Source organism: Pempheris klunzingeri, chromosome 3 (assembly GCF_042242105.1).
Source record: "Pempheris klunzingeri isolate RE-2024b chromosome 3, fPemKlu1.hap1, whole genome shotgun sequence".
NCBI classification, from domain to species: domain Eukaryota; kingdom Metazoa; phylum Chordata; class Actinopteri; order Acropomatiformes; family Pempheridae; genus Pempheris; species Pempheris klunzingeri.
The window spans coordinates 29279482-29346128 of NC_092014.1; the positions used below are offsets into that span (position 1 = coordinate 29279482).

Consider the following 66647-nt stretch of genomic DNA (forward strand, 5'->3'; position numbering starts at 1 on the left):
GGACTTAAACCAGCTTAATGCGGTTCCTTTTATGCCAGTCTCTGTAATAGGATGTGATGGTCAATGGTCAATTGTCATTAAAAATGACAATACATGAAAAGACATCAGGGAAGATGCCTACATTTAATGGTACAGCAATCTAATGTTGCAGCTGCTCGCCATCCTCTCCCATGGCCAGGAATGAACAGCTGATGAGCCTGAGCAGAGATGAGACAGACAGCTATGTACACTTGAGTGTCATCTGCAAAGAAAGAGAGAGACTGTAAGAGATGCTGTACATATATGGAAGAGGATCTCAGCTAATATATCTGTAGAGAAAAAGGCAGAAGGAGAAGCATCTGTTACAACAAATGTGTGTGAGGAGCAACAAACAAAGCACAGACCACCTCAATAGACTGTCAGTCATGCAGATGCCCCTAAACATAGCACTCTTTAAGCCTGAACAGGTTTTTACAGGAACGATGACCTAAACAACAGAGCTGGTTTGAGCGTTGAAGCTCCTTCTTGACTGTGGGATTAGTTTGTGTGATATAATAGCATCAGCTCAAACTGTCTCTCAGGCTCCATCAGACTCAGGAGTCACTACATTGGGGAGCAGTGGTCATGTGATAATGAGTAAATAGAAATAGACACAAGTGCTCGTTTGTCCTTTCCCTTGAAAACAACCCTCAGACGCCTGTTCTGACCTCATGCTCCAACAGGCAAGATGCTAGCTAAGATTACATGGACCATATTTCTATAACCTGATCTGAAACCATTCTGATTAGAGATTTACTGTGACACTAAATAAAGTGATAAGATGTTTATGCCCCAAAGCATTTAATCAGAGTGGAACGTTTCCGTGTGCACGAACTTGTTCCGTCCTCTGTGAAGCGTCTAATTCATGGGTGTGTAATAAACCGAGCTAAACTGGGTTTAGCCCTCTGTTAACTTGAATGGGGATACAGTGATTTCATCAATGCAACTCGTCTTGACTTTCCAAAGATTAAATTCTGATAGTGAAATGAGTCATTGTGTGTTGCTTGTGACACTCGAAACAATGCACCCACCGTCTTTGAGCCGATCAAAACGGGTGCTTACATGGTCATTAGGCACTAATAGTTTCCTGTTGAACAGATGGTCAAAGGTCTACACCACTCTCTCAACTCAACCTGAGTGAACATGACCTCCGATAGGGCAGGATCAGCCCACTCCCTTTTTATTCCCATTGGGCTATTATTATTATTATTCCAGTTATTAGCGCAGTATTGGGGTGTCTGAGCAGCTAGTGTTTTCTAAAACGGTAAAGTTGCCACGCCAGTCCTACATTCAGGACACAGTTTGCTTCAGTTTGAGCAGCTAAAACTACTCTATAAAGATGGGGGAAAGATCATGGATGTAGATGAAAGAAACCAATTTTCAACTATTTCAAAATGTAATACTCATCTTCTCATGAGCCAGCTAACAGAATCACGTATGAAGCATTTCTCTGACCTGTTAAGCTGCAGGCCAAGGTGAAGCATGATGTTTGTGTCTTCCACTTTAAAAGAGCTATCTTCTAGACAAAGAACAGTTGCGGATGTCCCTTCTTGTAGATTAGATCTGCTTTCTCCCCACATTTCAGATTATCAGCCACTACTAATCACAGTGCAGCAGACTCCCAGAGGATTTGTGGAGGGGTAGCTGCGGCTTTTGTTGTGGACACCTGGAGGAAATTGGTGTCCACAAAGACATCCAGTTTTCCTCATCCTGCATCAGACTTGTATGCACTAAGCCCCAAGTCCAATGCCAGTGCAGCGAGGAAAATGCCCTTGGGACAAATGAAGTAACATGTTGTGATAGATGTATGTCCAGAAAATATGTGTCATGTTTTAGTGTGGAAGCAGTTTCCTTGACCTGTGCTGCCATGTCCACCTACTTAAAGGAATTCTGGGCTTTTTTCCTGAAGGTTGGTTGAAAATGTACAAGCCACAGCGTATTCACTGGCTGCTTTTTTCAAAATCACTTCATAACTGCCCTTGCTTCCTATATGCTTTTGTGGGCGACTGTTCAATAACATCCACAAGTTCCCTAAGCTGCACAAAAGCACAGTGGCCAGGCCAGGTCCTGGCAGTGCTATTTAATCTAATACAAAGGATTATTTTTGAATAACAATCTGTCATGTAGAAGGTTCAGTCTTGTTCAACACGTCACTTGTATTCATAAAGCACTAAAAAAAGACATGTTGGCGATTTTTCAAAAGCCTTAAAGGAGGAAGCAGTTTCACTTCAGTCACACACACTTGCTTCAAGAAATTGACCTTTTTCAGAAATTTCTGAAACATGACATTTGGTAGAAAAGGCTTTGTTTTTTGAAGGGGCTCACAAAGAATCCGAGCCGCCCCCCCCCATCACCCTTAATAAGCCAACCGTATCACTGGAGAAGAATGTCAATAATACAAAACCCCAGAGTCTGCTAGATACATGTTTCTGTTAACTTTAATGAGTAAAAAGTAAGGTTAAATTGTGCTTAGGCTCAGACAATTAAAAGATTGTGGTCACCACCAACAAGGCGAATGGTAACTTCAGGTCTGTAAAGGTACACAAACTAACTAACTAACTAACTAAACTAATCTAACTTTCTGCATGAAAGTCAGATGTTCAGATGCCCACCAACCATCCTCAGCTCCACAGCCTGTCTTTCCGCCCTGCTGCAGGGACACACAGCCTCTTCCACTGGCACTGAAAGTGATCGAATGGAACTGGAGGCTGAACAAACACTTACGATCTTAATCTAAAGAGTTACAGCTGTCTTAGTCTCATGCAGGCGGGATTCTGCACGAGGGCCAGTGGGCCACAGCCCCAGCAGATGGCGCAAAAATATTTATCTATTAAAGCTGATTAAAAGATGTTCTGCCAGCAGCGCTTACATGATTCATTCAATTGATGTGGATTTAACATGTCCCACGCTGTCATTTCATGTAGCACAAGGGTCATGACATGAATACCACTTTTATTAAGTGTGTGAGGAGCTGCATGTTCCATTTAAACAATGTATGCGGTATGTTTGGTATGTCACTGGTGCTTCCCTGATGTGACAGAGGCTCCTGTCTGCACACAGCTAGAACACATGTTTGTTAGTACAATCATCTTTCAGACGTGTCTATTTCAGACTAAAACGATGAGGTGTGTGAAAGGATGTTCCACCACAGTGTGTAGATGTGAACTGGCTCTCTGTGCTGCTGCTTTGTGTCTTTCCCTGCTTGGGCGGCGTGTTACATGTTTCCCTGTGTCCTCTCTAACAGTCCATGGTGCTGCTGCTGCACAGCCAGCACCAGTACATCTTCGACTACGACTCAGGGGACCGTCTGTCAGCGGTCACCATGCCCAGCGTGGCTCGACACACCATGCAGACCATCAGATCCATAGGATACTACAGGAACATCTACACCCCCCCGGAGAGCAACGCCTCTGTTACTGTGGACTACTCTGAGGACGGACAGGTGTGTGCGTGTGTCCATGTGTGTGTCATAATAATCCTTTTTTCCAGCAGCTCTCTGGTGTGGAAGCCGTTCTATTTTAGCAGACACTGTGGTTCTCTTTGTCACTTCCAGGCTACAGTAGACTGTTTCATGACTGCCACGGCTTACACAGTGGACAGGCACGATGAGAAGTTTGTGTAATGAGTATTGTTCAAGCTAATGATGATGTTAAAACTAATGTGCTCCTCTCTGCTCTCCTCCCTTTCCAGCTTCTTAGAGTCGCCCATCTAGGCACCGGCCGCCGTATTCTCTACAAATACCGCAGACAGGTATATGATTTTATGCTGTTATGCATTGTCTTATCATAAACCAGTCTAAAAAAATGTATCGTTAAAAGGTGTCTGTGTGTAATCTTCTTGTTTATACATAATTATTTACATATTTAGTCTATCCAGTGTTTTATATTTGGAGCAGTATCATAGCAGTCGTCATCATCCCATCCTTTCTTTGCAATAAAAATTCAAATGAAATGTTTCTTGCAAAATTCAGACTGTGGAATTGTTTTTTTTTTCTCATTTGTTCTTCATTATTTTCAGTTCAGTCAACTCACATATGACTAGTGACATAATGAGAAAAAATATAAATAAGATTTATTTTTCCCCACGATCCCGAACAGGATAATTGGATATATGGAGAAGGGAGTGGAGATTTATTTTAGCCCTGTTCGGTATAATTGAAAGCCATGGCAGGGAGAGATCAATACAGCCTGCACATGGGGAACCATGAAGAGCCAGAGTCAGGTGGACCCCAGGGTGGTGCTGAGGCGTAATATGCATAAGTAGCAGCTGCTGCACATAATAACCACGGACTTTGACAGCCTGAATAGACTGCTCAAGAGCTGATGACAGTCATTGAAGTTAACTGATGGTGTAGCTGATCCTGGATGAATATCTGATATTCTACAAAATCCATCAGTGTAAACACGTACTGCACCGTTTTCCTTTGTCTCATCAGAACAAGCTGGCAGAGATCCTCTATGACTCAACACGGGTCAGTTTCACCTACGATGAGACTGCCGGCGTGCTCAAGACGGTCAACCTGCAGAGCGAAGGCTTCATCTGCTCCATCCGGTACCGCCAGATCGGCCCGCTGGTGGACCGGCAGATATTCCGCTTCAGCGAGGACGGGATGGTGAACGCACGATTTGACTACACCTACGACAACAGCTTCAGGGTGACCAGCATGCAGGCTGTAATCAATGAGACACCGCTGCCAATCGATCTCTATCAGTTTGATGACATATCTGGGAAGGTGGAGCAGTTTGGGAAGTTTGGAGTCATCTATTACGATATCAATCAGGTAAGACAGGACTGGCAGCATTGATTTAAGTTGTCCTTAAAAAGTGCCTCATACATCTTGATAAGGTTGATCGGTCTTTCAGGTTAGAGGGGGTACTTTGACATTAATCAGGCCTGGAAAGGGACAGATTTCTGACATCGAACATCTTCAACCTAAAGATCTGAGTAAATTGTGTGTGTGTGTGTGTGTGTGCCTCGGCGTCACCCACAGCCCTCCCCGTCCTGATCAGTGTGCAAGTGAAACAGTAAACGTGACTTAGTAAAAGTTATGTTAATTCACTGTCTTAAGTCCTGGTGTAACTTTCTATTGGAGTGAGTTTGAGAAGCTTGATGAACGCAGGCCCTGAGGTGTTGGTTTGAATTCCTAAAATACAATGTGTTTGCATCTGAAATGCAGGACTACCCCCCCTCCTACATGGAAGTAGTACAGTGTAAATGGCCGATCTTGTCTTTTGCCTCAGATCATCTCCACAGCAGTGATGACCTACACCAAACACTTCGACCAGCACGGCCGCATTAAGGAGATCCAGTATGAGATCTTCAGGTCTCTCATGTACTGGATCACCATCCAGTATGACACCATGGGCCGAGTCACCAAGCGCGAGATCAAGATTGGACCGTTCGCCAACACGACCAAATATGGTTATGAGTACGATGTTGACGGACAGCTGCAAACGGTCTCCCTCAATGAAAAGATGATGTGGAGGTGGGATCATAGCATTAAACCAAAAAGCACCATAGTTTGACGATGCCAAATGTTAACAGCATCGCCCTCTGATCTTCCAGGTATAATTATGACCTGAATGGGAACCTGCATTTGCTGAACCCGGGGAACAGTGGTCGGCTAACCCCTCTACGCTACGACCTGAGGGACAGAATCACTCGTCTGGGAGATGTTCAGTACAGGCTGGACGAGGACGGTTTCCTGAGACAGAGAGGAGCCGAGATATTTGAGTACAACTCCAAAGGTGGGAATCGGTTTGGTAATAGTAAGAGTCAAGACTTTGTTAAAGTAACACCACCATGTGTCAGTTTTTATGTGGTTGCCATATCAAAATGTTCCTCATGGCATACGTTTGTCTTTGTGTCCTACAAATGTGTACCACCACTGGTGGGGTCTGCAGTGTGTAGATTAAACACATGGAACATCTAACTTATGGACCTGTCACTCCTCACAGCCTTATTCTTCCTCTTCTATCATCTGTAATCCAGGTCTGCTAGTTCGTGTCTACAGTAAAGCGGCCAGCTGGACCATCCAGTACCGTTACGACGGTTTGGGTCGGCGTGTGGCGTCCAGAAACAGCCTGGGCCAACACCTGCAGTTCTTCTACGCCGACCTGAACTACCCCACCAGGATCACCCACGTCTATAACCACTCCAGCTCAGAGATCACGTCCTTTTACTACGACCTGCAGGTATCTCCACTGGAAAAGTCATTCTTAATATGGCGGTTCTAATGCACATTCAAATGACCTCCGGTATCTAGCAGGGAGCATAATGTTTTCTCACTGACAGCTATTTATGAGTCATTCCGGGTTTTCACTCTCCACTTTGGATTTATGATCCAGTCTGTGTGGAGCAGGTTTCCCACCAGTGACTACGGGGAAATGTGGTGAATGTACAGCATCTCAGTCAGAGAGGAGCAGACGGTTTTCTATGTAGCAGCTCCTCTTTGTCACATAATAAAAACAGTCTTCTGCTGTTTTGAATGCTTCCCAGGTCAGGAATCTGTAACACAGTGAGACCTGCAGATGACCTTGTGTTGTTGTGATGAACACAGTTAGTGAGCACACCCACACAGATAATTGTAGTCGTGGCATCACTATTTCTAGTCCTCGTGTCTTAACGTGTACAGTCACAGACGACGGCAGCAGTAATAGGAAATGATACCTGAGTATTGGAATTGTGGTGTGTATAATTGTGATGCTTGTCGCTGCACAGGGCCATGTGTTTGCTATGGAGATCAGCAGTGGAGAGGAGTTTTATATTGCATGTGATAACACTGGGACCCCTCTGGCTGTCTTCAGCAACAATGGACTGCTGCTTAAACAGGTATGTGTGTGTTAATGTGTGTGTTTTTTCATGGGGTTTTAATGTATCTGTTCAAATTCTTTTCATGAAATAGTTGGTCTACCTATCACATCCTCTGTGTGTGTGTGTGTGTGTGTGTGTAGGTGCAGTACACGGCGTACGGAGAGGTTTACTTTGATTCCAACCCAGACTTTGTGCTGGTGATTGGTTTCCACGGAGGCCTGTATGATCCTCTGACTCGACTGCTGCATTTTGGAGACAGAGACTACGACATCCCTGCTGGGAGGTAGGCAGCCCGTCACGTGTTCCCTCCCCTCCTGTCCGAGTGTGACGGAGCAGGAGGCTGGTCCGGCTTTGTGGGTGTCACATCTGACCACAGTGTGTTTGTCATGAAGGTGGACCACTCCCGACATCAGCACGTGGACCCGTGTGGGTAAAGACCCCCAGCCCTTCAACCTCTACATGTTCCGAGGCAACAACCCCATCAGCAAGATCCATCAGGTCAAAGAGTACGTCACGGGTAAGAGGAACACATTCACAGAGGTGTAGACTTTTCATACAGGTGTCCTGGAAGTGTCTTGTTGGGTTCAATACGTTTACTACACACACACACACCATTATACAGTAAATGTTGGTTATAGCCTGAACTAATAACAGTTTTTAAAGGGTGCTGCTTTCATTCATTTGTTGGAAAGTTGGATAAATCGTGAAAAAATCCAAACAATACAGTCGTGCATTTGGTGGAACATGAAACTGGATTTGTCATGTTGGATTTCATCAGCCTGAATAATGAAGAGGAGTTTCATGAATTCTTAATAATGTAGGCTATCGCACATGCTACACTGGTGACATTACATTTCTAATTTGATTTCATCAATTATATGGAAGGCTGCCTTTTTTCTTCGCTATCTACATGTGGTGACAGTGAACAGTGTGGTGAAATAAGCCTGGGCTTATTTTCCATCTGCCAGGTTATTATAGAGATATGATCCAGCGTTTGAACTGGGTCAGATAGATTTTGTATTGTAGCCTCTGGAAATGAGCTGCAACAATGTGAAGCGCTGGGCGTGTATTAAGGCAGCTGCTATTGACTGCAAATCAAACAAAGCAGCACGCTTGAACTTCCTCTCGTTCCTTTTCTTATTTTCCATCCCCCCCGCTCTCTCTTCCTCTGTAGACGTCAATATCTGGTTGGTCACGTTCGGCTTCCATCTGCACAACGCGATCCCAGGATTCCCCATTCCCAAGTTTGACCTGACGCAGCCGTCACTGGAGATGAAGAAGAGCCAGCTGTGGGATGACCTGCCCGTAAGTCCCCAAAGTACTCGCACGTAGTCATCATCACCGGTAGGCCAGTCCATGCACAGCAGGAAATGCTGCCGCAGCGTTTAACCCTGGGACACTAATGTCGGCTGATTTTCACCCACGCGATTGTGGTCACATGATTTTCATTGTTTCATTGTTGTTTTTAAGGAATTTTTTCGTTAATGAGTCCCTAATTTTTCCCAAATTTAGAGCCTTTTTATAGGGTCCCCACATGATACCTTTTTTTTCGTTTTATGAGATGTTGTATAGGGGAAAATAAAAGAAGAGCACTTCAATTTGCCATGTATTGTTGTAGTTTAAGTATTTTTTTATCTGGTATATTACATCAGGTAAAATACACCTGACGTTAGCGATGGTGTTACTAACTGTTAGGTCAGTGTTCCAGGGTTAAACCTCCAGACACACCCTCTGGCCACACCCCACCCAGCGATGGTGTTACTAACTGTTAGGTCAGTGTTCCAGGGTTAAACCTCCAGACACACCTTCTGGCCACACCCCACCCAGTGATGGTGTTACTAACTGTTAGGTCAGTGTTCCAGGGTTAAACCTCCAGACACACCCTCTGGCCACACCCCACCCAGCGATGGTGTTACTAACTGTTAGGTCAGTGTTCCAGGGTTAAACCTCCAGACACGCCCTCTGGCCACACCCCACCCAGCGATGGTGTTACTAACTGTTAGGTCAGTGTTCCAGGGTTAAACCTCCAGACACACCTTCTGGCCACACCCCACCCAGCGATGTGCTGTGTTAAAACTACCTGTCTGAATTGTCACAGCAGGACAGGATGAGTTTGTTATCTCCGTAAAAAGGAAAACTAAACTAAGATATAATTATATTGTTTTGTTTTTTTTAAAGTGCCACATATATTTTACAAGTTGATTTAAATTATCTGTAGAAATAAAAAATCTCAGAGAGAAAAACATGACGTGCAGATGATAAAATGAACATCGAGTGAGAAGTAGTTTCTCAAATGAAAAATAGAAACACGGTGAAGAATAGAATAATGAAAAGGAGAAAAGATTCACGAATCAAACATCATTAAAGATTTAAACCGCAAACTGAAAATTGTGAAGGAAACAAAGCGGCTAAGAATGACTGGAAAAGTGAGGAAATTATTGCTCGAGCAAGGAAAATGAGGAAATGGAGACGAAAGAGGGAAATGTAGGAGGAAATGGAGTGAGAATAACGAGAAAGGAACTGAGGAGAGAAGACAATAAAGAGTCATCCAGCTAAAGCGATCATTCATGCCCCTCTCAGCTCAAAGCCTCCTCCTTCCTCTGCTCTTACACTCTGTTCATGTAGCTGTAGGAGGGCAGGTCACACCAAGACTGAGAGGCTGTGCTGAAATTCAGTAAGAGCCGCTTAATGAAGACAGAGATAGGAACACACCAGAGGAAGACTTGGACTGTGAGTGTAGTTTGAAGTGTGAGTGTACCGGACGGACGTCTTGGTGCCGTTTGAACAGTATTGGCCTTTTTCACCAGGAAATTCAGAAGCTGACTGGCTGAGCACACACACACACACACACACACACACACACACACACACACACACACACACAGGCACACGCTTCTATGTACTGGCAAGAAAAATAGTTCACTTGTGGTCACATGCAGCGTTTCTTTCCAGCTTATTTCTTATTTATATCGAAGTGATGACAGGATGCTCTGAGCATCGGCCTGAACAGTCCCCAAAGTTCATTAGTTCCAGGTGGTCCAGAGTAATGTATCACTGCTCTTTGTCTGTGCATCTACTCAACAGTGCGTCCTCTTCTTGGCTACTGTTTTGTTAGGGCCACACCACAGATCACTTCTGAACCACATGATGTCTGTGGTTCTCTGCCTCTCACACATTACAGGCTTTCTTTGTCCTGCTGTCTTGGAATTTATTGAAGACCGACGCAGAGAGTCGGGCTGCAAAGTGCATCACGTTTTTAATGCCCAGAGATCTGTGTGTGTGTGTGTGTGTGTGTGTGTGTGTGTGTGTGTGTGTGATGCTGCGTTTAGGTCAGACCAACCTAACCAACCTGTACATTTGTCCATACTGTCTCCTCCTTCCTGCCCCCCTTGTCCTCAGTCTATCTCAGGTGTCCAGCAGGAAGTGACTCGCCAGTCTCGGGCCTTCCTGTCCTTCGAGCGCATGCCAGAAATCCAGCTGAGCCGGCGGCATGCGGACCACGCCAGACCCTGGCTGTGGTTCGCCACTGTCAAGTCTCTGATCGGTAAGGGAGTGATGCTGGCTGTGATCCAAGGCCGCGTGGTTACCAACGCTCTCAATATTGCCAATGAGGACTGCATCAAAGTGGCCGCGGTGTTAAACAACGCGTTTTATCTGGAAGACCTGCATTACACAGTGGAGGGCCGAGACACGCACTACTTTATCAAGACCAGTCTGCCTGAGAACGACCTGAGCGCGCTGCGGCTCACCTCGGGCAGGAAGTCGCTGGAGAACGGTGTGAACGTCACAGTGTCCCAGTCGACGACGGTCATGAACGGCAGGACGCGGCGCTTCGCCGACGTGGAGCTGCAGTACGGTGCTCTGGCGCTCCACGTCCGCTACGGGACGACGCTGGACGAAGAGAAAGCACGGATCCTGGAGCACGCGCGGCAGAGGGCGCTCTCGAGCGCCTGGGCCCGCGAACAGCAGCGGGTGAGAGACGGGGAGGAAGGAGTTCGGCTGTGGACGGAGGGAGAGAAAAGGCAGCTGCTGAGCAGTGGGAAGGTGTTGGGTTACGACGGCTATTATGTGTTGTCCATAGAGCAGTACCCCGAGCTGGCCGACAGCGCCAACAACATGCAGTTCCTCCGCCAGAGTGAGATAGGGAGGAGGTAACAGGGCATCAACACACGCCCAACCTCTCCCCCTGTGACTGTCAGAGACTAACTAAACGTTTAACACTAAGTGGATGTCACAGACTTCACTGTCCTGAGACTCAAAACTAGCCGTTGAAGGGATCCCAAGTTTGCAGATGTGTGTGATTGTGAGGACGGTGACGGAGGATTTATCGGCTGATTGATGATGTAACAATAATCACTTCAAGGAAAGTGAGCAGAAACATTATGACACTTCAGTTTAGAGGGGTTCAAGCAGTCTGCACGAGCCTGCGACAGAGTTCAGTCTTCTGACCAATGCCTTTTCTCTTTCTTTCTCTAGCTATCTTTTCTTTCTGTCTTTCTTTCTCTTTCGGCTGTCGTCTGCCTTCAAACAGCCTGCACGCATGTCTCTCCCCCTTTCTCCCCCTCTCTCTCCCCCTCTCTCTCTCTCTCTCTCTCTCCGGTAGGCGGTGCTAACCTTGATTGCTGTAATCACGTGCTGTCTAGCTGTCAAACAGTGGGATGTAGAAACTCGTCCTTATAGTTACTGAGCATTTCAGCAGCCATCACAACTAGATGAGCCCGCAAGCATTTAGACGGTTGTAAACCGTCAGAGCAGATGTGTGTGGATCCCCAGCAGATGTTGCAGGTATCATATCTGTGCAGGGTCCAGCTGTGACCCATCGCTCGGGGCTGTAGACCTCTATGAGCCATGTTTATAGGATCTATTGTCTCCACGGCTGGAGCCATTGAATGGAACTGTTGTGGAACTGTCCAGGACTCTCTCCAAGAGAGACAGGCACAAAAAAAACATTTGTACGAAGGAAAAAAAAGACTGATTTTCGGTTTGGATTTTTGTTTTGTTTTTATATATAAACTTGCATTTGCTTCAGACAAAAAGGGGATATAAAAAAAAAAGAACAAAAAGGGTTTACATACTATTACTCATACCACTATTACCGCTATTACTACAGCGCCACTCCGAAACGGACCACGCTCTGGACTCAACGAAACCACAAACTTTGAGTTGTGTTTTTGTTTCTTTCTTACTGACATCTACGATCTGTTTGGTGGAGATCAGTTCTATAACCACTCGTCCCACTCCCATTAACAAGGTCTGTAGGAGCCGTCCGGTTTGAGACGACCATCGACAGCCATGTGAGAGGAGGCGCCTCAGCTCCGTGGATGTGCTCTTTGTGGGCCGAGTGGGCTCACCGGTCCTGTGAAACACTGGTCCCCTGAGACGCTTGGAGCATACAGAACAACGTTACTGTCACACCGGCTGTTTTGTATGCTACAAGTGTTGCTGGAGTTTTGAGCTCTTCAGACTTTTTCCCCTTCATGCATCTTGGAAGTAGATGAAGTTGTACTGGAAATCCCTCCTCAGCTTCTACAAACACTGGTCCCCTGTGAGCCCAGGAGTCCTTCACTTCTGCAAAATGTGACTCAGCCTCATAATGCATAGACCTTGTGCTTTTATCGGTCAAAGGTAGTAGTATTGCTTGCAATAGAAACATGTTGTCATGGCTTGGGGGGGGCAGGGTTGCTGTGAGTAGTAACTAATTGTTGCTTCTCTCCTCGTTTTTGCTCGTTTCTCCTTAAAAGGACAGTGCATCGCCATCAGTGACTTTAATGAGTAACAGTAATTGATCAAAAATCGATGTTTTCTCATTGATTGTGGGTCTCTGTGCTCTTTTAGAGGAGTTTTCTTTGTGTGTATGTGTGTTTACAAGGGTGGGAAGCCAACTTTAATCATTTTAAAAGGAAAGAACAGGAAGAACTTTACACAGAGAGTTGACATCATATGCTACCAGTTTTTGTTTTTTTTTCAGTGACATTTGAGACAAGTTGACAATGTTTTATGGGTTTATCTTTTTTATTTTGAAGGTCGAGAAATTCCACTTATCCGTACATCAATATTAGTCTCAGAGAAAGTAATTTATGTACAGTGTTTCTACGGTAAAGAATAAAAATCCTTGAAACTATAGTTGGTTTGTTTTTCCTCTGTCCACTCTCAAAGACAAAGGGGCAGCAGTGACCACGGTGCCGCTGTGTGACGCCTCCTGGGTGCCCCAGGTTCGACGCTGTGTCCCCTTTGTCCCATTTGTCCCGTTTCTATGAGAGTTAGCAATTCCAGCAGAGAGAAAACCTCTCTGCCCAAAGAGGTGAACTTATCCAAAATACAGAAAATAAGTGCATGTCAGACAACTCGATTTTTTTCCTTTCCTACCTCATTAATTATTACGTCCCCTCACATTTATCTTGTGACCCACTGGAGGCTGTTTGACCCCCAAACTGGGAATAAATGATCTAAACGTTCCTGCTGCGTATGAAGTAGTTTAAACGGACTCCGTCTGGATCATCTACAGCAACATTTTGGCCCACAGACATGAAGCAGATGTATAAATGTTTTAATTAATTAGTTATTACCGTAGCACGTGTTGGGCTTCACCAGAAAATGGTGAGGACTTCATGTCTTTGTCTTTTGAACAAAGTGCTCCCTCTCTGAACTCAGTTTCCCAGCGTCCTTAAGTTTTCCCACTGTGGAGAGTCCAGCTCTCCTCCCAGAGCTCTCTCACACCCCAGAGAGCCTCTGCCTCTGGATCCAGCTCTGCTCTCCCACTTCTCCTCTGGACCTCTGAGGGTTTAGCTCTGTTTCACTTTGGGCTCTGCTGGAGACCAGTTCAGCGCTGCACCTCATCTCACCAGGACCCCTGAGAGCCTGTACTAGAGCAGACCTTCTTTTTCATGGCAGCCACGTGAAGCCCTGCCTGAACCAAGCTTATCAGGGCCAACAGGTATGACCTGATGTCTGCCAGCTGATCAGCAAGGACAAAGAACCACAACCTTCTTCCACAGGTTCATCCACAGGTTAAGGACTCTTCTTCTCCCTTTTGAGGACTGGTAACTCTTAACTCTTAACTGGGCATATATAGCATAGCATGACTGTAACCTTGTTGATGTCCTGGTTTTGATTTGCTTTAATGTTCATTGAGTTTGATTACTGTGGTGTGTTGTAGTTTACTGTGCAGCCACCAAGTTAAGTGGATGTCAGTTTGCTCACACTATCCATCCCTTCCTAACCAGGCACCTTCATCCTACACACTCTCTTACAGTTTTACGTCACATTTTGGGCTCGACTCAGCTCGAGTACCTGCTACCAGGTACTATCGCCTACTGGAAAACCATAAAAAGCGAGTAGAGCCGAGCAGGTGCTAGTGGAAAAGCCCCTTGTGCTAAGCTAACAGCTGCTGCACCCAGCTGTCCTTTGTCTGCCTCTGGCCCACACACCGGGGCGTCTGATGGCCATTTTGCAGGGAGTCAACATTCGGCCCTCTCACACACACACACACTCTCACACACACACACTCTCACACACACACCCTCTCCCCCTATTGTTTGTTAGCTAGTCACACTTAGTTAGATTGTTTGTATGTTTGACTTCATTATGTTTTAATAGATGTTTTAATCCACATGCTGTCTTCTTTAATACTGCACCAGAGTGGATACTGCCAACCTCTACTCTGTAATGTCAATGTGGTCATTTTGGTTTTAGTTATTAAGTTAATTATTCATCATAATACAAATTTGATAGTTTAGTATTTTATTAAATTGGCTTTTTTCCCTCGTTTATCGAGGTGGGGCACCAACCGAGTTAGACCTTATACTAAGTCCCACTAATCAATATATTCATTAGTTCTGATGCCAAATTGCTCCAGGAATGGTGCAAACCCCAACATTTATTGGTGCCCCAGAGTACTGAGCACAACACACATCCTGCCTGTGGAAGCATGTACTGCCTCTGGCACAAATACATTCATCAGAGAGGGAGGTGTGGGGCTTGGGTTTAGCACCTGAACCCCCCCCCCCCCCACACACACACACACACACACACACACACACACACACACACAGCTGGACCAAACACAGGAGGGGTCACAGAGCTGGCAGAAGAGCTAAGCTAACCCAGCTTGGACCTCGGGCTACTCCACTACCCAGGCTTCTCCTGGCTCATGTCCGCTCCCCTGACCATGTTTACATGAATATTCCTAACAGCTACAAAGCCCTCCAACACCCCCACCCCCTGTTTAGACACTCACACCCCCGCTTCCCTGCTTCCTCTGCCAGCTGACTCCCAGCTGATTAAAAGGAGGAAAGCATCAGACAGATGAAGCTGCAGGACTACAGGACTGCTTTGAAGGACAGTCTGCTTCAGCGGCATCAAAGATCAGCACACGTGATGTGCTCATCACAAAGCCAATAAAGTCTTCCTCCACCCAGAGCGCCTGGATGATCGTAGAGGTGGGGGCCTCCTACACCATGTGCCCCCCCCCAGAGGAGCGGCCACTGTCAGAACCCACAGAGGATGTAACAAAAGCCCTGCTGAGAGTGAAGATGACACCACGGGCCAGGACCATGAGCCTGTCATCACTGACGTCTTCACAGGAGAGGGTTTCCTCCTCCTTCAGACAGCCCCCATCTTCGCTGCAGCTACAAAGTCTGGAGTGTGTAATAATTATACCCCCCCCATCCTGACAGAGCGCTTTGACAGACATCAGGAAAAACATCCCAGCCAGCCGGGACCCTCACCGGTTTGTTTTCACAGAGGATCAATCTCCATCAGTCTTGGAAACAACACCAACCACATCAGAACGCTGGTTTGTTGGTTTCAGCTCAGCCTCCATGAAAGTGACGGCGACAAACTGAGCTCTCTTTGCACGTGTCACACAGGCAGAGGACCGGTGGGTGGGGGTTGTGTCAAACCTACTGAAGAGGTAAACTAAGCCATACAATGGAGGGGAGCTGGCTGCAGCCGCTCCACCCCATCCACCCCATGTCCCATGGTGGCTGCCCTGTAGTCTCTCTCAGCTTGGTTGGGGTTGGGGGACATACAATTATTATTATATTATATTATATTAATGTAAGATGAGTTTGATGTGTTTTAGAGATCGCCTTCTCAGGTTGGAGAGAATGTAAAAAATTAAATATTAAATAAAATAATTAATGGTTGACGCACAGGGAACTACATGGTGTGATGTACTTTACCTGTAGTGGTTTGGTAGAGTGCTATAATATGAGGGAAGTGTCACGTGTGGTGTGTTCAGCTGTTCATCAGACGACGCTAAGAGAAGACGGCGGTACAATAATGTAGTATATCCACAAAAAAACATTTTCTGATCTAAGTGCTGTTGGCTAAAAGCTAAATAAATGTAATGTAACATGTAACATAGCGTAACACATCACTGACGTAGACATCCAACCGTTAATTCTACACATTTTTATCCTGTTCAGGCTCATGTGGGGCACTGGACTCCCACACAGTGGCCCCATTCCAGTCTTCACACTGACAGACACTCGGGGCCGTCCCTCTGGTATAGTTACGTGGGCGGCTGTGGCTCAGAGGTAGAGTCCATCAATCACAAGGTCGCTGGTTTGATCCCCGCCTCCTATGAGTCGGCGTGTCCAAGTGTCCTCGGGCAACACACTTGCCGTGGGGAGTGATAATCATCATGTAAACACATGTGCAGGAAGGTTGTGCGGTCAAACTGTTATCGACGTGAGGCTGAACTGTGTCATGTGTGAATGATCCACTGAATTACACGACCTGTTCTATGCTGGAGTAGCTGTTACTGAAGGAAGGAATGAAGTGGGGGGGGCACAACAGAGGAGGCGATCCAAACATCTGAATGGTGTACGATGTCACGGTGTGTGTGCATCACTTTATTTCTGCACGGTGACGCATCAGACCCAATTCAAACGGCCATCAGTCAGTGACGTGACGGTGCTGTGTGAACCCTGTGGGCTCCTCGTGTGGAGACGGTGATTGTTAGCTCACAGGCATCACAGGCGTCCGTCTCCATTCACACCTTTTGTTTGAGCTGGTTTTTAGGTTTGGCTCAGCTAATGAAGCTTCATCAGGGACGTGGAGCCGCAGATGAGCCAGCGATCGGCCAGCAGGTTACATCCCTGTGTGTGTGACGAGGCAGCCATTCAATCGTCTATTTCAGTCACAGCGAAGCTGCTCTGAAGACACAGTCACCTCCATTTGCATTTTGAATGTTTCTGACTGAACTTCTATGATATCTGGTTGAAGCAGCAGAAGTAATTTAAGAGACTGAGCGGAGCTTTCCTGCAGCACAATAGTGAAAAGGTAAAGACGGCTCTTCCTTTACCCTCTCTGAACTGTCTCCTCCACTCGGTCCTTCTCAAACCGTCTTATGCAGACTCATGCTCGCTCTCTCTCTCTCTCTCTCTCTCTCTCTCTCTGGCATCAGTGGCCTAATCTCAGCTACATCACACTGACTAGTCATTTAGGTTATGTCAACAAGGATTTGCTTTTGTCCAGGCCTGATTCACATTAGATCATTTATGCAGAACTTTTGTCCCTTTCTCAGTCTCTCTCTGCCTGGGTTGAGGACAGCAGTGGCTGGGGGGGGGGTTACTGGTTTGAGTCTTTGGTTTGAATCCCTGAATGAGTGAAAGTACAGACCACCACGCTGATAGTCTGCACATGTGGTACAGGCTATCAGCATGAAGACATCATGTAGGCGTGCCATTCTGCTGTAGCTTCCTGACGAATCACAGGAAGAAGGAAGTCAAAGAAAAAGAGCACCACAGATATGAGGAAACAGACACCACAGATATCCAACTTTATGTCTTGAATCCAGAACAAACTGTGAAGCAAAAATCACTTCAACACCTCCGCTGATCTATCAGTTTTACACAATGAGCTCAGTTAATCATTTGGGTTATTTTACTAGTTACTCAGGTGTTCAGGACGTTCCACACGTGAACATGCAGCAAAGTCTGGAGGTGAAACCTTTGCAGTTTGTTTCTAAGATTCTTTACATGCATGTCGGCTGTGTTTGTGTGTCCTGAGTCCATTATGAGAGTGTGACTGTGACTTGGTGCTCTCGTTCATTTAGCCGACGAAGACTCTCCCTCTACCTCTACCTCTCTCTCTCTCTCCTCCCTCTCTCCTCATCCATCGTCCATCTTTTGCTCAGCCTGCCCTGCTTCCTCCCCCTCACAGTGCTCTGTCGTTCCCTCAGCACAGCCTTGGCTAATATAGCATGTGATTCGATTGTAGCCGCTCCCTGTGGTTGTGTAGTGTCTGCCTCTCGCTCTTTGTTTAGTGGCCAAAAGTGCCGCCTGGTCCAGCGACACAGAAGGTGCTCAGCGTGTCTCTCAGACTGTGGGATCTCAAGCTGGTGGCAGCTTAGTTCATTAGTAATATTTCACTGCCTCGTTGCACAAAGTGAACATATTATATCAGTGAGGGTTTGCTGTGTCTGTGCCAGATTTCGGGCTTTCTGCACACTCCGCACCCTCAGGCATTTCGATACGTGCCCGCATGCATCTACCCTCTCTCTGACCTCTTGTTCAGCAATCTGCAAGCATGAAGAAACGAAGAGCCCACGAACCAGGTCTTGGGCCGAAATGTTTGCCTCTGGGAAAAAGACTCCCTGCAACGTTCTCACCAGGGAACAAATATCAGAACGATTAACAGTTTTGTACGTTTATTTCCGGTTATTCTGATGACTTCCAAACACACCTGACCCTTCATCTGTTCCCGCTGTTAAGCAGAGATTACATTGTTGGTGATGCTATTATCTAAAACCACCAGCGAGCTGGTTATTATTCTAAATAACCCATTTGGTCCTAAAGTCAAACAAGGCAGCGTCATTCATCAAATGTGCTGGACACACAAGAGACCTGAAGCATACAGTAGCCAGGGAGTAACACTTAAATCAGGGGTGTCCAAACTATGGCCCGCGGGCCAACTGCGGCCCGTGGTCCAATTTTCATTGGCCTGCAGGAAATTCTAAAAATGTATTTTGGAATGCGGCCCACACATGGAACTTGTGCTGGACTGTGTTGTACTTCTTAGTCTCACCACTAGGGGGAGTAACTGTCTTGAACGAGGCAGCTTCTCTATAAAATGAGTAATAGAAGAAGAAATGTGCTACAGGTGACCCAAAATGGCAGAATTAAGGAAACGTAAGAGAGCAGGTGAGTGTAGAAAGTTTCAGACACGGTGTGCGATGAGAGCACAGCTGATAACTAATGAAGATCACTTCTGCATTACGGAGGAGCTGCTTGATGTTAGCAGGCTAAAGAGCACCACGACGGGGGAGGATGTTTCTGAAGCTGTGTGGAGGTATGATGGATGGGGCTCCAGCTGGGACAGGTGAGCGCAAAGGAAAGGCCTCTACGGTGTCCGCCGAGGGGCAAGAAAGTGGAGGTAAGACTGTTAATTTGAGCACCAGGGCTCTAACACAGACTATTTCAAGCTTCCCTCTCATGCTGGGGTGGGGGGCTGCTCTACCGTTCTCATGTGCGCTGGCTAAGTCGTGGCTCTGTGCTGCAGCGGTTTTATTCCCTGAGATCAGAAATCGACCAGCTCAGTGACCCTCTCTGGTTGGCATGTTTAGTGGATCTCACTGATCACCTGAACACACTGAACAAGAGCCCACAAGGCAAAGAGCAGCTTGGACCACAACTAATAAATGAAAGCCCACTAATGGAAAGGCAAAGTTAGCAATACAGCTCCCTTCTAGTGAGTGGCCCCGCCCTTTGTATGTTTTTCTGTATGTGGCCCTCAGTGAAAAAAGTTTGACACCCCTGACTTAAATCAAACCAGGGAAAAAGGAAAGAACTGGAATATCAAACAAGCCAGGAGTTAATCTACAAACTCAACAACTAAACAAGAGAGAGAACTCAGAGTACATCAAACACCAAAGTAACCAAATTAAACACTGGACACCCTCCCTCTGTGGAAAAAAGGAGAAAACACATAACACATGCACATAACAACTCTACTTACCTCTCCCCCCCAGCACACACAGCCACATATGCTGCCAACTGGCCCTCTGGCCACGTCTGCTCTGTACACTCCAGGCCTGAGGAGGGGGGGGCACCTGGACACACAGTGTTCACTCATTCACACACACTCTCAGACACTGATGGCAGGTTGCAGTGTCAGCGCCAAGACAGGGCACCAGGGGGCAGTGCCCCCCCACTTCATTCGCTGTGTGGCCCCACTTAGCCTTTCGTAACACTGTGAAGCTTCACCCACCCAGAAGCCAGACATTATTAAGCAGTTCTTCTGACGACCCCACCGGTCTGATGGGCAGATTAAGTGTGGCACCGGTGGATATCACTGAAATCCACACATCACTAGAGCAGAGGAATTCTTTTTGGCTGATTTTTAAAGACACCCATATGCATGGGTCTGTTTTATAAATCTATCCCTGTCCCTCCGGCTGAAACCTTTCTCTCAGCTGTGCAGCTGAACCCGTAGGTTGTGAGTGCCAGTGTTGAGTGGCGGCCATCTCATGGACCTCACCAAGGCTCCTTTCCAAGCCACGTTCAGACTAAAGCGGTTCCTTGTCTCCATGTTTCGGTTCTGTCAGTCCAAGCCAGTGGTGTCCTCCCAGCATTAGCATGTTGGGCCTGAAGCCGGGGCTAGAACCCAGTCTTTGACAGTGTGCACACCCTTGACATGGGGGTCCTGTCACTTCCTTGCCTGCTTGATAGCAGTCAACCGCACGTCTGCATTTGCGTGCTGTCGTCCAGCACACTGTTCAATCCCAAAGTCATAATGACTAAGCTCCTCAAGCCAGTGAGCTACTTGGCCTCCCGGATGTGTGAAGCAAAAGAGGAAAGTTAGACTGCTGTGGTCCGTACAGAGGAGTAACACTCTGCTGGCCAAACTGTTTCATGTATCTAACAATGGCTAGTAGCTTTCGTCTGGTCACACAGTATCTCCACCTTCCAGAGGTTTAATGAGAAAGTTTCTCCTCCCCCCACTGGAGCTGTGGTAGCACTTCACCACTGCTGTGGTTGGAGGCATCGGTGCCCAGGACGTAGTTACCAGTGGATGCCCGAACACAAGGACTGCAGCAGCACTCTCTTTGAGTAGCAGGAAGGGTTCCTGCTGTGGTTCGCCCCACGGGAATTCTACTGTCCTCTTCAGGAGATTGTTGAGGGGCTAGAAAGTTCAGCAAAGGCAGGAACAAAGCGGCGGTGCATAGTCCTTGATCAATGCCAGGTTGGGGCCCCTCCCCTCTGCACTGACCTCTCAATGGCTGACACTTCTTGGGTCTCAGCTTTAGACTGTAGCTGTGGAACATGTCGCTCAGTGTGGGGTTATTTAGGCAGACTGCCATCTTTCATATGAGCAGGGACAACGGGCGAGGCCCTCTCTGAAGAGGACGATACAAGCACTCCTGCTACCAGCATTTCTGCGAGGTGCTGTGTCTGTTGGACTGGTTGGCGTTTGGTCCTGGTCCCAGCGTGGATCTTATGGGTGAATGCACTCTGTATCAGTAGCTGTGAAGAGAGAAGTTTAGGAGAAGTTCGATCAGTCTCACTGAGAGCCTCGCCTGATGATGCATACAGAGCTTGTGATTGTTCTGGGAGATCTATCGCTCTATCGTCCTCTGACAAAGACAACATTTGTACAGTCTGTGGAAACGCTCCGACCCCGGTGCAGACCTGATGCTGTGTGGTTCCAGTAGAAGGGTAACATTAATACACTGTTGCCCATAAAGTTGGAATCAAATGTTTTTTTTTACCTCTTCTCATGAAATGATTGTGACAATGTGATTTATTCTTGATAAATAAAGTTTATATCTTCTCAACTTTATTGATCAAACTCTTCCAAACATATCACAGTGAAACTTAAACCACAATGAACCTTTGCAGACTGTGGATTCAGGCTTTAACTAAAGTGGGGGTATTGAACAATTATTCCAACTTTATGGCAACAGTGTATAGCAAATCATCATTTATACTGTACCTATCTCAAGGTGACAATTATAGTACCAATACTGCGATGTCACTTCCTGTGCTCCGCACTCCCCCCACTTAGTATTTGCTGTATTCTGAATAGATCTTTGCTATGTGACAACCAAGAATGAATGAATGAATGAATGTTCTGTTCGAATGGACTTGTTATGCGATGCTTTATTTTAGCTTTACATATAAAACGTGTGTCCTTGTATTTACTCACACCAAAGTAATTCCTCCTTGTGCTGTCAGTTACATTATCAGGATACATTATTTAAAAAAATTCTTAAACTTTTTACCTGAGTAAAATACCACTTAATACCATCACATCCCAGGTTGCTGCAGACAGATCCTCTGTGGTTCAGTGTCTTGTCCAAAGAGCTGAACAGCCCAGAGCCGCTGTCCTACTGTACATATTTGTTATAACGTACTTTAAAAAGATGTGTGTGGGATACATCCACATAAACATACATGTCAGTGTCTGTAGTTTGGGGTGTAGAGTAATGATTCCAATGTATTGGACCAAACTTACTACGGAAATGAGCAGCGATTCAATCTGCCAGTGAAATGGGCTGCTGGATGCATTTACAGCCCCCGTGTGTAACCATGTCTGCAAAAATGTCAGACAGCAAATGGAATATGTGTGTCACACTGTGTGTTTGTGTTCAGTGTATCAGTCCTACGATTGGGGCGAGGGGGGGGGAAGAGATGCATGGCAGACAATAGGAAAAACTATGAAGTCTCTGTGGCCATAGGCCCATAATGTTCCTATGAATATCTTGCTAGCAGAATGTCAAGCAATAGCTGGCAGATGGAATATCTGAAAAATGGAATTGAAGAAACACAAAGGTGGCATTTGGGTTTTATTAAAAAGTACAGCATGGGGGAGTGACCCACAGCAAGAGTCATGATCCACAGCTCTTCATGCAAACTTGCTGAACTATCTGCATTTGCTGTGTGATAACAGGAGGAAACAGCAGCACCTAGCAGAGCAGCACCTCTCATTCTCTCTCTCCCAGGTCCCTGCACAGAGCCTGTCCTACTTACTGCAAGAGTCTGGAGCTGCATCACTCATTAACTGAAGATCTCATACTGCTATCATATTGATTGTTTTTGTTACCACAGGCGGCCCCCCTGCCATTACAGTAATGAAGTGAACACATCTGTATTCAACAGGGAATTTGTGATGAAGCATCACCTCAGTATCTCCTAATTATCCTGAATGAGTCAAAGCAGCCGTCTTCAGGAGGATCTGAGACTGATCTGATTGTCTTTGACGGCAGAGGCCTGGGTGTGGTGGGCTGGGATCGTCTGTTCCTTCCCATCTTCCAGTCCTGCACTGCTTTCCCTTTGTTTCACTACTGGTGCATTTGTTTTAACTGGTTTCATTTGTTCACACTCCAGTTGTTTCAGGCGTGCGGTCTGTCAGTCGGCTGCTCCACCACATTAAAATATCCCAACAACTACGCTGATGCTCAAAGCAGCGCTCCGAGCTAAATAAAGCTTCGAGCGCCATGATGAGGAGTCACCAGTTTGTCCTTTAGTTATTACTGAGAGGAAGTCCATGGTACATTTTGATAAAGTGTGTTTGTTGAGCGGATCCATCTGATGTTACAGTGACCTGTGCTCCCAGTGGTTGTTGGGATTCGGCTCCGTTTGGACGGTTTTGAGCCCATGTGCACATGATGTGAGTGTTTCCAGTCTGTGCTTCGTCCTGTGGGTTTACCCGCCTCCATCATACTCCAGCAGCTGTCCCACAGGGCGCGCTCTGCAGCCTGCAGGGACCAGGCCACCCTGATCCTTAGACTGAAGTGTGTGTGTTTACCCCCCCACGTACAGCCGTCCTTAGTCAGATAGGATACAGAGGAAACTCCTGGCTCTGACTGTAAGAAACCACTGTGCTGTCTGCTGTGTCTGATTAACTTTTACAGCAATTAATCTAATCAATGGATCACATTCACGTTTCAAACACGCCCCCACCAGCGCAGCCCCCTGCGCTGTTTGGCTCTTTTGAAACTTCCGCTGCCTGTGTGAAGCACCATGGGAGGGAGGAGCTCGTGGTCAGATGTTACACAGTAAACACTGTTACCTGTCACCATGTGTTTGTCACATACTAAAGCTCACTTTACCACCTCAAAGGAAGACATTCAGCTCCTCCAAAACAGGCCAAGACTCATCAAGAGCATAGATTAATAATTTCATTTTCTACAAGGTCAGAGTAATATAAGCTGAAAAAGATGGAGTCAGACGTTGGCAGGGCAGCAGTTCATAAAGAGAAGGATGAGTCAGAGCCCACAGCGTTGCCCCTTTAGCCATGTCTGAGTGCTTTTCTCAGCTTCATGCTGCTGTGGGGGCAGAGGGGAGCAGAGCAGCTAAGCCACTGGTGACAACGAGCAGAGAAAACCTCAAAGAGTAGTCAGAGGACGTGGTCACAGCAAGCTACCAGTCATGAAATGTGGTTTAGGAACCACTCGGTGTCTCCTCACTCTAACACCTGATCAAGCCCAGTGCCTCCTGGAGAACCTGGACCACCTGCTCTCGTTCCCTCTGGTTTCCTGTAAAACAGTGCCCCCCCCCACCACCACAGCAGCACCTCCTCTGCTGAGGGGTGAAGTCAGAGTCCTGGAGTGTGTGTGGCTGCAGCTCCTCTGTGGCACTCGGACAAACGGAGACCGAACCGGATTCCCTCCTGTGACGGAGTTCCAGTCCAGACTCCTTGACGAGAAGCAGCCTACATTTGTTTGCTTGATTGACAGATGCCAATCAAAGTTTGCCATGACGATCGGCTGCGCTGCGCTCTGCCGAGGATCGTAGCCTTTTACCACTTTTGGATTTAGATGGCAGAGACAAGTAGACCTCCATGTTTGGTCAAAGCAGCACTGGGAACAGCTGTGGTGTTTGTCACACCTATTGATAATTCAACTTTATTTTGGGAAGGCAGTTTGTGTGGTACATAATAATGACTATAAATAACAGCAGGTAAGGGGAGGAACAGCTGCTGTCTTTTCAAAGTAAAGTCAGAGAGTCCAGGGGCGTCTGAACACAATCAAATGAGTCCTGAATCCAGACAGTCTGTGCTGTAGTCTGACATCTGTCGAGAGCACGCAGCATATATAACCTGGATGTAACCTGGGTAATAACCCGGAGCACGGCCGCTCACAGGACAATGAGGATCACTTTCAGATGAATCCTGCAGCCAGTGGAGCGTCAGTGCATCTGTCGTGACCTGTGTTGTAATGAAAGCAGATCATATTTTCCAGTGGTAGAACATGATGGCAGCATAGACAGACAGAACATAAATGGAACCAGGACTATACTGGGTGGCACACCATACTGCAGCTGCACTCCCTCTGAACAGGACGTCCCGTTAGAAACACAGAAGGTCCTGAGACCACGATCGACACCAGTTAGGCAGCTCTGAGCTGGAGAGAGACGGTCCGGTCTGGAGCCTCTCAGCATCCCAGTGTGCTCTGGTATCACAGCAGCGTCTTCATCTGTGTTCTGACTGTGTGCCTCGGGTTAGAAGCACACATTTGACTGCTCCAGTGTCTCTGCACAGACATCAGCTTGGCGGCGTATGTACTGATCACGTGTGTTTGATGTGTCCGGCTCTCCCTGATGTCAGGCGTCACTGGGAGCTCCAGTTAGTTGTCCAGTCAGTCCTAAAACCTCTCGATGATTTCACCTCAGGATGAAGCGTCTCTAAATCTGTGCCGATTGGTCATCCAGGTGAAAATGTGTTGGTGTCGACTTGTGTGTGAAATTAGCGCTGCACTTACTGAACACGCCTCCAGTGGTGTTCGGCACAGAGACCACAGCGACGAATGGAGCCCATAAGAAGGTGAACCACTAGTGAAGCAGTCTGTCAACATACTGGTTTGTGATATTGTTGAGCTTGGACTGACTCACTTCACTGGCATCGTCAGAGCTTCTCTGGTTTCAGAGGAGGCTGCACCGAGGCCACGTGGTCACAACATGGTAGCTCTTCCCTTCTCTGACCTCTCCAGCAGCATCTTTAAAATGTGCTGTCACTTACACCAGATGCTGTAACAGGACAAACTGTAGACTCTTTACATGTGACTGCAATGTAGACACATGGAACAAAGCTAACCATCTGAAGAACAGTGATCACAGTGGACAGCAGCTCCTGTGGTCCCACTTTTATTGACCCCAGCTGACACAGTCAAGCACACATGTACATACATGTTAATACACACGTAACAGATCAGCGTTCATGCATGCTGGAGGGTGACTTGTTCAGCTAGTAGCAGGTAGGACAATACAGTATATTAAAACAAAAGCCTCTTGGTACCCTGGAGGAAATCTAAAATAAAAACCTGCTTTCTGACTGATCATAAAGGAGACAGTCAGCTGACACGTTTTACTGTAACTGAAAACAGAAAGACACGTTCTAACGTAGGAACTCACAACACAACACGACAGGTAAAACAGTCATTAAAAGTCAGGTGTGTGTCCCTCACTGAGCAGACATTACAAACATGTGCACAGTGTGGGAAGGACACATGAACTCAACTGCAAATGATGATCATCATACAGAGCAGAGATTCAGTTAGCCAGCAGAAAACAGGCCAGTAACAGTGGAGCTTGTCTCTGGGTTGGATGGTGAGAAGGTCCATCCACTGGTAAACTCTTAAACCCCCCCCCCCCAGGTCCAGCTCCCGGTGATCAACATAACAGCAGTGATGTAGCGGGCAGTCCACTGTGACTGCCAAAGGTCAAATGAAGTCAGCACCACGGTGCCTCTACAGTACTTTAGTGTGGGGCCGTGTTTGAAGGAGGAAGCATTTCCCCCCCGAGCAGAGAGCCGTGACCACATCTGATTCACAACAACAAAGATTTTAAAATCAAAAACAGGAGGAAAAGTCCTTGTGTGTTCCTAAACCCAATGGGAGCTTTAAAAGAGAGAAACAAAAAGCCAAAGCAGCGCTGAAAGACCTTCTGCCTCCGTCAGCCACAAAGGCCGAAGCATCAAATTAAAGTATCTTGAAAATCCAGTTAATCAAAATATCAAACGATGCCAAAGTCGAGGTATCCTTGAGTTTTCCTTTGGACAGAGTGGGGGGCAAGAAGACCTACAGAAAAGAGGCATCAAAGTCCCTTTCAATCTCGTCAGTCTTCCTCGCCGTCCCCGCCTCATTCAGCAGCTCCCCAAGGTGAGTCGTCTGCATTTTCACTTGGCCGCACCGTTCAGCGTTCCAGGGTGGTTAATGGAATTAAAATCAATGACAATCTCAGTCCTCTTGGGCTTGAACTGCCTGCCAAAACACACAGAGGGAGAGACAGCCTGCACATGAGTCCGCCACGCACCCACATGGGACAGCAAATACAAACATGGACCACCATCAAAGTCACCCCCCCCCTCCTCCACTGTAGCGGGAGGACGGAGCAGAAAACCTTGTTTTTAACGACTGATGAAAGAAGTCTATTAGAAACCACGAGGACGTGGAGGTACTTTGCAGCTCGTCCAAACACGCTACATGTTTGGGGCCCAACACCCTGAGGACAGGGCTAGCAGGGCCGTGGCTACCAGGTGACTGTTCACGGTGTGTGTGTGTGTGTGTGTGTGTGTCGTCGCCGCCGCCCCACCTGACAGATGACCTGCAGTGATGTCACAGGTCCACAGGGGTTTGGATGCCCGGGGGCCGCACCCACAGAACACCCCAAGGCTAAAAGGGGCTCCCTAAAACAATCCTACACACAGTAAGAGTATCAGCCTGTACAAGGAGGGGGGGGGGCAGCATCACTGGCCTATTAGCTCCACTGTGTAAAAGTATCACACTGCTGTGCTGAGCCTGGACAGAGACGCTCTGAAAGAAGCCCTTTGGCCTCGTTTCCTCCTCCTCCTCCTCCTCCTCCTCCTCCTCCTCCTCCTCTTTACTCAGCCTCCTCGGTTTGCTGTGTGTTTGAGGTTTTCCACTTGCCAGACCTGACTGGCACCGTCAGACGGCCAAATGCAGCGAGGCACTGGGAGCCGTTTCTCAGCGTTGGAGACCTGACCAGATCTGACCTTTAATTCAATCAACCAGGAAGCCTCTGGCATGCCTTGGAGCACTTTGGCTGCCCTCAAAAAATTTGTCATCACCACCCGCCTCCTGCATGTCATGACTGCTACTGTTCACTGTGGTGGAATCAGTTCAGTCGGAGAGCCACAGACTGACAGGGCTCCCATCTGACCGGTGCTGCGTGTTGTTTCCATGAGGGGCTCCTATATAGGTGCTACTGGCCTGCCTTTTGGTAATCGTTATGAATAAGTGGTCACACGTGGATGGTGAAGAGCACGTCAGATTCCACAGTGAACGTATAATGGAAGTCCACAGACACTTTAACTTTTCACTGCAGAGTGATATAAATAACAAATCTGGGGTAAAAGCTGGTGACAGGTGATTTACATCGGCGCCTTCAAGGCCCAAAAAGCATCACTTTGTCTAGATCACCAGAGGAAAGTAGTTCCTCACCTGTATTGTATGCCGGCCATGCTGAGCAGCCGTCTGGAAGCCTCCATCCCCGGAGTGTCGTGGTACTTATCAGACAGATAGATGACGTCTTTAATACCTGGACAGCGAGGCGGGGGTTAATGCACAATAAATTAGACTCTCCTGAAGAGAGAGAACAAGATGAAGCAGGAAGGAAGAGCTGACCGAACTGTGTTTGTCCCCTGGTTTGACCACATCTGTCTCACTGCTCAGTACAGAGGATTGACCCTCGTGACTCTCATGGCCACCATGAGGACACACTCTGTTCGTACAGCGAGCCGCACTGAACATCACAGCCACTGGGGGGGCAGTAAATCATCATTTGTTTTTGACTGTGAGGAAATCTGCCCCCACAAATCTTTTTGTGTGTCTAAAATGTGAGGCTGAGCTGAAGGGGGTTTCTCATTTTAAGTTTTCACCGAAGGCTGGAATGAAATATGGGCCCACGGTTAGCACCATCTTTAAGCACAAGTAACTGAACATGACACGCTGCCACTGGCCTTCAAAGAGCTCAGCCTGAGCGGGGCACCGGCTCAGTCTGAGCGGGGCCAGAGTGTGTCTGCACTGGTAACACCCACCTGCCTGGATGATGAGCTTGGCACACTCGTTGCAGGGGAACAAAGCCACATACATGGTGCAGCCTTTCACGTCGGCGCTGTTCTTGTTCATAATGGCGTTGAGCTCTGCGTGGCACACTGTAGGACAGAGCGGAGAGACACATCACAGGTTTCCTCGTTTCCTTCCTTTAATTAGGATGTTCTGCGAGAAAACCCACAGTGAAAACAAACAGCTCCAACGTCCATAAATAAACTTGTTAAACAAGCCCGAGGCAGACGGAGCCTGGCTCCTACTATGGGGAGTGTTTCCTCCAGTGTGGGCAAAATGAAACTCTTCAGAAACACACTTCCACCGGACATTTATCCAGTCAGGTCACAGTCAGGTCACAGTCAGGTCACAGTCAGGTCACAGTCAGGTCACAGTCAGGTCAGTGGCTACCCAGACTAACACACAGCGCCTCAACACAGACAAGCGGCTGGAAAATTCTTTGCTCCAGTCCTCACACCTCCATCCAACCCCGCTGCCACGGTCCTGGATCTGCCCCTCCCTTCACAGCTCATGGCCGGGCTGCCATGGACAGAGCTCGTCCTGATGATCTAACGGCCAGACTGTCCTCGGGGGTTCCTGCCATCACTCATGAGGAGTACGCTGCAGTAAGCTGGTCACCTCACTTCTGTCTAACCAACTAAAGGTAGTTAGTCTTTGGTCAACAGTCAGTTAACCAGTTTCAGCCCCGGTCCACATTCCATCACGTGGTGCCGGTCGGCCGCGGCGGTCATCAGGCGTTCATCAGCCCGCTCCCTCTGACCCAGGAAGCATCTTTACTCACACCACTAGTGCGGTCTAGGAGAACGTAACCTGGTTGGAACTGATGGCATTCATGATGGCTGCATTCCATTTAGGTGAGCCAGTATCATGGCTCTGGTGCTGTGCATGCTCACTCACTGACGTGCATCACTGGGACACTTTATGGGATGGAGCCATCGTTAACGCTGGTATTTCCACCAGTGCTCTGACAAGTCTGTGTGTGAAGAGGGTCTAACACCAGACTCTGATCATTCAGACCAGTATTGTGATTCAGTATGGGATTCTTTTTTAAAAGTTGCTTATCTGTATTACTGACTACACACGATCAATAAATCATTCCACTGGTCTGAGAAACACAGCAGTGATCCAGTCATCACCTAAACTGCTCTCTCCTGTCGGCCAAGCCAACGTGCCCTGATGGAACGAGGGGACTGATGCATGAGTCCGCGTAAAAACATCTTTATCTAACTGTGAAAGCCTTCAGTCACAGTAGAACAGGACTCACTTCGAGCCTTGCAATATAATTATCATAACTTAACCTTTTCAATAAAACCTGGAAAAAGAGCAACGCAGCACTGCAGAGCACTGAGAGGTGAAGGAGACTGTGGGACCAATGCAGAGCCCTGGACATTTCTTCATCAGTTGTCCTCTGCCTCCCTCTAGTGGCCACAGCTTGGCGGTAGAGACGTGGAGGGACCTGGGCAGCACAGTACGGACAGCTGAAGGACCGCGGTCTGCCTCTAACATGTCACCGAAGCACCACCGTCACGTCCCGACAACCTGACTGGGAGACGGGCCGCTTAAACGCTCGAGAACAATCAGTCAATACAAGAATGTGAAGCTACTCCAATGCAAATAGTCAATGAGGACATGGGGCACCTGCCGTTCAGTTGGACCAGGATAAATCAGACATCCTGGACTCCTGTATTAAATGTTCAGAAGGAAGGGGGGCTGTGGTTGGGACTGTCCAGCGTTAGAACTACACTGTTCACACTGCGCCTGAGACCGGTGGACCAAGCAGAGTGTGTGTGTGCACCATGTGTACACCTCCAGAGAACTTGGTGGGTAGTCCAAAGCAGTGGACTGGAAGTGGACTCTGGACTACGACGAAACTGGACGTACCCCTGCTACATGCGAGGGTGGAGGACATACAGACTGACCAGTATAACCAGTATATAACCAGAGGAAGATGTGTGGAAGCCTTTATTGGAGTCTCTTGGTGCACAACAGTTTGTGAAATTTCTGTGTTGCTGAAATCTGTGAAACTCCAGTGAGGTGGAACCAGACTGTGGAGGGTTTAGCGCTCTCTCTCTCTCTCTCTCTCTCCACCACTGTCATCAAGAGCAGGGGCTGTGTGTGTGTGTGTGTGTGTGTGTGTCACACTTACGACCGGCTCACTCAGGTTGTTTCCTCTGGACTGGAAACAGTGAACTGCACCATAGATGAATGTCTTCATCTTTTGGCAGGTTAGAAGCACAGCTGCTCAGGTAACATTTGTGGAGCCTGACTAAATCTAGGTGTGTGTGTGTGTGTGTGTGTGTGTGTGTGTGTGTGTGTGTGTGTGCGTCCTCACCGTAGAGGTATTTGGTGTCAAGTGGGTCATCAGCAGACCGGGACCACGGGAGCAGGTCATCGTCACAGCCGTTGGGCATACCGTTGTAACCTATGCCGACGATCTTATTCTCCTGGTTCACTATACAGGCCCCCACCTGCACAGAGGGACACGGGTTCCACCGTTGGGTTAGCTGCACATTTTCAAAATGCCCACCAGTCCAGTGCAGCATAAAATAGCTGTGTAGCTCTGTAGACAGGTCTCAAAGGTTGGCAAAGTGATCCCCTCACACTCATAATGTGCAGAATACAGAAGGTCGTACATCTGAAGCCAGAAAAAGCTCTTCCTGAACATCATCATCATCATCATCTTCCTCTTAGAAGCAAGGAGGACACATGTCGGGGGCATTTCCCATTTTAGACCTTTAACAGTCTTTGGTAAGGGAGCTGGTCTACGATTCATCATACAGAGGACCCACGGGCACTTATATGTGTCTACTGTTTGTTAGTATGCCTTGTATGAGTTATTAAGAGGAGCACAGTCTACATCTTAGTGAAGTGCTCTAACACACACACACACACACACACACCTGTGAGCTTGGGTCTTTGCTCCTTTGTGCTGACAGAAAGGCCACAGCCATAAAGTACTCTGGCCATTCCAGGTAGTCCTCTCTCTTCCTGGGGGAGGCAGTTCAGAGAAACACAGACAGGCAGAGGATGGAAAGTTGTGTGAGTCCAGAGAAAAGAAAATCTTTTCAACGCTTGTCGATGTAAGAGGATATTCATTGAAAGAAATCACAGCTTGTTTGTGAGCAGTGACACCCCCCCCATCATCATTTACACACCTGTCCACATGTTTCAGTTCTTCTTGTATTACCAGTAAACTCCCAGTGATTTGCACCCTGGGTAACTTCCACAGTCTTGTGCTGAGAAGCAGCTTCGTGTGTGTGTAATCTTCAGAAAAGCCCGGACATAATAGCTTGGCCTTCCTCTCACACGAGCACCGGGGGAACGGGCTGCAGTTTCATTACCTCTAATCTCCTTTCTGCTCTCTGGGTTTGTGCTACAAACTACATTTTGGCTTCATTTGGGCTTGGCTCAGTTTTGGCAGCATGCCCAGTGGCTCCTTTGACTCCAGACTGAATGTTAAAGTAAATCCTGCTCCAGCTCAGAGACACCGAAAAGACGTGAAGGAAACACCGCTGCTCCACATTTCTGCCCAATATACACGTCAACATAACACAGGGAAGTCATCATCAGTGGAAACACAAAGTGAAACTTGTTTACAGCAGGTCGGGGCCAATTAGTGAGCCCAGATCTCTATTATCTATCATATCACGTCACACAGGGATTGTTGTTGGAGTGTAGTATCCTAGTGAAAGGCTGTGCTCTGGGCCCTGGAGTAAAGTGTGGTGAGTCCTGTGCTGGAGGTTCAGCACTAGTGGTTTTCTGATGTAGGATGCTGAAACCAAAGGCGCTGGTGGAGTGGGGATCACCACACACACACACCTTACAGCAGGGGTGTCCAAACTACGGCCCGTGGGCCAACTGCGGCCCGTGGTCCAATTTTCACTGGCCCACAGGAAATTCTAAAAATGTATTGTAACACGGCCCACACAGGGAACTTGTGCTGGACTGTGTTGTACTTCTTACTCTCACCACTAGGGGGAGTAACGGTCTTGAACGAGGCAGCTTCTCTATAAAATGAGTAATAGAAGAAGAAATGTGCTACAGGTGACCCAAAATGGCAGAATTAAGGAAACGTAAGAGAGCAAGTGAGTGTAGAAAGTTTCTGGTGCTGGTGCTGGGGGCCGGGGGGGTACATCACCTCTAGTGGATTAAAGTTAGCAATACAGCTCACTTCTAGTGAGTGGCCCAGCCCTTTGTATGTTTTTCTGTATGTGGCCCTCAGTGAAAAAAGTTGGACACCCCTGCCTTACAGCCCCGGTGAGATACTGTACTGTATTTCCATTTCACACACTTTGCCTCCACAGCAGCTCAGAGGGAAACACACGAGCACGTGGTCAGCGCAGTAACACTATGCTGCTGTTACACATCCTGAGGAGAACTTTAAAGCCCAGGAGCTGGAGCTGATGATGCAGTCAAATATCACCCACAGGCCCGCTGTCTCCCCAGCTCAAAGCCACCGGGCTGAGCACACGTGGCTGCTGGGGCCTGAGCGCTCCTCCGTGGGTAACATTTAGGACGTGGGGTCGGTGGTGGGTCCGCTGTCCCTGTCGGGCCTGACCGAGGCCTCCTGCCGGGCTCAGGGCTTCACATGCTGGCGGACAAGAGGAGGCACCGTGGGGACGCTCCACCAGGGCTCAGTGACTTTACCTCACCCCCACCCCCACGGAGGACCGAGCCTCTGCGGTCCAGCACACACACTCACTCACACAGCTGCTACCTGTTCACAGGAGCGGGCTCCGGCTGCTCTCTGACCTCCATGGCCCCGAGAAGACTCCTCAGAAGAAACACCGAGGACAGCTGATAACTTCACACGCTGCTCACGCTCAGCTACAGGCTGCGTCCTTACGTCATCAGGAAGGCGGAAGAAATCTCCCGCGCGCTCACTAACCAGGAAGTTAACCCTGTAATGCCCGAGTTAACCTGTCTGTCTGACTGTCTGTCTGTCTGTCTGTCTGTCGGTCACAGCAGATAGCCTCTTCACACTGTGAATACAGCACAGAGCCTTTACTCACGCTGGACTATTCCAAAGTCTGATGATTGATGATGAGTACATTTTGATTGTGCAACAAAAGTAATATGATCTGCTCAGGTACCGGATATTTAAAAGTGACCTGATGGCAGAAGCTGTATTTTAGCATTAAAGCAGACATTTAGGGCTTACTGCTGCCTGCAGGTGTACAAGATCTGTGGGACCTCACGCCGGCTGCTGTCAGACACAGGACCAGGCCCATCACGTGTCTTATTGGCTCCCTCGGTGGCTGCTGAGAGGCTGAGCTGGACCTCAGATATCCATGGGACGTGTTCAGGATGGACAGGATGACTGACACTGGTGCCCCTGACTCTGAAGGGTCAGAGCCAACCCTGAGCCCATCCATCATCCTAAGGCACCAGTGTGGTTTTGTTAGGCCTGGTTGAGTCTTGGGCTGAGGTGGGAAGTGTGCTGAGAACCGCTCTCTCGTGTTCCCCCTAGGATCCCACCCTCTATGGGAGCTCTTAGACCACGTAGACGTGACACCGCCTCCAAAACTCCACCTGTGATCTGACCACATCAGTCCCCAATCTCCGTCCCTCCTCCTGGCCCTTCACTTGGGATCTCATGCCAGGTCTTCACATGTGGAAACTGTCTAATAGCTTGAGAAATGATGACTTTGATCTGACATGATTTTTGAAGTGGGAGAGCTCAGAGTCACCTTCATTGTCTGGTCTTGTTCCCTGATTTGGTGTCAAAGGGCAGAAAACAGCCATTTTTCCCCATTTCTAAAAGTTTTGACATGTTTTGAAGTGAGACACCTCTGAACATGAAGCCTGTCATGGACATGGTTTCCCACAAACCCCTGCTCCCAGGACGCTGTCTGACAGCAACGCCTCATGGTCTCCATGCACTACGACACCCAGCCAGACACACTGTGTGTGTCTATATGGAAATAAACACACACACACAGATACATTTTTTAACTGAATGTATGGTACTTGATTGTGTTTGCAAGCAGAAAACTGGAGAACAAGAAGAAATATGATGTCAACCATATGATCCTTTTAATTCACGGTAAAGAAACACATTCACATGAGCACCTGCGGTTACAGCAAATCCCATTTTGGAGGGCTGACACAGTGGACGTGATCTACGTCATGCCGCACTTTCACTGTCATGGTGACAAGATTTCCTCCTCACAGTCACTCCAGCCGAGACGGGAGATAAAAGCACCTACAGGAGCGTCTCTGCTCATCCAAAGGACAAGTAACCAGTGAGAGAAACTACACAGCCTGTGGAGGAGTATTCAAGATGACACCAGAGTGAGCCAGGACTGAGGGGGGCAGCCGGTCCGAGATCATCACTGACCTTCATTCATTTACAGGGTGCTGTGAAGGGCTCGGGGTTCTTCAGCAGGCTGGAGGTGCTCTTCAGCCTACACACACACACACATACACAGTAAAATGAATTAATTAGATTCACTCTGACAACTGCAGATCAATATCATATTAATCATATAATGCAGAGCACCACCTGATGAAGAGTCATCCCTTCGACTCTTCAGTCGGTGCCATTTTACAGCTGATCAGTGATCAGTAAGTCAAGGTGTCCTGTGTGGACGGAGTCACAGCTGAAGCAGAGCTGGACAAACAACAGTGTCCTTTCTCCAGGGGTGAGTCCTGAGCTCCACACACAGGAGAGGACCTCGGCTTCATGTTCAACTATAACCACAACCAACAACTCACATGTTCGAGATCCTCTCCAGCCTCTCCTTCAGATCCTCCTGGACAAAGACACAGGACAGACACCGGAGTGATTGTAGCTCCCAAACACTGACAGACGTCTGCTCTGCTGCACCGGGACATGGCCCGGACGGTCAGCTAGTTTAGAACACTGAACTTTACAGGGTGATCCAGGATGGTCTTGGGAAACCACTTCCCCAATCACAACATGAGAGCAGTGATACAAGCAATCCGCTGATGACCACCATCCTCTAAACACTGAGCCTCATCAGTGAGAGGCTGGCAGAGCTCCGGCCAGTGGCTCACCTTGGACGCATCCGTCACGGAGCTGCAGGAACAGCTGGAGGCAGGAGACGGACATGCTGGTGGGGCGTGAGTCTGTGACAGACAGGAGAGACAGTAAAGGGAGACACACCACAAAGGGTCACTTCATGTGGAAATAAGCTCAGTCAAGGGCTCATCTGAGCCTGCTTAACAGCGTTTAACCCCCCCTTGTGAAGGTGACCAGTGGGCTACTACGGTCCAGGGGTCTCCTGACTCCAGTGAGCGGGGCAGATGAATCAGAGCCCCTGTCCTGCTCAGTCTGTGCTCACATGGTCTCAGATGACCTCTTCACGTGCCAGGAACGGTGCCAGGTGTGCACGTCAGACACATCTTTTATTATTCTGGCTCAGCTGTCACACATGGCGTCCTAAAAGCTGTTCCACTCATGTTTTTGTCTAAAAACTCAGAGGAATGAGAAGAGCTCTCCAGCTTTGTGTTTGTGTGTGGGCGGGATTTGTGTCACAGTGATAATGATGATTATCTTCATGCAGCAGAGAACACAAATAAACAGAATATAGAGACAAACACACAGAGGATGAACGGCCAGAAGCCTGAAGACGTCCCCGTGTTCACTGTACCTGTGCACTGCTCAGGTCTACTTTGGTTTCCAGTAACAGGACTCTGCTCAGCAGGTTTTCCCAGCTGTCTCTGGAAATGGTGATGACTTGTCCTTCGTTCTGAAACACAGCATGATCAGTATGGCTGCAGCGCCCTGGTCTGTCCAGTAAAGGAAGGAGACCAAAGAGAAAAGGGATGAGCTTTGAAGGGCAGGAAGAGTAGAGGATGTGTCAGGAACCTTGTGAGTGTGTGTCCGTCTCTCCAGTTCCTCCAGGCGTTTCTCCAGGACACTGAGTCTGTGGAGCCCAGGCAGCAGACTCTCCATCTGGGCCTCCAGGGCTGAGAGCCTCCCTCCCACCTCTGAGGACTGACAGGAGACACTCAGTGATGTTTTATACCACCACGTGGTTGGCCTCCTCTGCGCCGCATGACTTCAGGCCTTTAACTACTGGACTCCAACTACACGTCTGAAGGTCACCTGTGACCTCTCTGGATGAGAGGCGATGCTCGGAGGCACGCTGGCTCTTACAGAAACAAACAGAGACTCTGACACATTTAAGATGGCATGCCAAGAGCTACCGGTCTGTACCTGAGTAAAATCACTCTTATGGTGACAGGTGCACATTCTGTTTCCAACAAAGGCAGTCTCCATCTTATCCAGTGTGTCAGAGGTGGAAAATCGATCACAACCAGTTTTTATGTCTCCATCTACTGTCCAAACCTTTACTACTCTGAACCCATCAACTCTCATCTATCACAAGCTCCTGCTGAGTGTGTCAGTGCTCACATGATCAGCGGTCTCCTGGTCCTCGACCCCTGCCAGCTCTGTGGCGGGAGGACTGGGGGAGAAGGCCTCTGCATGGTGGGGGTAGGTGGGAGAGGTGGAGGGATTCTCTGCTGCATGGTTTACAACATCAGAAAGCTGAAACACATAGAAACACAGAGGGCTTCAGCTAACGACGGACAATATTAAAGCAACGACTCAGCTCTCTGTCAGCAGTGTGTGGCCCGTAAAAACAAAGTCACCTCGCATTTGGATTTTTGAAACAGATTATGAACAACTGTCAGTTGCTCCTCAGATGAATCGTGTCCTCGATATGATGATATTATCAGTGGCTGAGGCCTTCAATCTCTACTTCCTCTGCTCTGCTCTGCTCTGTGATTCAATGTGTCTGCAGTCAGCTGTAGACAGTTACCACATCTGTCCAGCAGAGGGAGTCCCACATGCCTCTGGAAAACAGAGCAGGCAATTATGGCGCTCTGTGCAGGTTCAAAGTCTGGAGAAACACCGGTGGAGGCCGTCTTAACCCATATCTACGTCCTCCAAGTGCTCCACTCATCTGTCCACACTTTGTTCATATTTTCAGCCAAACCTTTATGACAACTTTGATTCCAGCTTGGTGGAAAAGAACCTCAGCAGACACAACAGTGGTGATGTCTCAGATCTCAACAACTAATGTCCGATTTCCAAAATTAGACTAATTTAAATCTAACTACAGCACACGATCCAGTTCCTATCCAGGCTCAGATTAATCTTATGAACACACAGACACTGGCAGACCTGGTTTCAGGAACCACACACCTTTAAAAGGTGGAGTGACTTGTAGAGAATGTCTGATTTTACATAGAGAGATGAGTACTGCTGTTCTCCAAGTATCCAAGTACCACATCTGTACCAGGTGAGCAGGAAAAATAAAGCACAGCCGACACTTATCCCTCCGTGGATACTCCAGATCGTAGCAACCAGAGCGTCTCAGCTGAAACACACTGTGCCTCCAAAGAGCTGTGAGGAGCTCCCAGGAGGGGCTGCTGCTTTCACCTGGGAGAAATCCTTTGTTGTACACCGGTCACGTGCTCTTTCCTCCTTTTTGTCCGTCTGTCCATCTCTTACAGTCCGCTAAGTACTGTGTTCAGCACTATGTTCAGTAGTATGTTCAGTGCTATGTTCAGTAGTATGTTCAGTACTATGTTCAGTAGTATGTTCAGTGCTATGGACGGGGTGTCTGAGTGACCAGAAAAAAACCCCCAAAACTGATTCATCAGTCATGAAAAAGGCAGCCTGGTGGTCTGTGGCAGCGTCCGTGTTAATCTGGCATTTCAGCTCTTTTGACTGTTGAGCCCAGACCTGTTGAATCAGATTCGACTGTGAAACCTGTCAGTGGGGGACTCCCCTATTTTTACTTACAGTCTCTGCGGGTGTCAGTGCTGGATGAGCGTCTCCTCCACCATCCACCTTGTGTGAGGCAGGACACCTGAGCCGGGGCTACAACACACACACAGAATTCTATTGGATACTTGACAGAAGTGGTTCAGTGTTGTTGGTCTACTGCAGTGATATTTCAGGTCTCCTCTAGGTAAACTTCATCACTGTCAGCACCGGTCACATGACTGGTTTTAGGTCTGGAGGACTGAATCACCGCCTCGCCCTGTGGCTGCACCACCAATGACAGGGCACGCACTGTCATTTGGTGGTCAGTTGACAGCCGAGGCACTGAGCCAAAGACAAAAATGACAACAGGTGTCTCAATTTTGATTCTAAATTAAAAACTGATCAAGTCGAGCTTTCAGTCAAGCACTGAGTGTTTGTTTGACACTCAATACAGAACTTGGCCAACAAGAGTATTTCTGGACCATTCCTCCAAAAGGTACTATTTTATAATTTCATATAATCTCCTGTCGAAAAGGCCTACAATTTAAAAAAAAAAAAAATAATAATAATAATAATTTGAATACGTACGTGACAATTTTCAGGATATAAAACCAATCATCTGTTGATCTTTATCAATCAAAATAAACACATGTTTAAATTGAAAATGGAATTGAATTGTGACCTTGATTTAAATTGTCATCGGTGTTGTCTTAGAGGTTGCATAGACCTTTCCAGCTGAGTTTAACACTGATGGTAATGAGACACCCCTCCCCACTGATTAGCCCGATGAGATGGACAGATTTCAACATGCGTCTCACTGCAGAGATGTGATTACCAGCTACTTTAGTTTTTGGTTTTAGGATCTAAAATCTCAGACTGATGAATAATAAAAAACAGGAATGCTTTGCTGCTTTTAATGTTACAGATTATGCAGTTTGCACTTACACAGACACGTCTGTAATACACGTAAATGTGAACTAAACGTGAACCAGTAACAGGCTCTGTACCTTCCTCAGGTGGTTGTGTTTCTGCAGGACCAAGTTAATGATGTCACAGACGACAGAGATTTTCCTTTGAGAGAAACCCCACTGGAGGAACTGCTGCTTGGTCAGTACTGGCTTATAGTGGAAGACATCTCGTAGGGCCTTCACACACAAAACACACACACACACACACTCTCAGTGGAAAGGACTACTACAGGCTGGCAGATTAATTAGAAGTGCAAAGTAAAAATCCACTGAGCACTAGTAGTCTAACAGTGTTTGTGTTACCTTATAGAGCGCGTCAGTGAAGCGGAGGTCTGTTTTGCCGGTCAGCTCGAGTCCAGCTGCCATCAGCTGCTCAGCAAAAGGTGGAGAGAAAGAGGTAAGAGAGTAGCTCACCACCGGAAGAAAAGCCGAGGGATCTCCTTTGGAAAGGCTGGTGGGGGAATAACAAACAGTGTGCAAGAAAGTGAGAAAACTGAGCTCGTCATGTGCCGCGTTAACACTGCACACTGTTAAAAAGAGTTCTGTCAGTAACCTGATCCAACTTCACGATCTCAGACCACTGAATCAGTCATTCTACTCTCATATCTTACACATGGCATTTGAACTCATTCACTCGTGAGTAGTAGACGCTGTGCTCCTCCTGGTCTGTATCACTGTGTGTCAGATCTGATGTGCTGCGATCACACAGAATCAGGACCTGTGAGCCTCACAACAACATCTCAGACTCACTGCTGCACTTCTTCTCTGTTCATCTTACTTCCGGACTGACCTCCTGACTGTGATGTCACAGTCCTGTTGGAGAAAGGTCTGCATGTCTGTAAGAGGCTTTTCACTCCTGGCAGCCAAAACAGTTACTGGTGAATATAATGTTCTGTTCTGTTGTTAACTCGTCGAGGTGACATGGTGTAGTATCGTCCTATCGTAGGTGCTCTGTGACTCTAAAATAACTGGCAGTTTAATGGCCTACCCATCGTAGTCGACAAGTCCTGGGTACTTGATCGCCCGCAGCAGAGTTTCCAGCTTACGAAGACTACCCTGGACATCTCCGGCCGACAGCATGTCTATCTGTAAGCAAGACAGATGGAGATACGTCTGTTTTCATCAGTAGCGTCCATGTCATTAGCTAGCTAATGCTGTGTTCTCTGAGGCAGCTGTAGTGGACTAATAACTTTACCAAACCTGTGTTGTTGAGGAAAGGTGGCGTCAGTGGAACCCTAGATAGCTAGCTATTTTGATTAGAAACTCGGTGTGGTGTTTAATTTCTGAATGTTCAGCAGCTCACCCCTGATCCAGAGAGTGCAGCGAGTCCGAACAGACGCTAACAGCTAACAGCTAACAGCTAACAGCTAGTTTTGATTCTGCCGGGTGACCAGCAGCACGAAGCGCGATTGGCTGTCACAGGCCAGTAGCCCACGTAATGTAACGTGCTGACGTTGATGACGCAGGCTGCACGCACATCGCCGTCGTGTGTTTGTTTTGTTTGCTGCTCTCTCCTCTGCCCTGCTCACTTTGTCAGGCTGTGACCCGCAGCGCGTTGTTTCCTAGGAAATGAACGCGTCTGTCTCGTCATTTTAAAAGTGTAGACATTCTCTGAGTTTGTCTCTATGGAGCGGACAGGGGAGTGACAGGGGGAGGAGCAGCGGTGACAGGAGGAGGAGGAGGAGGAGGAGGGGGAGGAGGGTGACAACACATGATAAGTGATCCAGTAATAGGCCAGCGACACAATATGAAAGGTTCGTCCTGAGCCGCGGGAGCTGCTGCTGCCCTGTCTGTCTGTCTGTCTGTGTGTCTGTGTGTGTCTGTCCGGATGAAGTGACTACTGGACTCGTTGGTAGCAGGGAAACCGCGTCTCCAGCTGTTCTTGTGTGCAGGTCGGGTTGTCAGAGGATCACTAAAGTCAGGTGGGTAACGTTAGCTCGGGTCACGGCGCTGTGTCGGACTCATTTGGACCTCCTGCACTGTGCTGGTACAATAAACGAGATAAATGTCATTAAACATGGCGGCACGGTCCACCAGCTCGGGTCAACCGCTGTCTACTCAACTTTAACTAGCTCGGCTTGCTAACTCGGGGATTTAGAAGAACAGAGTGTGAGTGACAGCCAAGTCAACCAATGACGTTCCTCCTGGAGTGTTGTTGTGCTGCGTTTGGCCAATGGTGTCGATGGGGAGGCGGGACTACAGGGCTAACTACCCTGCTAGGTGCACTGTTGAACGCTGATGTTTACAGCAGGGCACTGGATTTGTTTATGCAACACGGCTGACGTTTGTCTGGACAACAGGACCGGAGGGCCGGGGTCACAGGACCGGGCTCACAGGGCTCATAAGGCTCACAGCACCGGGCTGACAGTCAGCTTACCCGGTGTCCCTTGCCTAAATCTGAGGCTTAGGTCAGATGTGGCATAAATGTATCAGCACGGCTATGTGCACACTGTAAGTCAATGATAATCTTCAGCAGTTGTAAGCACTGTGCGGGTTTAATCCAGGAAAAGTCTAGTACAACAACGTCATGATCATAAACTTGTGTGAGTGCCACAGCTCACAGATCAGCTGTTAAAAAGATGGACTTCAGTCCTGTGCAGACAGGCACCCACCACAGCCGGCTGGCAGCCAAGTGTGAATGTACAGATCATTGTGTGGCACGTGTAATAACAGCCCCTTCGTTTAAACCATGAACCACTTTAACACAGGTGAAGTGTCGCCCTCCAGCTGTGATCCAAACCCGATCAGATCTCTTTGAATCTTGACGACTGAAGCCGTATGTTACTGATGAGCTCATGTGGCACATGTGAGATGAAAAGGGAGCAGGCAGGTCTGTCAGCAGCACGCAAGCTTCACCAGAAAACACCAGCAGTGGTTCACAGTCCGACTGGACAGGACGGACAGAGTCACACCTCAGGCACCACCATGTACTGTTGTTGGACTCTTTCTGTGTAAAGCTGTGCTCAATTGTTTGGTTCACCAGAGGCCAGTGTGAACATGTTGTAGTGTTTGTTTGACACAGAGTTTAATCATATGCACAGTGTCCCGGGTGTCTGCTTCATCTCATTTCTGACCACATTCTCATTAATTCATTATTCATTATTCTCTTTTTCTCATCTCAGTTAAATGATTCATTCTTATATTTCTGCTACAAACTCACTGATAAGGTGAGATAAGGTGGCCAGCTTCGTCAGGTGTTTGTCTGTGACCAAGACTTTTCTACATGCAGAAAAAACCAACATGGCACAGTTTAAAAAAGAAATGGGAATGATGAGATTCCTGTCTGTGTACACCTGGTGAGCATGCTGTGGTATTAGTGCTGGTGGTTCACCCTGTGAGCAGTATTTAACCTGCGGCTTTAAACAACAGAAAGACACTGCGTGCTGTGAGTGAGCGGCTCATATTGTGCTCCTGTTATTTCATTAAGATGGGTCAGGCACTGTGGAAGCTGCCTCCCAGACAACAGCAGCAGCTTCAGGAAGAGCTCGCCGACCGACTGGCTGACCGAGGAGGAGGAGGAAGAGGAGAGCAAGGTAATCGTAACACTTGATGACACTAATATCACCCTGGGCTCAGATTTTACTGGTGTATGGGTGACTGCTGCTACCACCAACAGTTGACAGAAGTGTTTCTGATGTGATCTGATTGTGGTTACAGAAAAGGAAAAGCAGGATCTAGTAACCAGCCCTCATAAATCTACTATGAGCTCAGAGAGCAGCGATTCTAGTCAGACTAAAGTCTGAATGTGTTGTTGTTGACAGTCAGCAGCCTCATGTGTAAAGTGCCTCGTTGTGTGTGAGCTGGCACCGTGCACCTCTGATGTGAGCCACAGTTTAATGACTCAGGTTTACACTGTTTGCAACGTAAGTGATGTTTTTGGACAGGACATTAAATAAGTACATTAAATAAATGAAACCGTACAAAGAGAACTTAATGGACTGAAAACACTGTTCAGTTTAGATTACAGACGTGAGAGCACTGGATAGATAAATGGAGTGGGTGAACGCTCTCTGGAGGTTTCTTGGTCACCTTGTAGCCTAAATAACAAGTCATCTCACACTAGTAGTTTGCTGTAGCCTTCATCCTCTAATCAGTATGTCTGTGGGGAATCTCAAGTTCTCTCCATTCTCTCCAAAATCTTTAAGGATAATCTCTGATAAAGATTTTGTCCACATGGACCACTGTTGGGTCCATGTGGACAAAATACAAATGTTTTACAATTCACCAAAAAACAAGTACATGGAGCATAAAGACCCCAATATAACCAAAACGGATGAAATGAACATGAACTATATCATCTATGTTGATTATTTGCTGTATATGAAATAAAGAGCCAAAGATAAGTCTGAGATGGTGACAGTAACTCGGTGTGTCTGGTCAGTCTTTAGCCCCATTGCATGCTGGGACAGTGTGTCATGCTGATCAGCAGTAGGCAGGTGAAGACTGCGTGTAAATGTAATAAGGGGAAAAGAATCATCCTGCTTTCTGTTTGATGTGTTTTTAGGAAGAGATGGAGGTCCCCAGAGAAGAGCCCCCCAGCACTGTTATGGACCTGACATCTACCATCTGCTGAGGACACGCATGGGGGGTATGGACACAGTTATTATCATCAAGCTGTCTGCTTGTTTGGTCTGTAACAGGTCAGAAAGTGCTGAAAACTGGAGATCAGCATCTCCCAAAGCCGAAGACAGTCAGCGACTCAAAGCGATTAATCACATATTAAATTAATTGATACTTGAAGAGTTGCTGAAACTAATTGCTGAATGGACTAACGGCCGTATCAGCACTTTGTGACTGCACTGCTGGCTCGTGTATTTGGGTTGCGTTCTTGGGTTAATGGGGCTCGGTTGCCTACCCAGGGAGGAAGCCATTCCTTGAGTTAATTCAGCCACAAAGTGACGCATTTCAGACAGATAATCCAGCACGAGCCATGCATTGTTGCTGCCTCCATCTGATGTCTTTGTGGTGGGTTAAGTGCTTTTATACCAGTTAGTACTTTAGGATTACACCGCTAAAAGAGTCTATTTCTGCTCTGGCAGCGGTTGGTAGAAGAGATTAGATTTAAACCAACGTGAACATCTCCACAGCTGTAAGCGCTGTGAGCTGGTCGGTATGAAACGGGCCGTGACACAGCAGCCAGGAATGAGGAGAGGGAGACAGAGCCGTCTGACTGGTTCTTCGGCTTCCTCTGGCAGTGATTTAGCGCACATCGTGCACTGTTTTCTTCCACGAGCAAACCTCCATGGGCTGTCAGCACACGAGGATGTCAGAGGCTAGCTCGCCACGTGCTGTGGTCTTTGCAGTGTGTTCAACAGAAGACATGAAGAAACAAAGCAGTCTTTTTTTTTTTATTCCCCTTTAAGGTTGCCTGATTTATTTATCAAATCGTAAAACTCAACAGCGATGCTGTAAAAAAAGCCCTTTTTTTCCAGTAGGACAGAGAAGTCTTTGTGTAAAATGTGCAGGAAAATGAGTGGAAGACACTGAGTGAGACACTGAGCAGGTGATGTGGGAGGAGAGAGGACATCTGATGGAGGCTTGTGTCTCAGAGACCTGCCCAATGCACAAACAAGGTCATCAGTGCTAGTAGGCTGGCAAGGGAGAGGAGCGTATCCCAGCAGCCATTGGGTGAGAGGGACTGTTGGTCTGTCAGAGGGCTCCACACACACACACACACACACAGCCCTGATCTGTGGGGGGGGCGGGGCAGGGGTGGAAGCCTGACTGGAGGAATTCAGACTGTGTTTCTGTGTTTCTGCTGTCACTTATCTTCTTCTCCGCTCTTGTCTGCCTCTTCCTTCCTGGTGACTGTAGGTAAAGAACAGCACGGTTTTATAGATCTGGAGATGTTGCCGCCTGAATTGGGCATCACCATACTGTCCTACCTGAATGCTACTGACCTGTGCCTGGCCGGCTGTGTGTGGCAGGACCTGGGGAACGACGAGTACCTGTGGCAGGGGTAAGGAGGCTTGGCTGCAGTGTCTGTCAGATAAGATAAGATAATACGAGATAAGATAGAACTAGGAAAGAGTGCATAGATCAAATACAACCAATGTGCACAGTGTTAGAATAGAAAAGGTTGTGGGTAAGGATCATGGCTGTGTATGAGGGCTCTACTCCTAGTTGATGTGTTTGTGCTGTGCAACCTGTAGGCTGTGTAAGTCCACATGGGGACACTGCTCCATCTACAACAGGAGGCTCCCCGCTGGCTTCTCCTACAGGAGACTCTACCTGCAGCTAGACGAAGGCAGCCTGACGTTCAACGCTAACCCACAGGAGGTAACGCAGACCCCACGTCCAACACCTCCTGTCCTACAGATAAAACAACAGCGGCCGATGAGCCTTCTACGTCTCTGTGTCGCCACTGCGCGTCTGCATGGCCGCCATATTGGGGGGGGGGGTCAAGATCTGCTAGTGATGCTAGCTAAATGTGCTGAGAGATTCAGACCTCACAAAAACTCCGGACAGATTTTCATAACATTTGGTTTTGCAATAAACATAAGAAACAGAACATATGTTGAATTAAGTTCAGTTAGAGGAGGAGGATCTGATCAGCTTTATGCCACAACATGAACCTTCTTAATAGACGCAACTAACAGTGGGACACACAGGCTGTGATCTCTGAACAGGAAACCTCAGGTGTAAATTATTCAGAATGTCTGCTTTGTGAGTTTCTCCAAAAATGTAGATTTCTTTATCTGTTAGCTTGTTATAAAGCCTCCTGGTGCCTTGTTATTGTGTTGATAATTAAATCATTATGAAATAAACTGACCATTTTAGTTCATCAGACTCCAGTTAAGAGAAGATATATAATATAATATGATATAATATGTGGGTCCCAATGTTAACTGTAGTTGAAGTCTGGATCTCTGCACAGTTTACTGGAGGATCTTGACCTCAAGTAAACTGTGCAGATGCAGGCCACATGAACAAACACGGGATCTATGTTTCTGTCTCTGTGACACACAGTACCTCATAGCCTCTGTGTCTGTGTGTCTGTGTGTCTGTGTGTGTGTGTGTCTGTGTGTGTGTCTGTGTGTCTGTGTGTGTGTGTGTGTGTGTCTGTGTGTGTGTGTGTCTGTGTGTGTGTCTGTGTGTGTGTCTGTGTGTCTGTGTGTGTGTGTGTGTGTGTCTGTGTGTGTGTGTGTCTGTGTGTGTGTGTGTGTGTGTGTGTGTGTGTGTGTGTGTGTGTGTGTGTGTGTGTGTCTGTGTCTGTGTCTGTGTGTCTGTGTGTGTGTGTGTGTGTGTGTGTCTGTGTGTGTCTGTGTGTGTGTGTGTGTGTGTGTGTGTGTGTGTGTGTGTGTGTGTCTGCAGGGTATCGGTTATTTCATGTCTAAAGGCATACTAGTGGATCATCCCACCGAGCTGGCCAAGTTCATCTTCTACACCAGACGGCTCAACTGGAAGATGCTGAGGATCTACCTGGATGAGAGGTACACACAGAGCACAGACACACACAGAGCACACACACACACACACAGAGCACAGACACACACACACAGAGCACAGACACACACGCACAGAGCACAGACACACACACACACACACACACAGTGCACAGACACACACACACACACACAGAGCACAGACACACACACACAGTGCACAGACACACACACACAGTGCACACACACACACACACACAGAGCACAGACACACACACACAGAGCACAGACACACACAGTGCACAGACACACACACACAGAGCACAGACACACAGAAACGTCACCACTGGACACCTCAAAATGATGAAAAGTTTCCATGTTTAAACTTGTTACAACAGCTGCACTGTTCTGTACGTCCTGAAGAAAGTCTAAAAGCTTCACCTCCAACCTCATGTGCTCAGTGTAGGTAAGCATTCAGTCTGTGTGTGTGTGAGCAGGCGGGATGTCCTGGACGAGTTGGTGACCCTCCATAACTTCAGTAACCAGTTCCTCCCCAACGCCCTGCGAGATTTCTTCAGACACATCCACGCCCCAGAGGAGAGGGGGGAGTACCTGGAGACCCTCATCACCAAGTTCAGCCACAGGTTCTGTACCTGTAACCCTGGTCTGGTCCGGGATCTGGGCCTCAGTCCTGGTGAGTGCCGACACACAAACTGCACAGCGGAGAGTGCATGCTGCGTCTCAGCCAATGCTGTCCTGGTTGTTCACACGCTCACTGGTATTAATGAAACACTCAGACTTCGTGCAGCATGTGGCCCCCCCCCCCCCGTCCGAGATTCAGATCAGGAAAACTCCCCAAACTACCCTTAAACTGGGAAAACATGGAAGAAAGTTCAGGAGGAGGAGGAGCAGCAGAGGAGGAGGGATGCCCCCACAGGACACACACACAGGAAATAGATGGTGTGTGTACAGACCAGAGCAAACATAGAGGTAGACTGTACCCTGTAAAACATACAGTCTGATGAATATGAAGATAACTGTTATTTTATTTTAAAAAATCATTTTGGAAGGGCTCTGTTAATGTGGTCATTAAAGTTTGTGGGACAAGATATTTACTGAGGGGACGTGTTACATTTGGATTTATGAGGCCTCTCTGTCCTGTTGTGTGTCTGTTTCTCATCAGACAACATGAATGTTTCTGTGCCGCAATCATCCAGTTCAAAGTGGGTTGGCAGTTGTGCACATCGTCAGTGTGTCCTGAGGGCGGCGCTACAGGACAGCATAAACTACCTCCAGAACATGTCAGCTCCGTCTGATTTAGATTTTCTCCTCCGGTATGCACGTCAGAAGTCTGGCTTGATGGGAGGAGCGGTTTGATGGCCTCCTGTGGTCCTCTCTGCTCCTCTCAGGTTCTCTGTGGTCCCGCCTCGCCTTCTCTGTGACAGGTGTAGTGATGTGGATCTGCTACTGTTGTGAACTGCCACAGGGTGAGGGGGAATTGGTCCAGGTTGAGTTGCCCGCCAAAGGGGGGGTGGGTGGGGGTTGTTAGTGCCAGCAGAGCGTAGAGAAACAAGTCCCTGAGTCCGACTGTTAACTCCTCAGACCCATTCGTGTGATTAGTGGGATCAGTGTAATGGTTTGGAGCCCAGAGGCAGAGACGGGTGGACGGCTGCATTTTCATCACTGCTGCCCCCCACCAGCCCCCCACCACCACCACCCTCCCACCCTCCCACCGCAGCAGCACAGCACACACTTCTCTTATTCATCATATTCCGACATAACAAGTCCTACAGCCGTCCTCCCGTCCTCTCCTGTCTGCCGCTGCCATGTTGTGCTTGATGTCGTGTCATGTCCTGGTTGAGCCTGTCCTGGTTGACCCTGTCCTGGTTGAGCCTGTCCTGGTTGACCCTGTCCTGGTTGACCCTGTCCTGGTTGACCCTGTCCTGGCTGACCCTGTCCTGGCTGACCCTGTCCTGGCTGACCCTGTCCTGGTTGAGCCTGTCCTGGTTGAGCCTGTCCTGGTTGAGCCTGTCCTGGTTGACCCTGTCCTGGTTGACCCTGTCCTGGTTGAGCCTGTCCTGGTTGAGCCTGTCCTGGTTGAGCCTGTCCTGGTTGACCCTGTCCTGGCTGACCCTGTCCTGGCTGACCCTGTCCTGGTTGAGCCTGTCCTGGTTGAGCCTGTCCTGGTTGAGCCTGTCCTGGTTGACCCTGTCCTGGTTGACCCTGTCCTGGTTGACCCTGTCCTGGCTGACCCTGTCCTGGTTGGTCTCTTTCAACCTGAGGTGTGAAAGCTTGTGAGGGTCAGATGGGCCTCTGGGCGCTGGGTGACGCTGTCCTCTTGTCTCTCTTGCAGATGCCGTGTACGTGCTGTGCTACAGTCTGATCCTGCTGTCCATCGACCTGACCAGCCCCCACGTCAAGAACAAAATGTCTAAGAGGGAGTTCATCAGGAACACTCGCCGAGCGGCACATAACGTGTCGGACGACTTCGTAGGCCACCTCTATGACAACATATACCTGATTGGCCACGTGGCTGCCTAGCCCCACCCACCAGCTGTCCAGTAGAAATCCTCGCACTGCACTGAAGAACAGGAAGTGGTGACCGGGCCCTAAACGTGTCTGCAACATGGCGATATGGACTTTAACAAGCTTCGTGTCTGTGGAGAAACGGAACAACAAATAAGTGTTACTAAAGGGATCCTAGAAGACGTAAAGGTGAGCAGCAGCAGTGAGGCTGCTTCAGTCTGATGTTTCTCGGACCACGTCCCCGCGGACGGGCGAGGTAAAGACGACCCCTGGGATCCTACACGGACAGCTGGGACTAACGAGGGATGAGGAGACGCCGCTCCTCCTCGGCCTCACGCAGACGGTCCCTCTGATTCCCTGTTGGACACGTTCGCCAGTGTTTGTCACGTAGGGAGTGCCACAGGGGGGCGCTAACACCAGGCCAACACAGGATCATCCACTAATATCACTAGCAGCACTTAACAGAGTCTCACGACAAGGACCTGGTCTCTCTCAGGGCTTTTCCTTTTCATTTAGGGCCAGCGTGAACAAGACAACAGAGCAGAGGAGCACTTCCCTGGCCTCTCTCTCTGTGACGAGCACAAAGCTGACATACGTGTGCTTGTTAAAGCCTGATACTGTTCATAACGAGGTGTGACATCTGATCATTGGCACAGTCAGTCGTCTTAGGATGTGAAACTGCCCCCAAACTGAGTGAACGGGACAAGAGGAGTTCACTCTGAACAAAGGAGCCATGAAACCACGGCTGCTCTGGGACAGAAATCCAGAGGGAGGAGGTAGACGAGTCTCTGCAGCGGACTGCTCCATCAGTGACATGAGAGTAGTGGGGGATGTGACGGGCTGGAGGGCAGCTCAGCCTACAGCAGGTGAAGTGATAAACAGACACACAGATTCTGATTTGAATGTTCCTGAGCTGAAACAGGCCCATTAAAATGCTGAAATGTGAAGCAGCTCCACCCGACAGGTCCGGACCACTGGTGAACGCCTCAAATGTGAAATATTTTAACATTCATGTACGTCCTGAAAACCACATGAAGGCAGTTGATCATGATATGTGACGGTGACACAGGTGAAAGTATTTCAGTGCTCTGGGGAGCACGTGTGTCCAGATGACTACTGACGCTGAATGTATTCCCACGGTGTGTGTGGACGTCACCGCTGGGGGAGAGACGAGCTTCCTGTGAACTCACGGCTGTAGAAGAGCAGGAACACTGCAGCTGTAGTCCAGTCAGGAGAGGTGTCCCCCCCCCCCCCACACACACACACATGAAGGAGAGGAGAGACCCCGGAGAGCAGCCCTGCACAGTGAGGGAGCAACGACCAGCTCTTTATCATTATGATTAGCAGGAAAATTAAAACGATGGATCACATTCGTCACTGTGAACGATTCTGACGAGGAGGGCGACACGACAGTAGAGAGGACGTGGCGTGGGACTGGTGAATACACGGCTGTGCAGAAGTGATGCCCGGATAGGTGTCACACACAGTGCGGTCGGTGTGCGCGGGGAAACAGGAGAGCCTGCCCACGACGCCTGAACGCGGCACGGCGGCCTCTCCGCCAGCGAGTCCCAGCAGCTAGCATGTAGCGAGCACTGAGGGTAGCCATGGAGACAGAGCGGGTCACACATGAAGGAGCTTTCTATTGACACTGTTTTTACATTCCTAACCTAGATACCAAGCAGCATCTCTCTTTACTTTGCTTTCCTGATCGTAGGTTCTGTTAAAGGAGCCTCTCCATCAGCTTTTGATTTGTTGTATTCTAATTCTACAGATAACAGATTTATTCTGCGCGTTAACGCTGATGCTGCACTCTGAGTTAAAGCTGGACTGAGTTCTTTAAATGATGAGAGAAATCCACTTTCTGTAGTGTTTTTTTCTTTGTGTTTACTAGAAGACTTTATGACTGACAACATGTAACTGTTCCTAATATCTGACTTATTAAATCTGGGCTTGATTTTACTGACGTGTTTCAGCCTCCTGCAGGTTCACAGCTCAGGCTCCGAAAAGGAGACAGAAACGTGCAGCGCTCGTCTGGTTTGATCGTTGGCTCAGTGGTCGGTCTCACACAGTATGTCCACATAAGAACAACCTACCTGCAAGGAGTCACATAGACGGTGTGCATGAAGTGAAAATGTGACAGGACAAGAAGACATTTTCACAATTATAACTGCATCATCAGAGCTGGTCCTAGTCCAAAGAGGTCCAGTCTTGTCTTCTTGTCCAATCAGACAAGAGGTTAGTCTGATCCAGGCCCTGAAACACTAACGGAGCAGGCATTAGTCTGATCCAGGTCCTGAAACACTAACGGAGCAGGCATTAGTCTGATCCAGGTCCTGAAACACTAACGGAGCAGGTATTAGTCTGATCCAGGTCCTGAAACACTAACGGAGCAGGCATTAGTCTGATCCAGGTCCTGAAACACTAACGGAGCAGGCATTAGTCTGATCCAGGTCCTGAAACACTAACGGAGCAGGCATTAGTCTGATCCAGGCCCTGAAACACTAACGGAGCAGGCATTAGTCTGATCCAGGTCCTGAAACACTAACGGAGCAGGCATTAGTCTGATCCAGGTCCTGAAACACTAACTGAGCAGGTATTAGTCTGATCCAGGTCCTGAAACACTAACGGAGCAGGCATTAGTCTGATCCAGGTCCTGAAACACTAACGGAGCAGGCATTAGTCTGATCCAGGTCCTGAAACACTAACGGAGCAGGCATTAGTCTGATCCAGGTCCTGAAACACTAACGGAGCAGGCATTAGTCTGATCCAGGTCCTGAAACACTAACGGAGCAGGCATTAGTCTGATCCAGGTCCTGAAACACTAACGGAGCAGGCATTAGTCTGATCCAGGCCCTGAAACACTAACGGAGCAGGCATTAGTCTGATCCAGGTCCTGAAACACTAACGGAGCAGGCATTAGTCTGATCCAGGTCCTGAAACACTAACGGAGCAGGCATTAGTCTGATCCAGGTCCTGAAACACTAACGGAGCAGGCATTAGTCTGATCCAGGTCCTGAAACACTAACGGAGCAGGCATTAGTCTGATCCAGGTCCTGAAACACTAACGGAGCAGGCATTAGTCTGATCCAGGTCCTGAAACACTAACGGAGCAGGCATTAGTCTGATCCAGGTCCTGAAACACTAACGGAGCAGGCATTAGTCTGATCCAGGTCCTGAAACACTAACGGAGCAGGCATTAGTCTGATCCAGGTCCTGAAACACTAACAGAGCAGGCATTAGTCTGATCCAGGTCTGAAACACTAACGGAGCAGGTATTAGTCTGATCCAGGTCCTGGAACACTAACGGAGCAGGCATTAGTCTGATCCAGGTCTGAAACACTAACGGAGCAGGTATTAGTCTGATCCAGGCCCTGAAACACTAACAGAGCAGGTATTAGTCTGATCCAGGCTAGTTTCCACACTAGATGTGATGATTTGGTACATCTTGCTTATTTTCACACACACACCATACAGCTACTTTTCTTTTCTGTGTGTGTGTGTTTGACATCAAACAGCCAAAAGAGTAAATCCTGTCCAGACACAATATGACCTTTTGACACTTGACCTGTGTGTGTGTGTGTGTGTGTGTGTGTGTGTGTGTGTGTTTTATGTACTGCAAATGGAGAGCGGGCAGAGGGCAGACATGTATGATGTGTCTACACACACACACTCAGCCATGTGCTGACTGTGTGTAGGAGCCAGCTGAACACCAGCAGTGGTTTGGATGGAGCTCACTGTCCATCTCCCCGCTGGCTGTATTACCAATAATACTGAGGTTGTTCTCATCACGTCTTTTTTTCTTATTTTGGGGTTCATTTTTCATGCTGCCTGGTTGGTAATCTGCCCCTCTGGAGCCTCAGAAGAAAGGGAAATGGTAAATGGTCTGTATTTGTAAACTCCTTTCTAGTCATTTTGACCACTCAAAGCACTTTTACATCACATCCTCATTCACACATCATTCATTCAGGAGGAATCTAAGTTGGAGGAGGTTATTCTTTCACACACTGAAGCTGCTTCAGGAGCAAGTTGGGGTTCAGTGTATTGCCCAAGGACACTTGGACATGCTGACTCATAGCTGGGGATCGAACCATCGACCTTCCGATTGAGGGACGCTGCTGGTTTTATTGTGGTCATCATTATTATTATTATAAAAAATGACAGTACTAAAGTTGTTGTGAGTGGATCAGTCAAGCAGTGAACAGTGAGTTCCTGATGAAGATGACCTGTGTTCACACTGGGAGTGAACTGGTGCACAACTGACCTGTGGGTGAGTTAAACAGACCAGACTGGACTGTAAACTGTGAGAGCTCATCATGGAGGCCGTAGTGAATGGGTAGGATCAGAGAGAACACCCTGATCATGTGACACTCCGGACCTCATCACATCTAACATTCATGTTGTGGAGCTCATTCTCTGCTCACGTCGTGTTTAAGGATGTAGACTTCCCATCAGGCAGCTTCATCAGTGGAGCAGCTCGGAGCTGGTGGTGTTCAGCATCACATGTTCAACACCAGGCTGCTAGTATGTGACGTGTTGCTGAGAACACGGAAAATAACCACCACCAACCTCCAGCACCAGCTAACCAGGTAACGCCCCCAGCTCTCCGTCCGTCTGTCTGTCTGTCTGTCTGTCTGTCTGTCCCCCCCCCCCGTCTCTCCCCCCGCTCTCCTTCTCCTTCCCTCTGCTGTTGCTGATGATGTTGACCCAGGTTGGGTCTCTGGAGGATGATTGTGGTGATGAGGATGATGATGATGATGAAGGGACTGGTGTTTATGTAGTCCAGCTCAGACCGGTGGGCCCAGGTCTTGGTCTGGTGGCGTCCCAGTCCAGAGAGGCTCACTTAGGCATGATGGAGATGATGGATGGCCCCCACAGCCCCCAGAGCCTCTGTTCTTCATCAGCAGGAGGGCCACTGCTGACACCGCAGCACACACACACACACACACACACACTACAGCACACATACTGCAGCACACACACACACACACACACACACTGTGGTGCACCCCCATCCCACCCCCCTGCACTTTCCTGCTGCCGCTGTCCGTGGCCCCCGTCCTGCGGTGCTTGTTGTGGGCGGTGTGCAGCGGCTGGACTCTGTGTGAATGGGGTTGGGGTGTAAAGGCCGTCACTGCTGCCGCTCTGCTGCCGCTTCAGACTCTCACAGCTGCCTCTGCAGTTGTTGTCCACAGTGGCACCAACAGTCCGAGGCTCTCAGACAGGAGTCTGTGTGGCTGGTGGACAGTCTGCTGGCCTCTTAACCCCCCCCCCCACCAGTTAAGAGGCTTCTGTAGGAACAGAGATATCCCATTCATGGATAACTTCACTTCCTTCTGAAACTGACTGCAACTTTTCCAAACTCTCTGGATCACACGTTTTCTCTGCTAACACTGAAGTGGTCCTACACTCCTGTGGGGGCTTTTCAGCTTGACGACCTCAAGACCATCAAGACCATCAAGACCATCAAGACCATCAAGACCTCAAAATCAGGTCAGTATCCCAGTTTTAATATCAAATGAAGGTGCTCGTGCACAGTGAGTGTCTCCTAACCCTGGTTAGGAACCCTCGCCCTATTTCCAGGACTAACATCTTGGTCACGCTCTCAGACCTCGGCCTCTCTCCACTTGTCCGTTTTAACACCTGATGGCTTGTGAACAAATCTTTCATTCTCCGTGACCTCGTCACATCCTGTAACGTAGACGTCTTCAGTCCGACTGAGAGCTGGCACAGATCAGGGGACCGCTGCCCCCTGGTGGAGCTGTGCCCTCCTAACTCTAACACCTCCACCCTTCTCTGCTTGGAGACTCTTTCACAGTGTTGAACGTTTTGTTTTGGAATTTGAGAGTGACATCCCAGCATGCTTTGTGGTGATCTATCGCCCCCTGAGGTCTCAGATCTGTTTTCACCTGCTCTACTCATTTGACAAGATCATTCTTTCTGGTGGTCGTAACATTTGTATAGATAATCCCTCTGATTCCTTAGCTGGAGAGTTTCTAAACACTGCAGAATCACTTAACCGAGTGCACCGTGTTTCTGGCCCCCGCTCATAACCGTGGACACACCCTTGATCTTGTTTTTACGCCCCCCGGTCTGACCCTAACCTTCACTTTCTTTTTGACACTATTAACCAGCTGCTGAATCCTGCTCATTCTGGATTTCCAGCCACCCCCTCAAACGACTGAGATGGGTTTCTAAATTTCTTTCTGAAAAAGGTCAGTGGTCTCAAATGAAAATTCAACCCTGGAGTTTCCCACCCTGATCAAGCTACCTGCCCTGACCTGCTGTCTGACTTCAACTCAGTTTCCACTGAAGACGTCACAGATATGGTTTCTCATATGCGCCCATCATCATCATTTCAAAACATGTTCAAAATATGTTTTGTATGTGTTATAAATACATGCAAAAGCAGTCAGGAAAAAAAAACTGCTATGTTCAGGGTGGAAATAAAGAGTTTTGCACAAAGGTGACTTTATTGTGTTTTCTGGAAATGAAGACCGATTGTCCACATATGTGGACATAATGTTTCTCTAAAACTACACCATGTAAAAAGATGATGCTTAGGTTTTATACTTATCAGGGTCCAATAAGCCCAAATAGCAAGGAGAAATAAAAAATGCATATCAAACAAGAGCTCGGGTCTTAAGAGGTTAAGGTGAATTTTCCATCTGCTGCCTTTGACACCACTGATTGTACCATCTAAACTGACGGACTGATGGATTGGTATCTCTGTTACTGCTTTAAAATGGTTTCCCTCATACCTGTCTCACAGACGCTTCTAATAATAAACTATAATAACTATTGAATTAATTATTATGCATCCTCTCCTATGTGGGGGTCCCCCAGGGGTCAACCCTTGGACCTATTTTGTTTTCATTATATATGTCACCTCTGGGTCAGATGCTACACTCCTGCTGTCATATTTGTTGCCATGGCTATGCTGAGGACACATAGCTTCAGTAACCTCACCACCCTGCATGACTGCCTACCTTCTCTTACTAACTGGATGTCTCAAAATGTTCTCCACTCTTACAAAATGGAGGTCACTATATTGGCCCCCTCGCTATTCACATCAAGACCACCTATTACTAAGCTTATTCTTATTGTTTCCTTCAGTTCACTCCGGCAAAACACAGACCTTTTAGTACATACTGTAACCTTCCTTTGTTTAGACTGTATAATTCAGTCCTCTCCAGCTTGTCGTCAGTTGGTGCAAAATGCAGCAGCCAGGCTGTTCCTCTCTTCACTGGCTCTCAGTAAAACAGCAGCATGATGCTACATTTCTACTAATGTCATGTGAGGCCTTGCATGGCCTGTCCCCTACACATATAGCAGAGGTACAGTAGAGCTCCCGTTCTCGCACATCAAGGCCTTTTATCTGCTGCCGGCACTGCTGCTGTTTTAAAACCAGAGGGGATCGTGCTGCTCTGGAGCAGCCCTCCTCTTCCCATCAGATCTGCTGAATCTGTGGTCTGTTTTAAGCTGCTGCTGAAAACTCATGTCTGTAGGTTAGCCTTTTCATAAACCCTCTCTGTTCTTCTTTGTCTGGATTATTCTGGGGGGGGTGTGTGTGTGAATACTTGGGCCTGTGTATGTTTTTTATTTGATCCTGTATGTGAAACACTTTGTAACTGTGTTTTTAAAAAATGTGATTATTGATATTATAATTATTATTTATTTTTCTTTTATATAAAAGACTTGATAAAATGTTCTATTGTGATGTCATGTGAGAAAGTGAAACCTCAACGTAATCAAAGTATTATTTTTTTCCGCTCTTTGTGTTTCTCAAATATGTACATTTCAACCACACCAAAGTAAAAAAAAAAAATTTGAATGAAATGATGAAGAAAATGTTGTACATAATAAAATAAAATAATAAATAATTTCATGGCACAACACACTGAAATAACAGCAAGGTCATTTATCATTTCTACATTCTTACTAAAATCATTTGATGTCATTCCTGTGTCGCACTTTGTGCCCAGCAGTCACATACGGACTTTAATTATTTTCCAAAGAGCCCAGAGACATCAGGCTGAAGGAGCCACAGCACTGAAGAACCGTCCCTCTGAGAGGTGTATTTTATCACATGAGACAAAGAGCATCGTTTCAGAGGCAGATACCCTAACCCTAACCCTATCTAGAGGAGGAAACGTCAACATGCTTTTTCTGATGTAATAAAAAGGTCATTTTACAGTGTTTCCTCTGAAGGCAGAAATCACTCTTACTAACGGACTGACCCCAGGACTGTGTGTGAAATTCAACACAATTTTTCTGTTACTTCACTCTAATTAGCAGCTGGAACAAAACTAAGGAGGAACAAAAGGAGCACAGTGGATGGTAAGAACTAATAAAACATCCATACACTGATGTTTTTTTTGTATTTTTCTTCAGACTTTAAATTTGCTCCACTAAACTCATTTATCTAATTAATTACAATAGTGTGACACCATTAGTGGAGTGTAGTCTAACTGAAGATGTGGCGTGTCAAACTCAGGACGGTGTGTTTCACCGAATGGATGCAGTGATGGAGTCACAGCAGCAGCCTCTGAGAGACGCCCAGTTAAGTGCAACTTCTAAATGAAAAGCACAGCCACATGAAACACAGACGGAGAATCAATAAAAGCTCAACAGAAACACAGAGGATTAAGAGAGGGAACGGTGGTGGAGGGGGGGGGGGTGCTGATGCAATTAAGAACAAAAGAGAGTGGAAGAAGGGACGTGTGTGTGTGTGTGTGTGTGTGTGTGTGTGGAGGGGGGGGGATTAACTGATATCATGTTGCTGCCTGCTGTGTGCAGGAGAGACTGGTGGCCATTTTACACGATGGCTGAGGAGAAAGTTCAGAGGGTTTATCAGCACAGCATGATCACACAACCAGACAATGACAGGAAAGACAAAAAAAAAAGAAAGAGGGAAACCAGTGCGGTGATAATCCCTTCTTATATTTCACACTAAATAAATTCTCATGTGGACAGCAGCCCTCAGCTTACATTTAGACTGTCGCTGAAACAGATAGAGATGAATGTTGCTCACTCTAGTCGCTGTAAATGTGAAAAATAAACAGTAAGTATTTCTAAATTGTGTGTATTTATTTTAAAGGGATCGTGCTGATGTTTGCCAGGCGGCTGCATGTCGCCTGGACGTGTCACACTGAAAGGGAGCGTTAGATTTAAACTGAAATGACTCTGAAATGGTTTGGAAGCACGAGAACGTTAAAGTGAGTAATGACGTCCTGAACATGCAGAGGGTCTGCTGCAGACGTCACAGGGTGGCTCACAGCTGTCTGTCCGATAAAGATTTCACAGAATGGTCCTTTAGGGCTGTGAAACTGACCTGCTGTGGATTTTTAAGTCACACTCACGGCGACGTAAGAGTATAAATTCCAGTGTAAAATTCCAGGTTGGGTTATTTCTCCGACTCTAAACACACCTTTGGCCTCCTAACTGCTGTTTCTGTCACTGTGAGCTAAATCAAAGCTGCAGCGCTGGAAGCGGAGCCATCAAAACCACAGAAACCACGTCCTCCAAACACAGGAGGATTTACACCGTCTCTGCTTTGTGTCCGTCTGCCGGCTGCTCTCCTCTCTCCCCGGCTCCTTCTCCAGCCCGCTGTCAGCCCTCTGCATGGCACGCCGTCTGCTGCACACGCTGTCCAATAAATTTACTTTGATTAGGAGATCATTCTGCGTTTGGCCGATTATACTGTCACTATGATCGGAACCAGTGTTGGTAGAGATGTTCACTGTGATTCTGACCACTGTTTTTGTGTTTCAGGTAATTTACGATGAAAAACAAAGCTGAGGCACAGCTCCAGTACAAGACATCACATAGAATGTAAGACAGGATCCCAGTCTGACAAACAGCTCCACGTCTTCACCAATCAAAGTTACAACCAGCCAAAATACTTGTAGTAGTGCTGCCAATGGATTCCTAAATATGACAGATGACCGTGTGCGTTCATCCATTAACGTACGCTGTTGGAGAAACAGGAAATGACAGCAAACACGTTTATTCTCTCAGCAGAAAGACAGAAAGTTAGAAACAGGAGCACATTTCAGATTCAGTCAATAATGTAGTGACCGTAAAATGTAGAAATTCATGCTGTGTGCTGCAGCCGAGACCTTCTGTTTCTGTCTGTCTCTCTCTCTCTCTCTCTGTCTGTCTCTGTCTCTCTCTCTCTCTGTCTCTCCCTCTCTCTCTCTCTCTGTTGGTGGCTGTTCAGGTCAGAGCTCTGAGTTCTTCAACAACATGCAGAAACACATGCAGTTGTTGTTTGCAGTGTGTTTCCACAGTGTTTCCACCACACGGCTCAACACACAGATCACATGACTGGATTAACACCTTCTTTTCGTGCTGCAGGAAAAACTTAGATTTTTGATTATCGCCACATCACATCCAAAGAGCAGAGTGATGTGTTAACGGACGTCAGTCTCTGCCGCTGAACTTTTCACTGTGAGCTGCCTCATCGCTTTAAAACTGCAAACACACATCTTGCATCCGACACAAAGCACGAGGCCATGATGTGATGATGAAGATGACGAAGACGGGGGAGTGGACGGTGTTACAGTGGGGTTCGTCGCTACAGTTACAGTTTAGAGCTTTAGCAGTGGTTTGGTCCTTTTATAAGTGTGTCGAGGTTTTTCTTTTCATTTACAGCAACAGAAAACTGACATTATTGATGTCTGGTAACTGCAGTGGCCATTTTAATCTGCATGGGAAAAACTAAATCTAATTAGTAAAAACTGTCCTGGGGGGGGTCCTATCAGCTGTTTGTGTGCAGAGAAAAATGTTGAAGTGACATAATGAGAAATAAATGTGAAATAATGAGAAGGATGAATGAAATGTGTGTGTGTTCTGGGCAGACTGAGGTCGAGCTGCAGCCTCCACATGTAGCACACACACACACACACACCTTCATTTCTGTCGTGGCGTTCACATGGAGAGCAGCCCCCGCCGTGCCTCATGTTTACTGCCAGAATTCGTGCACACATTCGTAGATATTTCTGCTTCAGCCGAGGGATCGTTGGGCTCATTTAGTGCTCGAGCAGCACAAACAAAAGCTCAGACTCTCACACTTTAGTACAGCAGGAAAACGTCCATGTGGACATTTACTTCAGCTCTTCCACTCATTCTAGTCTAACTTCACGAATGACTGACAGGATTGTTAAAACCATTCATGTTCAAATGTTCAAAAACCACTAAATTAGAAAACAAAAAAACAAGAGAAGTTGTGCGTGTGAGACACACGGTTCAGTGTGTTTCTGTGTCTCACGGCTGAAAGTCTCCAGCCACAGGCTAGAAGTGAGAAAAAGAAAATGTAGAATGAAGATAAAGTGATAAAATGGAGTGAATGTGACAGGTGATCCAGCTGCAGAATAATCCACATGTTTCATGAACACTCCACACCAGATTCATTCATGCACATGAATCTGGTGTGGAGGGAAAAATGAACATGTGATGAAAGTGGAGTCGACCCTCGTGTCACTCCTCCGGTTTTTAAATGTTTGCCTTCCATTCTCTCTCTCTCTCTCTCTCTCTCTCTCTCTCTCTCCTCTTTTTAGTTTTTACCCTTCACGCGTTTCTCAACTAATTTTGCATTTATCGCTAAAAATGTTTCAGTGAGTTCGGTGAGACGAAGAAGGAGCAAAGAGAAACGAGAGGCAGAGGGAGCGTGAGCAGGGGGGAGGTGAAGGAGAGACAAAGAACAGCCCAGAGACGAGAGAGAAAAGGTCAGATACACTGTACATTATGGAGCCTTTAATTAGAAAAACTCTGACCTGAGCGCACATTTATTCAGTCCTTTTACAAAACCTTCCAAAGAGGACAGCAGCTGATCTTTGTCTCCTTCTTAAGGTACTTATTGAGCCGGGGGTTCCCAGAGGAGGCACGGCAGGAATGGAGGGAACATTACCCAAAGTACTACCACCACAGTGTCCGTGAGGGGAGCGACAATCACCACATTTCCTCTTGAAATGTCGTGAGATAAACTGGAAATCGTGAGGCGAACTACTGCACGACTGCAGACAATAATCAACGTGAGTTTACCGACATAACAAGTGAGGAAGCTCACCTGGAGGCAGAGCAGTGACAGTGAGAATGAACGAGAGTGGCCAAGGACGACATGAACGACGAGGCGCTCTCCTCTAACGAGCCTCTGGGCCTCTGAACCCTGCTGAACTACAAATGACTGAACTTCCTCCAACATCAGCAGCGCCTGGACCTGAGCGAGTGTCTGCACTGCAAACTGTTCAGCATGCGATTGTCCCTTACGATGGAGTCGAAGCTACGGAGGGACTAACACTGGTAACAACGATTAATATACATATAATATAATAATGTATAATGCAAGAGCAGGACAAACAGCAACACACGTGAATGCAGAAATATAGCAATGAGTTTTAGCAGCGAGTCAAAGGAAATCTGTGCGGTTTTCTGGATGAATTTCAGCACGAAGCTGTTCCACAGTTTGAGGTTGGTTTATTTCTGGACTGTTAGGAACCTTTTCTGTGAGATGTGAGGCTGCGTGCAGGAAGACAGGAGCATGGAGGGTCACTGATAGATGCTGGAGCCAGACCTGCGCAGCACTTTAAGAATCATGAGTGAAAGCTTAAAATCGACCCTGAGGTCAACGCGTGACCTGTTTGTTTGATCCAGGCAGCAGACTGGCTGCAGTTAACGTGAAGGCGTGAGCGTGGTTCGCTGTTTAGGCCGGGAATTACATTAATCACTGCTCCGGAAAATAAGTTCATTTAGCAAATCAGCAAAAACTCATTTCTGTCATCAACCAACAGAGGGTTGGTTAGTTAGGTTGGTGTGGTTAGTAAAACCTTCGCTGACCAACCAAACCCTCGACACTCACTGAGCTCAGTTCCATCACTGACACACCAAAACAGGAAATCATGACGTTCACAAAACAGGGGGGTTAGTTAACACTAGGGGGTATCTGATTGGATAACAGTCTCTATCGCTGTGCAGACAAACTCATTCATGGACCGTGGCCTGAAGTGTCCCCGCTGTTAGGTGGAAGATGGTGACTTTACATTAATGTAACATCGTATATGAGTGTGAATGTGTGTGAGACTGTGTGTGTGTGTGTGTGTGTGAAGATCAGTGAGCTCTACTGACTCTACTGACATGTGAATCTTCTCTCTGCTGCAAAGCAGCTGTTATGCACATTGCTGCCCCGGCTGTGGGCCGTACGCTGCCCATGTCTCCGCTCTTGTCAGACATTTTGCAACACTCGGCAGCAGCTGGCACAGCCACGCAGGCCGAGCAGAGACGCTCTCAATGATGATTTATTAGTCCAGAAGACACACAAGGACACGATCACTGCTAGATCACATTTTTTCTCTGTCTCCCCGAGCCTGTCCACCGGTAGATTTACTGCTGCGAGTGCAGCTCCAGGACAGCAGAGAACTGCTAGCTTATGTTTTCATCACAGACAGGAAGGAAGGAGGAAATTGAACGAGGTGAGCACTGAGCATTATGTGAATGAAAAAAAGCCCTTTTATCCCGATGAGGCTGAGACGTAGAAACACACTAGCAGAGGGAGCCGGCAGCTGATGCTGTCTGATAGAGGAGTCCTTCTTTATTTTCCCATCTTTGATCTGTAGGTGTTCTTTTTGGCTTTTTTTTTTAAAGAAAGACACGTCTCACTTTCCTGGACAATGCAATGCAACGATCACCATGAAAAAGCCCCGTACAAGAAGAATCTCACAGCTGAATGACCAAGTGGAACAAGAGGAATGATACTAAGTCAAAAATACAACACATGCAAACAGTAAAAGTAACCGAAAAGCTCTGAGCTTCCAGTTAATGCAGCACCGAGCTGCGGGCCAGAGGGAGTGCTAAGTGGGATTAGCCGAGTAAGTCTGGGTTTCCACTTGGGAGAAGCTTTTCTGGCAGATCCACTCCAGACTCTACTTTTCCATCACAGAAATGGTGAGCTGTAGCATCAGTGCACTTTGAGAGCCGACACGATCCCAGCGGCGTTCCAGCTGCGTCTCTGGCCATCGAGGCAGACTAATGGGGCGGACACGCCCTGTGCACTAATCTGGGCCTCACAGTGGATTTTATATAGCCTGCCACTGACATGAAGTGTGACAATGGGTGCCATAGTCAAGGAAAAAAAAACAGCACTGAAGAACAGAAGACATGTTCGTTACACATGTGCATTAAAAAGGGTTTATCATCCTGGGAGCATGAATGTAATTTGTATGCGGCACAAACACAAACACAACTAAGGACATCGACATGGCCTGCAGTCTGTTCACGTCACATTTTGGGCTCGACTCAGCTCGCTGGGAACCCCGGCCGAGTGGGTACTAAAAAAGTACCGGGTACCAGGTACTATCACCTAGTGGAGAACCATAAAGGTCGAGTCGGGTGAGCTCTCACTCCGCTCGCCTCTCCAGCTTCCTCCAGACACAAAGAGACTCTGAACCAGGTTGTTGTTCTGAACTGCATTCACCTGCTTGCCAAGTGTAATAAACTTACCATGTGCTGACTTTGGGTCTGAAACGCTCCCGGTACAGCAAGATTTGACACTTAGGTCCTCAGGCAGTGGATGAAAACACTGAAGGGTCCCTCCTCTGGGGAGCATGAGTGTGTCCTTTAAGCTTCACAACAATATTTAGTTTTGACTTATTTTGCTACATCCTGCCTACAAGTTCCAATATTTAGCCTAATGTGACAAATACTACTGTTCATCCTCTGGGGAGCAGTGATAATAAATATCACGGTAATCAGGACAGACTGAGGAAACATTTGGCTTTGCAGAGTTCATGATGTAACAATAGGAGATGAATGCGGGTGTTCCCTCAGGCCTGCATCCATGCATGCTCCATCAGGCTGTATTGTGGTTCATCCTCTGTGGACCATGAATGTCGGTACAAAATGCCACAGTGCTATATTTAGTTAGATATTTCAGTCTGGATTAAAGTGGTTTTTGCGAGCGACTAGCTGACCGACGGACAACAACGTTAGTGGAGCCATGTGACCAGCATGCCTGAAATGGTAGGAACAGTCAAATGGCGAGCCAACAGTGACCAGTGACTCAGCTGACATGTTGGAAATGTTTCCTCGCTGCCTTCCATGAGGGACACGTGTTGGAAAATGAGTGCCCAGCTCAGCTGTGAGGTGCCACCTCGAGCGTAGTGAAGGTGTGAGCGTGGATCATCTCGTGTTCTCCAGTATTTCTTCACGTCCATGTTGATGTGCAGTGAACACAACACCGTGTTTGTAGCCAATCAGAGGTGAGCAGACATGTTCCTGAGCAGTGTTTGGAGTTAGCTGGAGCCTACTGGTTGGATATACACTGTCGATGAGAAAAGGTGTGTGTGTGTGTGTGTGTGTGTGTGTGTGTGTCAGCTCCAGCCATCTGTTAACCAGCTGTGGAATGATGTCCCACATCGCTCGTCTCACTCTGTCTCTTTGTTGCTCTCTCTCACTCTGACCCCTCCCCTGACAGAGGGAGAGGTGAGCTGAGCTAAGTGGTGCAGAGATGCTTTATGGGTAAAAAAAAACTCTCTGAGGAGCTGAGCTCACTGACATCTTATTAACTTCAGCCCTGATACACACACGCACACATACAGACTCTGGGTTACACTGATACATTGTGCTCAGTAGCCCTGGACTGAAACACTGCAGCCACAGCTGGTAGGAAACCTGCTGATCACCACAGGGAAGTGTCTCAGATACCAGTTGGAATAAATCACATCAGTTACACCTCAGTTACACCTCAGTTACACCTCTGTTACACCTCAGTTACACATCAGTTACACCTCAGTTACACCTCAGTTACACCTCTGTTACACCTCAGTTACACATCAGTTACACCTCAGTTACACCTCAGTTACACCTCTGTTACACCTCTGTTACACCTCTGTTACACCTCTGTTACACCTCAGTTACACCTCAGTTACACCTCTGTTACACCTCAGTTACACCTCAGTTACACCTCAGTTACACATCAGTTACACATCAGTTACACCTCAGTTACACCTCAGTTACACCTCAGTTACACCTCTGTTACACCTCAGTTACACCTCAGTTACACCTCAGTTACACATCAGTTACACCTCAGTTACACATCAGTTACACCTCAGTTACACCTCAGTTACACATCAGTTACACATCAGTTACACATCAGTTACACCTCAGTTACACCTCAGTTACACCTCAGTTACACCTCAGTTACACATCAGTTACACCTCAGTTACACCTCAGTTACACCTCAGTTACACCTCTGTTACACCTCAGTTACACCTCAGTTATACCTCAGTTACACCTCAGTTATACCTCAGTTACACCTCAGTTACACATCAGTTACACATCAGTTACACCTCTACGTCTGATTCTGCTGTTATTCTGATTCAGAACAACAACTTTCCACAGCTTGGTGCCAAAAGGGAACGCTAACAATGACCATAACAATCAGGTCTGTGGTGATCTGGTCTGTGGTGATCAGGTCTGTGGTGATCAGGTCTGTGGTGATCAGGTCTGTGGTGATCTGGTCTGTGGTGATCAGGTCTGTGGTGCTCAGGTCTGTGGTGATCTGGTCTGTGGTGATCTGGTCTGTGGTGATCAGGTCTGTGGTGATCTGGTCTGTGGTGATCAGGTCTGTGGTGCTCAGGTCTGTGGTGATCTGGTCTGTGGTGATCTGGTCTGTGGTGATCAGGTCTGTGGTGATCTGGTCTGTGGTGATCTGGTCTGTAGTGATCTGGTCTGTGGTGATCAGGTCTGTGGTGATCAGGTCTGTAGTGGTCTGGTCTGTGGTGATCAGGTCTGTAGTGATCTGGTCTGTGGTGATCTGGTCTGTGGTGATCAGGTCTGTGGTGATCTGGTCTGTGGTGCTCAGGTCTGTGGTGATCAGGTCTGTGGTGATCTGGTCTGTGGTGATCTGGTCTGTGGTGATCTGGTCTGTGGTGATATGGTCTGTGGTGATCAGGTCTGTGGTGATCTGGTCTGTAGTGATCAAGACCTGCTGTTCCACTTCTGTCACTGTGTTTGATGGCGCTACATGAAACTCCCCCTGGAGTTAAACCAAAGTCACTGTGCTCTCTCTTCAAATCACTTCAGAGTCCCAACAAAGAGTCACTGTAATCTCCTCATGGAGCAACCTTAGCTCCTTCTCCTCTCCACCTCGTTTCCTCAGTTGAGTACTG

The 66647-nt window shown here is 47.7% G+C and overlaps 4 protein-coding genes across 5 annotated transcripts in view; 2 read left to right on the top strand and 2 right to left on the bottom strand.

Moving 5' to 3' along the window:
* The window catches only part of LOC139225662 (teneurin-3), a 161392-nt gene extending 150002 nt beyond the window's left edge, over positions 1–11390 (top strand). Inside the window, exons 40-50 of the mRNA XM_070856476.1 lie at positions 3263–3460; positions 3709–3768; positions 4454–4798; positions 5259–5503; positions 5584–5765; positions 6010–6212; positions 6739–6849; positions 6972–7114; positions 7224–7348; positions 8006–8136; positions 10231–11390. Coding sequence (XP_070712577.1) covers positions 3263–3460; positions 3709–3768; positions 4454–4798; positions 5259–5503; positions 5584–5765; positions 6010–6212; positions 6739–6849; positions 6972–7114; positions 7224–7348; positions 8006–8136; positions 10231–10986 — 2499 coding nt within the window. The 3' untranslated portion in view covers positions 10987–11390. The remainder of the gene's footprint in view (positions 1–3262; positions 3461–3708; positions 3769–4453; positions 4799–5258; positions 5504–5583; positions 5766–6009; positions 6213–6738; positions 6850–6971; positions 7115–7223; positions 7349–8005; positions 8137–10230) is intronic.
* Positions 11391–25906: 14516 nt separating this feature from the next.
* Positions 25907–33682, bottom strand: dctd (dCMP deaminase). The gene is made up of 6 exons (XM_070856475.1): positions 33579–33682; positions 31762–31849; positions 31194–31329; positions 28834–28950; positions 28238–28334; positions 25907–27037 (listed from the first exon to the last, which is right to left on the bottom strand). The coding sequence occupies exons 1-6, from the start codon at positions 33617–33619 to the stop codon at positions 26953–26955; spliced, it is 564 nt and encodes a 187-aa protein (XP_070712576.1). The 5' UTR covers positions 33620–33682; the 3' UTR covers positions 25907–26952.
* A 1216-nt stretch (positions 33683–34898) lies between these two features.
* Positions 34899–40902, bottom strand: cep44 (centrosomal protein 44). Of its 2 annotated transcripts, none has more exons than XM_070856472.1 (11): positions 40775–40902; positions 40563–40660; positions 39878–40025; positions 39614–39751; positions 38643–38720; positions 37245–37379; positions 36696–36824; positions 36478–36576; positions 35882–35953; positions 35579–35616; positions 34899–35268 (listed from the first exon to the last, which is right to left on the bottom strand). In XM_070856472.1, exons 2-11 carry the CDS (start codon positions 40652–40654, stop codon positions 35208–35210), a joined length of 990 nt encoding a protein of 329 aa, XP_070712573.1. In that variant the 5' UTR covers positions 40655–40660; positions 40775–40902; the 3' UTR covers positions 34899–35207. The 2 variants fall into 2 exon arrangements, with proteins under 2 accessions (XP_070712573.1, XP_070712574.1); XM_070856473.1 differs by having other exon boundaries at positions 40563–40687; positions 40775–40808.
* Positions 40903–41391: 489 nt separating this feature from the next.
* fbxo8 (F-box protein 8) lies at positions 41392–51444 on the top strand. Its single transcript, XM_070856474.1, has 8 exons — positions 41392–41496; positions 43002–43107; positions 44079–44162; positions 45389–45533; positions 45727–45853; positions 46889–47007; positions 47457–47653; positions 49313–51444. Exons 2-8 carry the CDS (start codon positions 43002–43004, stop codon positions 49498–49500), a joined length of 966 nt encoding a protein of 321 aa, XP_070712575.1. The 5' UTR covers positions 41392–41496; the 3' UTR covers positions 49501–51444.
* Positions 51445–66647: the final 15203 nt, after the last annotated feature.

What these genes read in the sequence shown, in the direction of transcription:
- dctd (XM_070856475.1), bottom strand. Translation starts at nt 33,619, where the DNA reads ATGGAGGTCAGAGAGCAGCCGGAGCCCGCTCCTGTGAACAG. An exon ending in CAAGCTCATCATCCAGGCAG is followed by an intron (nt 28,335 to 28,833) that starts GTGGGTGTTACC and finishes CTCGCTGTCCAG; the next exon opens with GTATTAAAGACGTCATCTAT. An exon ending in ATGGCCGGCATACAATACAG is followed by an intron (nt 27,038 to 28,237) that starts GTGAGGAACTAC and finishes GTGTTTTGGCAG; the next exon opens with GCAGTTCAAGCCCAAGAGGA.
- cep44 (XM_070856472.1), bottom strand. Translation starts at nt 40,654, where the DNA reads ATGCTGTCGGCCGGAGATGTCCAGGGTAGTCTTCGTAAGCTGGAAACT. An exon ending in ACCAGGAGACCGCTGATCAT is followed by an intron (nt 36,825 to 37,244) that starts GTGAGCACTGAC and finishes GTCTCCTGTCAG; the next exon opens with TCCTCAGAGGTGGGAGGGAG. An exon ending in TAGACCTGAGCAGTGCACAG is followed by an intron (nt 35,954 to 36,477) that starts GTACAGTGAACA and finishes TGTCTGTCACAG; the next exon opens with ACTCACGCCCCACCAGCATG.
- fbxo8 (XM_070856474.1), top strand. Translation starts at nt 43,002, where the DNA reads ATGGGTCAGGCACTGTGGAAGCTGCCTCCCAGACAACAGCAGCAGCTT. An exon ending in TCAACGCTAACCCACAGGAG is followed by an intron (nt 45,854 to 46,888) that starts GTAACGCAGACC and finishes GTGTGTCTGCAG; the next exon opens with GGTATCGGTTATTTCATGTC. An exon ending in GGATCTGGGCCTCAGTCCTG is followed by an intron (nt 47,654 to 49,312) that starts GTGAGTGCCGAC and finishes TCTCTCTTGCAG; the next exon opens with ATGCCGTGTACGTGCTGTGC.